At 39.1% G+C, this 72,089-nt stretch overlaps 2 protein-coding genes across 2 annotated transcripts; one reads left to right on the top strand and one right to left on the bottom strand.

Moving 5' to 3' along the window:
- Positions 1 to 25,729: 25,729 nt before the first annotated feature.
- Positions 25,730 to 26,888, bottom strand: LOC107784023 (protein MIZU-KUSSEI 1-like). Its single transcript, XM_016605073.2, has one exon. It carries the CDS (start codon positions 26,858 to 26,860, stop codon positions 26,135 to 26,137), a length of 726 nt encoding a protein of 241 aa, XP_016460559.1. The 5' UTR covers positions 26,861 to 26,888; the 3' UTR covers positions 25,730 to 26,134.
- Positions 26,889 to 58,833: 31,945 nt separating this feature from the next.
- On the top strand, positions 58,834 to 59,766 carry LOC142165731 (uncharacterized). Its single transcript, XM_075224093.1, has 2 exons — positions 58,834 to 59,216; positions 59,319 to 59,766. Exons 1-2 carry the CDS (start codon positions 58,834 to 58,836, stop codon positions 59,764 to 59,766), a joined length of 831 nt encoding a protein of 276 aa, XP_075080194.1.
- Positions 59,767 to 72,089: the final 12,323 nt, after the last annotated feature.

Raw genomic sequence — 72,089 nt, 5'->3', positions numbered from 1 at the left:
ACCAAACACTGCAAACAAGCACAAGAAGTTAGCTTTAGGGAATACTTGTACACACTTTTAATCTAAAATTCAAGTAAAAAGGAGCATAAAATAGACTAGAATTCCTAGTTATCAGCTGCCTTACTTGTATTTAAAGGACATCAATTGCTTTAGCATGAACAACTTGTTGTTCCCTGTTTTTGAAGCATAAAGAGTCTCTAGCTTATCTCATAATGATCTCGCATGTGTCTCATTCACAATATAGTTGCGAACATTATCTTCGACCCACTGTCGTATATATCCACATACTTGTTGGTGCTAAAAATCTCAATCTCCATCAAATATACTCTTGGGTTTATGAACTGCAAAAACGGGTAGATGCATCTTCTTTACGAACAACACATCTTTCATCTTGCTTCTCCAAACATTATAACTCCGATTTAAATATACCATCTTGCTCATATTCACCTCCATTCAGTAACAACCCGGATAAATAACCAAAGTCTGATACCACTGTTATGTCGAGGAAGAGGCAAATTCGAAAATAAAGAAGATAAAGAATACCAAATTTTAACGTGGAAAACCTTTCAAATCGAAGGTAAAAACAACGGGATCACAAAGATCCAAAAATCTCAACTATAATAATAAGAGTGTTATAAAAGCTCTCCAAATTGACTACACAATAAGTGTCAAACACAGAGCAACAATAGCAATAAGAGCAACGACAAATCAATTGAAGAAAGAGGAGAATCCACAAAAACGAAGCTACTGTTCGAGGATCGGAATCAGATGCTACGAGCTTCTAAATCTGATCTCCACCGTTCAAATCAAAGATCACGATGTTACAAACATTCGGTCAAAGTAGCAGCCCAATCCAATGGTTACCGAATCAAAAAACGTTATTTGAAATTGGTTGGTCGGAATAAAAATCTGCAACAAAACAAATACTATTCTTCTCTCTTCTCTCTTGATGAAAGCTCTCTCAAAAACTAATCTTATGTGCTTAAGTCTTTCAAAGACTTGTATCAATGAGCATAAAATAATTCTCCAAGGTTGTCCTATTTATAGATAATGAGTGGTGCTTTCTCTTAAAGCCAAAACCAACTCTAAATAGGAATAAACACCAAATCCAATTCCGAATAGGAATGGAAACCAAAAGAGAATATGATTAGGCCATTGGGCCTTTGGCTGAACAATATGTGTACGTACCCAATGCTAGAATAGGTAAAGCAAACAAAAGACTAGCGTGTTCGACATAAGTCCGTTACTGAAAAAAATATATATAGGGGTATATTGTAATTATTTTTAAAAATAAAAATAATATTTAGAATTTTGAGTCAAGTATGAATTTGCCATTTCCCCCCTACAATACATATAATTATTTTTTAATTTATGTACTGTAGTAATTTATTGTAATATATAGAAGTTTTAGATCAATAAAATTTTGTAGGGAAAATGCATAAGTACCCCTGAACTATACCCGGATTCTCAATAACAAAGTATGTAGTTGAAAATCCGACTATAGTTCAGGAAGGGTACTTATGCATTTTCCTAATTTTGTGCATTAAATACTTTCTTATTTAAACTATATAGAAAATCCTAATTCGACTGGACAAACTAAACCTAAACATATTACTCGGCAAAATGGAAGTAAAAATTGATCAAAATTGAAGTAATAATTTATTCTTAATTATTTTTTATCCCTTCAAAGAGATTTATGTTAATTAAATTCTTAAAAGGGTTTATATAAGGTAATTTTTTTCTTAATTATAGATTTTTAAGTAGTCATAGAAATAAATACTATAATAATTAGACATATATTATCTCAATATCCTCAAATTTTACACTCTTTAACTCAACATCAAATTACAAAAACACTTTTAAAATTATACTTAACAATTGCAAGCCACGTATACATAGTTTAATAATATTTATATAGTTTTTAGAAATTATACTTATTGGTAATTAGTACAGACGCTTTAAAAATAGATTTATATTGGACAAAATTATAATTTAAATAATTTTTTTTTAATATTTAGGACTTTAATATCAATTAAAAATTGTACTTATTAAATTGTTAATATATAAGAAGTCCTAATTTTTAGGACTTTAAAGTTATATAAATTTACCTTATATAAACTTTTTTCTAGAATTTCTGTCACGACCTTAAACTCGAACCTATCGTGATGGCGCCTATCAATAGTACTAGGCCAGTCGACTTCCACAATACTACAATATTTCATTAAAAGATATGCCAAAAGACATCTTGTATAGCAGAATTTCATAAAAGACATAAGAGTTGAACTCAAATAGAAATGCGAAAAGTAAAGCCCAAACATCGGAGTGTCACTAAGTCATGAGCAACTACTATAAACTGTTCTGATAACAACAAGACTAACATAGTCTGGGGAAAATCCAAATACAACTACGGGGAAGATAGAGAAGAAGAAAGCAGGGTTGCATCGCCAGGAAGATACCTTACTATCTCCAGTGATCAGCAACAGAAAATAATCAGCACCTGCTACCGTGACCAGAGATACCTAGATCTGCACACAAGGTGCATGGGTAACGTAAGTACACCAACTCAGTAAGTAACAAGTCCAAACTATGGGCTGATAGGTAGTAACAAACTTAACCTCAACAGGAAAACAGAAGTAAACTATGCAGAAAATTAAGCATGTTTTCAATTCAAAGTATTCAACTCAAGCAGTAAAGTAAATACAGATCTGGACAATGTGAGGTATAAAGCTCAGCTAATCTCTACGTGCCAATGCACAGAATGTATGAAATGCACCATGTACTTCCACTCTCAAGTGCTCAACCACTCGGGACTGTATATGTCCCCCCGACCCAAGGAAGATCCATTTCGGAATATATATACATCACTGACAATAGTCACTCAGTACCGAGGAATACCATTCTAGCCCTGTGGAGAAGATCCATCTCCAGGTATCAGTGCTTCGGACAAGATCCATGTCCAGGGAAGATCTATCCCTCAATAATATCAAATGCGCTCACTGAGGGTGTTACAGACTCTGGGGGGATCCTGCAGCGCAAGCGCTATCATAATCATCAATATAACTGCTACTGCGTGCACCCAATCCCATAACTGTCACTCATAACCAGACTCTCGGCCTCACTCAGTCATTAACCTCTCCAGTCTCACCATGGGCTCACAATGTTATGAAAATAACCTAGAATAATGATATGTTGAATCAATAATTAATTAAGACAGAGATATGATATAAAAATGCATGATCATGACCGAGTATGGATATTAAGCGAAAACTAGTGAGATGAAAACAAGAAACGACTGCTAAGGATCCAAACAATACCGGCACAAAGCTTAAACATGGTATCTAGCATGATTTACAGCTCAACTACGTTATCACATGATGAAAACATGGATATCAACAGGATAGAGTCACTAAACGGTGTCATCGAATCACCCAGGACACAATTCTCATGATGCACGCCCGCACGCCCGTCACTTGGCATGTGCGTCACCTTAATACTAATCACATAACATATAGTTCGGGGTTTTGAACCCTCAGAACCAAGTTTGGAAGCGTTACTTACCTCAAACCAAGCCAAAATCCTACGCCGCGATGCCTTTGCCTCCCAAATCGGCCTCCAAAGGCCCCGAATCTAGTCACAATCAATACAATACGATCAATATAGGCTAAAGGAACCAATTCCACAAGAAGAATACAAAATTATAGGCCAATTTCCGAAATCGACTCAAACCTGTCCCCCGAGCCCACGTCTCGGAGTCCGAAAAAAGTCACAAAACTAGAAAGCCCATTCACTCACGAGTCTACCCATACCAATTTCATCAAAACTTGACGATCATTTGTCTCATCAAATCCCCAAATTACACTCTCCAAAATTCCAAGCCCTAACCCCTTATTTCACTTCAAAAATGCTAATAATTAGGTGGGAAATCAACGGAAAAACATTATAGTTAATGACAATACATTTCAAACAACTTACCTCAGTAAATATCCTTGAATCCTCTTCAAAAATCACCCAAAGCTCCAAGGTCCAACTTGAAAATGTTGGAAATGAGCAAAATTCGTGAAATCTTCAATTTATACCTTTGGCCCAATGAAATCACACCTGCGGTCCCTTTGCCCGCTTCTGCGGCACCGCACCTGAGGAATTTCCATCGTAGGTGCGGAACTCACTTAATGCACCAAGTTCCGTATCTGCTGCCAAACCCTCGCACCCGCGGTGCACACCTGCGCATCACCTTTCGCTTCTGTGAAGAAGACCAAACTCCTCTATGTCTGGATCTTCGGCTCCCCACGCGCACCTGAGACCTCGCACCTGCGGTTTCCACTCCGCAGGTGCGGAAACACCACCAGCAGCAGCTTTAGCTGCATTTCCAAGTTCCAACTCCTTGTTAACCATCCGAATCACCCCGAGCCCCTCGGGACCTCAACCAATCATACCAACAACTCATATATCAACATACGTACTTAGTCGAGGCATTAAATCACTCAAAACAATATCAAAACACCAAATTACGCTCGGATTTAAGCCTAAGAACTTTTAAACTTCCAAATTTCGCAAACAACGACGAAACCTACCAAATCACGTCCAAATGACCTCAAATTTTACACACACGTCACAAATGACACCATGAACCTACTCAAACTTTCGAAAATCCATTCTGACCCTGATATCAAACTTTCCAATGCTGACCAAAATTGCCAAATTTCTAACTTTTGCCAATTCAAGCCTAATTCTACTACGGACCTCCAAAACACATTCCGAAGGCACTCCTAAGTCCAAAATCACCCTAAGGAGCTAACAAAACCATCAAATTCAAATCCGAGATCATTTACACAGAAGTCAACATCCGGTTGATTTTTCCAACTTAAGCTTCTCACAAAGAGACTTAGTGTCTCAAATCTTCTCTGAAACCACTCCAAACCCGAACCAACTAACCCAACATATCATACTATAGCTGAAAAATGCAAAAATAAGCAGAAATTGGGAAATGGGGCTATACCTCTCGAAACAACCGGCCGGTTCGTTACATCCTCCCTCTCTTAAACAAACATTCGTCCTCGAAAGAGTCTAGAAATATACATGGAGTCTTAAATAGGTGTGGATATCTTCTCCACATCTCCCGCTCGGTCTCCCAAGTAGCCTGGCTGACCTCTCCACTTCTCTTTCACTGAAGCTATATCCTTTGATCTCAACTTTCGGACCTGCCTCCCCAAAATAGCCACTAGCTCCACATCATAAGTCAAATCACCATCCAACTGAACCGTGATGAAGCCCAAAACATGAGATAGATTGCTGATATACTTTCAGACAGTGGCGGCTCAACCCTAAAGCCACTAAAGTAGTGGCTTTAGGCCCCCAAAATATTAAGGCCGCAAATTTACTCAAATTATATATAGTATAAATGATTATGTATTTATTATTAGTGATAAATAAAATAATTTTAATCCTTTGTTGTCAATTTTTAAAGTTTATACCAAAAAATTATAGATTATTAAATTTGCATTTACTTCCTAATTTTTATTGTTCTTTTTTGTTACCTCACGCATGGTGGATGGGCTTAACTTTTTAATTTGTCTATCTTACTTCAACTTGAATCAATTTTGTTTATAACTATGATTTTCTAGAATCTTCTTCTATTCTTTAAGTGCTTTTTAGATAATTTTTCAATCTTAAGCTAATGAAATTATCAAAGGATTAGATATGAAAAGGCATTTCTTAACCTCGAATGTCTTATGAGGCCTCTTTTTAAATTTTTGCTTTAGGCCACATGCAATGTTGAGCTGCCTCTGCTTTCAGAGCGTAGAAACATGAAATACTGGATGCACACTTGACAAGCTAGGTGGCAAAGTGAGCTCATAGGCCTCCTCTCCAATCCTCCGAAGCACCTCAAACGGCCCAATAAACTGAGGGTTCAACTTGCCCTTCTTTCCAAATCTCATAACACCCTTCATGGGTGAAACCTTCAGCAAGACCTTCTCCCCAACCATGTAAGACACATCACAGACCTTTTTGTCATCATAACTCTATCTCGACTGCGTCGTGCGGAGCCGATCCTGAATTAATTAACTTTGTCCAATACATCCTGAACCAAGTCTATACCTAAAAGCCTAGCCTCACCCGGCTCAAACCAACCCACTGGAGATCTACATTGCCTCCCATATAAAGCCTCATACGGAGCCATCTGAATACTCGACTGATAACTGTTGTTGTAAACAAACTTTGTGAGTGGCAGAAACTGGTCCCATGAACCCCCAAAATCAATGACATATGAACGTAACATGTCCTCCAATATCTAAATAGTGCGCTCGGACTGTCCGTCCGTCTGAGGGTAAAAGGTTGTGCTCAACTCAACCTGAGTGCCTAACTCTCGCTGTACGGCTCTCCAAAACTGCGATGTAAACTGTGTGCCTCTGTCTAAATTGATAGAAACAGGCACCCTATAAAGGCGAACAATCTCTCTAATATAAATCTCAGTCAACCGCTCTAAAGAATAGGAAGTGCTCATAGGAAAGAAGTGTGCGAACTTGTTCAGTCGATCCAAAATCACCCAAATAGCATCGGACTTCCTCGAAGTCTGTGGGAGCCTAACTACGGAATTTATGGTGATCTGCTCCCACTTCCACTCTATAATCTCTATCTGCTGAAGCAAGCCACTCGGTCTCTGATGCTCATATTTCACCTGCTAACAGTTGAGACACCGAGCTACAAAGCCAACTATATCATTCTTCATTCTCCTCCACCAATAGTGTTGTCTCAAATCTTGATACATCTGCGTGGCACCTGGATGGATGGAATACCGCGAACTATGGGCCTCTTCAAGAATCAACTCCCGTAGCCCATTCATATTGGGCATACATAACCGACCCTACATCCTCAATACCCCATCATCACCAATAGTCACATCTCTAGCATCACCGTGCTGAACCCTATCCTTGAGGACAAGTAAATGAATATCATCATACTGGAACTCTCTGATGCGATCAAATAAGGAAGACCGAGAAACCACACAAGCTAGGACTCGACTGGGCGCCAAAATATCCAATCTCACGAACTGGTTGGCCAAAGCCTGAACATCAACTGCAAGGGGACTCTTACCAACAAGAAGGAATGCAAGACTACCCATACTCACCGCCTTTTTACTCAAGGCATCGGCCACCACGTTGGCCTTTCTCAGATGGTACAAAATGGTAATATCTTAGTCCTTTAGTAGCTCCAACCATCTCCGCTTCCTCAAATTGAGTTCCTTTTGCTTGAACAAGTGTTGTAGGCTATGATGATTAGTAAACACCACATGAGATACACCATAGAGACAGTACCTCCAAATCTTCACCGCATGAACAATGGCAGCCAACTCCAAATCATGAACAGGGTAGTTCTTCTCATGGGGCTTCAATGACGCAAAGCATAAGCAAGCACTCTACCCTCATGCATCAAAACACACCAAATGCCGACCCAAGAAGCATCACAATATATGGTATAAAAACCAGAAGTTGATGGCAGACTAACACTGGAGCTATGGTCAAGATAGTCTTGAGCTTCTGAAAGCTCGCCTCACACTCATCCGACCACCTGAAAGGAGCAACATTTTGGGTCAATTTGGTCAAAAGCGATGCAATAGATGTACGAACCGACGATAATAACCCGCCAAACCAAGAAAGCTCCTAATCTCCGTAGCAGAAGATGGTCTGGGCCAACTCTAAACCGCTTCTACTTCTTCAGATCAACCTGGATACCCTCATTGGACACTACGTGCCCCAAGAACACCACTGCACTAAGCCAAAACTCACACTTGGAGAATTTAGCATAAAGTTTCTCCTCCCTCTATCGCTGCAATACAACTCTCAAATGTTTGGCGTGCTCCTCTTGGCTACGAGAGTACACCAGGATATCATCAATGAATACAATAATGAACGAGTCGAGATAAGGTCGAAACACACTATTCATCAAATACATGAACGATGCTGGGGCATTGGTCAGCTCAAAAGACATCACAAGGAACTCATAATGATCATATAGGGTCCTGGCGGATGTCTTAAGAATGTCTGAGTCCCTAATATTCAACTGGTGATACCCTGACCTCAAGTCGATCTTGGAGAACACCCTCGCTCCCTGAAGCTGGTCAAATAAATCATCAATACGAGGCAAAATACACTTGTTCTTGATTGTGACTTTGTTCAACTGCTTGTAATCAATACATATTCTCATGGTGTCATCCTGCTTCTTCACAAATAAAACAGGTATACCTCAAGGTGACACACTAGGCCAAATAAATCCCTTATCAAGGAGTTCCTGAAGCTACTCCTTCAATTCCTTTAACTCCGCCGGTACCATACAATACAGTGGAATAGAAATGGGCTGAGTGCTCGGCATCAAATACCTATACAGCGGCATGCTCGGCAGGTCTACAGGAAACACATCTGGAAAATCTCTCACCACCACAACTGAATGAATAGTAGAAGTCTCTAAACTGACATCCCTCACAAAGGCCAAATAAGAAAGACAACTCTTTCCAACCATACGCTGAGTCTTCAAGTTTGAAATCACCTTACTAGGTACATAGTCTACAGAACCACTCTACTCAACCCTCGGCATACCCAGTATCGCCATCGTCGCAGTCTTAGCATGGCAATCTAGAACAACATGACATGGAGACAACCAATCCATAGCTAATATCGCATCAAAATCAACCATACTGAGCAACAAAAGGTCTACTCGGGTCTTTAGACCCCCAATAGTAACCACACAAGACCGACATATGCAGTTCACAATAATTGTATCCCCACAGAAGTAGATACATGAACAAATGAAACTAAAAACTTATCTAGAAAATGAGCGAAATACGAGAAAACATATGATTAAGTGGAACCCGGGTCAAATAATACCGAGGCATCTCAGTGGCAAACTGAGACAATACCTGTAATCAAAGCATCTGAAGCAATGAGATCTGGCCTGGCAGGGAGTGCATAGAAACGAGCCTGATCGCCACCTGACCGGCCTCCCCCTCTAGGGAGACCCCTAGATGACTGACCACCACCCCGAGCTGGCTGGGCGGGTGGTGAAGTAACTGGTGCTGAAGTCGAAGGCTTAGTCCTCTACTGAGATGAACCTCCCTTAAGGCGGGGACAGAACCTCTTGATATGACCCAAATCTTCAGCCCCCAACACTGAGATACCTGCTAGAAGGCCCCAACATAGATGAACCCTGAGCTGATGGTACATGAGTCGAACTCTAAGTTGGTAGGGAATTGAGAGATGAGTAGCCCTACTGAGAACAGTGAGAACCATGGCAGAGGTGTAGAAGGAATATCAACAAAGCTACTTGAACTATCTTGGCCTCTCTCTCAACCTGCTCCTAACTGCGGACCGACTCTATCTCCCCAGCAATGTCAACAACCTTCTCAAAAGTAGCACCGATCACCCTCTCTCTAGTTATAAGAATCTGTAGCTGATATGCGAGGCCATCTATAAACCTCCTGATCCTCTCGCTATCTGTGGGAACCAACCAACCCGCATGATAATCTAACTCAGAAAATCTTATCTCGTACTGCATCATAGTCATGTTATTTTGACGCAACCTCTCGAACTACCTGCGCAGCTCCTCTCTACGAGACTGTAGCACATACTTCTTCAAGAAGAGAACAGAAAACTCCTACCACGTAAGTGGCACTGTACCAACCAGCCTATGCCTCTCATCGGCCTCCCACCAAGTGAAGGCAACTTCAGTAAACTTAAATGTAGTGAACGAGACCCCACTGGTCTCTAGAATACCTGTTGTACAGAGCATTCTCTAACACTTGTCCAAGAAACCCTAGGCGTCCTCGCCCTCTGCACCGCTGAAAGTTGGAGGCTGAAGTCTACAAAACCTCTCGAATCTACGTTGCTCGTCATCAGGCATGACTGGAACCGTATAGTCATGAGCAGGTGTAACTAGCTGGGTGGGTGATGCCCCCGATGTCTGAAGTCCTTGAACAACCTGCTCGGGTGTGCGGGCGGCGGGAGTCTGAGTGCATCCCCCGGCCTGGGAAGTGGCTGCTATAGTAGAAACAATGACTGCCTAAGCAAGAATGGTGCACACGGTCAGAATCCAAGATAAGGTCTCCTGAAGACCTTGAATCACGAAGGGCACAACTGGTGCCTAAGCTGGTCCTGCTGGTGCATCCACAATTGGGACCTGATCCTGTACTGGGGCAACTGGTGGATCTACAAGTGCCACCCCAGTTGTTGTGCGGGCTACACCCTTGCCTATACGATGGCCTCTACTACAAGCTCGGCCTCTTGCAACCCCAGGTGGTGGTACTGGTGGTTGTCTTATCCTGCCCGGTAGCACGTGTCCTCACTATATGTGCTAGAATAGAATAATAGAAGTTTAGTTACCAGTACCAACAGATATGCACGATACTAATTCAAGAATATGAAGTTTCCTAAGGGTTCTGCAGTCTCTCGAAGATAAGTACAGACGTCTCCATACCTATCCATAAGACTCTACTAAACCTGCTCAAGACTCGTGAGACCTATGTAACCTAGGCTCAGATACCAACTTGTCACGACCCTAAGCTCAAACCTATCGTGATGGCACCTATCAATAGTACCAGGCCAGTCGACTACCACAATACTACAATAATTCATTAAAATATATGCCAAAAGACATCTTGTATAGCAGAATTTCATAAAAGACATAAGAGTTGAACTCAAATAGAAATGCGGAAAGTAAAGCACCAAACATCGGGGTGTCACTGAGTTATGAGACACTACTACAAACTGTTCTGATAACAACAAGACAAACATAGTCTGGAAAAAATCCAAAATACAACTACGGGGAATATAGAGAAGAAGAAATCAGGGCTGCGATCGCCAGGCAGCTACCTTACTATCTCCTGTGATCAGCAACAGAAAATAATCAGCAGCCGCTACCATGGCCAGATATACCTGGATCTGCATACAAGTTGCAGGGGGTAACGTGAGTACACCAACTCAGTAAGTAACAAGTCCAAATTATGGACTGATAGGTAGTGATGAACTTGACCTCAACAGGTAAACAGAAGTAAACTGTGCAGAAAAGTAGGCATGCTTTCAATTCAAGGATTCAGCTCAAGCAGTAAAGTAAATACAAATTTGGACAATTTAAGGTATAAATTTTAGTTAATCTCTACGTGCCAATGCACAGAATGTATGAAATGCACCATGTACTTCCACTCTCAAGTGATCAACCACTCGGTATTGTATATGGACGTCCGACTCAGGGAATATCCATCCCGGAATATATACACATCACTAATATTCACTCAGTACTGATGAAGGCCACTCTGGCCCTATGGAGAAGATCCATCTCAAGGTATGAGTGATTCGGACAAGATCAATGTCCAGGGAAGATCCATCCCTCAATAATATCAATTGTGCTCACTAGGGGTGTGTTACAGACTCCAGAGGGGCTCCTACAGCCCAAACGCTATCATAATCATCAATATAACTGCTGCGGCGTGCAGCCCGATCCCATAACTGTCACTCATTACCAAGTTCTCAGCCTCACTCAGTCATTAACCTCTCTAGTCTCACCAAGGGCTCACAATGTCATGAAAACAACTCGGAACAATGATATGATGAATCAATAATCAACTGAGACTGAGATATGATATAAAAATGCATGATCATGACTGAGTATGGAATATTAAGAGAAAACTAGTGAGATGACAGCAAGAAGGTCCAAATAATACCGACACAAAGCCTAAACATGGTATCTAGCATGATTTATAACTCAACTACGTCATCACATGATGAAAAAAAGATATCAATAGGATAGAGTCACTAAACGGTGCCATGGAATCACACAGGCCACAACTCTCACGGTGCACGCCCGCACGCCCGTAACTTGGCATGTGTGTCACCTCAGTACTAATCACATAACACATAGTTTGGGGTTCCGAACCCTCAGAATCAAGTTTGGAAACTCTACTTACCTCAAACCAAGCCAAAATCCTACTCCGCGATGCTTTTGCCTCTCAAAGTGGCCTCCAAATGCCCTGAATCTAGTCACAAGCAATACAATACGATCAATATAGGCTAAAGGAACCAATTCCACAAGAAGAATACCAAATTATAGGCCAAATTTCGAAATCGACTAATCCGTCGGGCCCACGTCTCAGAATCCGAAAAAAGTCACAAAACTAGAAAGCTCATTCACTCACGAGTCTACCCATACCAATTTCATCAAAATCCGACATTATTTGGCCCCTCAAACCGCCAAATTACACTCTCCAAAATCCCAAGCCCTAACCCCTTATTTCACTTCAAAAATCCTATTAATTAGGTGGGAAATCAACTGAAGTATACCATAGTTAATAATAATAGAGCTCAAACAACTTATCTCAGTGAATATGCTTGAATCCCCTTAAAAATCACACCAAAAGCTCCAAGGTCCGACTTGAAAATGGTGGAAATGAGAAAAATTAGCGAAGTCTTCAATTTAAACCTTTTGCCCAGTGAAACCTCACATGCGGTCCATTTTCCCTCTTCTGCGACACCGCACCTGCATAATTTCCATTGCAGGTGTGGAACTCACTTAATGCACCAGGTTCCGCATCTGCGGCCAACCCCTCGCACCTGCGCACCACTTCTATTTCTGCGGAAAAGACCAAACTCCTCTATGTCCGCATCTGCGGCTCCCCAAGCGTACCTGCGACCTCGCACCTATGGTTCCCACTTCGCAGGTGCGGAAACACCAACAACAGCAGCTTCAGCTACATTTCCAAGTTCCAACTCCCCGTTAATCATCCTGAATCACCCCGAGCACCTCGGGACCTCAACCGAACATACCAACAAGTCATATATCAATATACAAACTTAGTCGAGCCTTCGAATCACTCAAAACAATATCAAAACACCAAATTACTCTCGGATTCAAGCCTAAAAACTTCTAAACTTCCAAATTCCGCAAACGACGCCGAAACCTACCAAATCATGTTCGAATGACTTAAAATTTTACACATACATCACAAATGACACCACGAACCTACTCCAACTTCTTGAAATTCATTCCGACCCCGATATCAGATTTTTCACTGCCAACCAAAATCGCCAAAGTTCCAACTTTCGCCAATTCAAGCCTAATTCTACTACGGCCTCCAAAACACATTCCAGACGCACTCCTAAGTCCAAAATCACCATAAGGAGCTAACGGAACCATCAAAATTCAAATTCGAGATCGTTTACACATAAGTCAATATCCGATTGATTTTTCTAACTTATGCTTCTCATAAAGAGACTAAGTGTCTCAAATCCTCTCCGAAACCACTCCAGACCCGAACCAACTTACCCGACATATCATACTATAGCTGAAAAATACAAAAGGAAGCAAAAATGGGGAAATTGGGCTATAACTCTCGAAACGACTGACCGGATCATTACAATTTCAGTACCATAATTATACGAAGTCCAATTGGACGTCCAAAGAATTGCAGTTATAACTAATAGTACCTAATTAGATAACTTAATTGTCGATCTTTATTGGTTCCTAAATATCTAACCATGACATTTATATTATATATGGTCATTAAAAAAAAAAGAGATATCCATAAGATATTGTAATTACAAATTACTCATAATAAAATTTTGGTATAACTTGACTTTAATTTGTAACTTAAATGAATAGTATTAGATAAGATCATAAATAAATGAATATAATGTGTGTCAATTTTCTGATCAATATTTATGATTTTTAAGATCTTGCACAACTTTTTTACTTAATATTTATTTTGTGACTCAAATATATGATTTGAATATTATTTATTCTTAAAAAATTATTCTCATCAATATAGAGTACGCGCGCAACGTGTGTATCCTGAGATCAATATATTCTAAAACATTCTACAAATACAGCTATGCAATATCTTCTTTCTTCTCCCCATTCCTTTCTTTTCTGGCTTTAATTTTATTCGCCCAAATACTAATTTCTATTCTTCTAAAGTTAGATGTTAATTTCTCTATCAATGGTATTACTAGTTTACAAGATCTCAACGGATAATAAATTGATAAGGATAGTGTTATATGCTATATCAAAAGAATAGTAATGCAGATAGTATAAAAGACTAAAAGGATGGGAAACAAAAAATTCTTAAACAAGGAAAAAAGAGATAATTATTGACGATACTGATTGATATGAGCATATGCGTCCCTCTTCCTATATGACAAATCTAGCTTTCTTACTCTTCTTTTCTTTTCTTTTTTTTTTTGGATTGTCTTTTTTCCCTTCATTTTAACGACACAAGGAATAAAAACAGCTCATGGAAAAAAAATTCCAAATCAGAGAGCACTATCCGAACATTATATCACATTTTTCACTCCTTTCTTTTCCCTTAATAGAAAGAAACCTTGAAGCAACGATAAGTTGCTTCTGTGATTATAGGTCAAACGTTCGATATGTGGAATCAGGGCGACTCTAATATTATAGATAATAAGGCATGTGCAGAGGCCCCAACATTTGATGGGCCTATTTTTTAGAAATAATCGGTTCATAAGTATTTTAAAAAAATAATATTTAATACAAAAGTAAATTTTTTCATATAAAAGGTAAAAAAATTTAGATAAATAAGGCATCACATTAAACTTTGGCTTTAGGCCACACATTTACTTAAGCCGTCCCTGTGTGGAACCAATCACTGACCCTTGTTTTCGAGTAGGCTACCCACATCACAATCCCTAGGAATAATGATAAAGTTGTAACCCTGACTATGGGTCACGGGATCGAGCCGTGCAATCAGCCACTGACCCTTGCGTTATAGTAGGTTACTGTGGGGTCCATCCCATAAATCAAGGAAGAAATCTTCCTTCCTTGATTAGCAGCAGCCCACGTTTCTTTCTGCATTTGTCAAATATGGTAGGCGTGTAGATGAAAAATGTCAAGCGTAGTAGGCGAGGTTCTTCTTATAAAAGGAGAGCTTCTGCTCTCATTTTATACACCAATCTCAGAGGAAAAATATATCTGAGAGTTAGAAAGAAAGAGTGAGGTTTCACAGATAGGGTATAAGAAAATAGTCTGTGAGAAAAATATAGAGTGAGTGATATTGTAGTGAGGTGGGAATATCAAAAGAGGGTTATTTCTTTTGAGTGTTGTAGTGGTCTTTTGAGAATTTTACTCGGACCTACAAAGTGTAAAATTCCTTGCTATAGTGATATCAGTTGCTCTTCTCAGGGCCGTGGTTTTTTCCCATATTCTAAAGGGTTTTCCACGTAAAAATCTTGGTGTCGTTATTACTTTTTTATTCTTGTTAATTACCATATCTCGGTGCTACGTTATTATTCCGCTTTTATTATCGTGAATATTATTTTTGTAGGGGGTTTATTCCCAACAACTGGTATTAGAGCACAGGTTCTGCTCGTTCACTGAAATACTATTCACTATCGGTAGTACTATACTCGGTGAAAAATAAAAATGTCCGAAGTAAAGTACGAGGTAGCAAAATATAACGGAGATAACGGTTTCTCAACATGGCAAAGAAGCATGAGGGATCTACTCATCCAACAAGGATTACACAAGGTACTAGATGTTGATGCCAAAAAGCCTGATATCATGAAAGCTGAGAATTGGGATGATTTGGACAAAAGAGCTGCTAGTGCAATCAGGTTGCACTTATCAGATGATGTGGTAAATAACATCATTGATGAAGACATTGCACGTGGAATTTGGACAAGGGTTGGAAAGACTATACATGTGCAAAACGCTGACAAATAAATTGTACCTGAAGAAGCAGTTATATGCCCTACACATGGGTGAAGGTACGAATTTTTTGTCTTATTTAAATGTATTTAACGGACTAATCACACAGCTTGCCAACCGCGGAGTGAAAATCGAGGAAGAAGATAAAGCCCTCTTGCTATTGAACTCGTTGCCATTTTCGTACGATAATTTGGCAACAACCACCCTGCACGGTAAGACTACTATTGAGTTGAAATATGTCATATCGGCTCTTCTACTCAATGAGAAGATGAGAAAGAAGCGTGAAAATCAAGGACAGGCTCTTATCACACAAGGTACAGGCATGAGTTATCAAAGGAGTTCGAGCAACTATGGTAGATCCGGAGCTCGTGGAAAGTCAAAGAACCGATCCAAATCAAGAGCCAGAAATTGCTACAACTATGATCAACCAGGTCACTTCAAAAGTGATTGCCCAAATCCAAGGAAGCGCAAAGGTGAAACCAATGGCCAGAAGAATGAGGACAACATAGCCGCCATGGTGCAAAACAATGATAATGTTGTCCTCTTTATAAATGAGGAAGAGGAATGCATGCACCTGTCAGGTCCAGAGTCAGAATGGGTGGTTGACACAGCGACATCTTACCAAGCCACACTAGTAAGAGATCTTTTTTGCAGATATGTAGCAGGTGATTTCGGCACAGTGAGAATAGGTAACACAAGTTACTCAAAGATTACGGGGATTGGTGACATTTGCATCAAGACAAATGTCGGATGCACATTGGTTCTAAAGGATGTGCAGCATGTACCTGCTTTGCGGATGAACTTAATCTCGAGAATTGCTTTAGACTGAGGTGGATACGAGAACTATTTTGCAAATCAAAAGTGGAGACTCACTAAGGGATCATTGGTAATTGCAAAGGGAGTTTCTCGTGGCACGTTGTATAGGACAAATGCAGAAATATGCCAAGGTGAATTGAATGCGACACAAGATGAAATTTCTGTAGATTTTTGGCACAAAAATTTGGGTCATATGAGCGAGAAGGGATTGCAGATTCTTGCCAAGAAATCACTCATTTCTTATGCCAAAGGTACAACGGTAAAACCTTGTGACTATTGTTTATTTAGTAAGCAACATAGGGTCTCATTTCAGACATCGTCTGAAAGAAAATTGAATATACTTGATTTAGTATATTCTGATGTTTGTGGCCCAATAGAAATTGAATCAATGGGCGGTAACAAATATTTTGTTACTTTGATTGATGGTGCTTCACGAAAATTATGGGTTTATATTTTGAAAACCAAAGATCAGGTGTTTCAAATTTTCAAGAAGTTTCATGCTCTAGTAGAAAGGGAGACGGGGTGAAAGCTAAAGCGTCTCCGAAGTGACAATAGAGGTGAGTGTACTTTAAGGGAATTTGAAGAGTACTGTTCTAGTCATGGGATCAGACATGAAAAGACAGTTCCTGGAACCCCATAACACAATGGCGTAGCTGAGAGGATGAACCGCACCATTGTGGAGAATGTGAGAAGCGTGCTCAGAATGGCTAAACAGCCTAAGTCATTCTGGGTTGAAGCAGTTGAGATAACATGTTTCTGTTCAATAGGAGTCCATCAGTTATGTTGGCGTTTGACGTCCCAGAGAGAGTTTGGACCAACAAGGAGGTGTCCTACTCGCATCTGAAGGTGTTCAGTTGCAGATCTTTTGCACATGTACCAAAAGAGCAGAGAACAAAGCTGGATGATAAATCTGTTCCCTGCATATTTATCGGAAATGGAGTTGAAGAGTTCAGGTACAGATTGTGGGATCCTGTAAAGAAGAAGGTCATCAGAAGCATATATGTAGTCTTCCGAGAAAGTGAAGTTGGAACTGTTGCTGATATGTCAGAAAAGGCAAAAAATGGTATAATTTCTAACCTTATTACTATTCCTTCTACTTCTAACAATCCCACAAGTGCAGAAAGTACGACCGACGAGGTTGCCGAGCATGGGGAGCAACCTAGTGTGGTTATTGAGCAGGGGGAGCAACTTGATGAAGGTGTCGAGGAAGTGGAGCACCCCACTCAGGAAGAAGAACAACCTCAACCTCTGAGGAGATCAGAGAGGCCAAGGGTAGAGTCATGCAGGTACCCTTCCACAGAGTATGTCCTCATCAGTGATGAGGGGGAGCTAGAAAGTCTTAAGGAGGTATTGTCCCATCGAGAAAAGAACCAGTGGATGAAAGCCATGCAAGAAGAGATGGAATCTCTACAGAAAAATGGCACGTACAAGCTGGTTGAACTTCCAAAGGGTAAAAGACCACTCAAATGCAAATGGGTCTTTAAACTCAAGAAAGATGGAAATGAGAAGCTAGTTAGATACAAAGCTTGATTGGTGGTTAAAGGCTTCGAACAGAAGAAAGGTATTGATTTTGACAAAATTTTCTCACTTGTTGTCAAAATGACTTCTATTCGAACAATTTTGAGCTTAGCAACTAGCCTAGATCTTGAAGAGGAGCAGTTGGATGTGAAAACTGCATTTCTTCTCGGAGATTTAGAAGAAGGGATCAATATGGAGCAGCCAGAAAGATTTGAAGTAGCTGGAAAGAAACACATGGTGTGCAAATTGAACAAGAGTATTTATGGATTGAAGCAGGCACCAAGGCAGTGGTACATGAAGTTTGACTCATTCATGAAAGGTCAAACATACATAAAGACCTATTCTGATCCATGTGTATACTTCAAAAGATTTTCTGAGAATAACTTTATTATATTGTTGTTGTATGTGGATGACATGTTAATTGTAGGAAAAGACAAGGGGTTGATCGCATCGTTGAAGAGAGATTTGTCCAAGTCATTTGATATGAAGGACTTGGGCCCATCACAACAAATTCTAGGGATGAAGATAGTTCGAGAAAGAACAAGTAGAAAGTTGTGGCTATCTTAGGGAAAGTACATTGAACGTGTACTAGAACGCTTCAATAGGAAGAATGCTAAGCCATTCTGCACACCTCTTGCTAGTCATCTAAAGTTGAGCAAAAAGATGTGTCCTACAATAGATGAAGAGAAAGAGAACATGGCTAGAGTTCCTTATTCTTCAGTAGTCGGAAGTTTGATGTATGCAATGGTATGCGCTAGACCTGATATTGCTCACGCAGTTGGTGTTGTGAGCAGGTTTCTTGAAAATCCTGGAAACGAACATTGGGAAGCAGTCAAGTGGATATTTAGGTACCTAAGAGGTACTACAGGAGATTGTTTGTGCTTTGGAGTATCGGATCCAATCTTGAAGGGCTATACAGATGCTGATAAGGCAGGTGACATTGATAACAGAAAATCCACTACTGGATATTTGTTTACATTTTCAGGGGGGAGCTATATCATGGCAGTCTAAGTTGCAGAAGTGTGTTGCACTTTCAACAACTGAAGCAAAGTACATTGCCACTACAGAAACTGACAAGAGATGATATGGTTCAAACGGTTCCTTCAAGAGCTTGGATTGCATCAGAAGGAGTATGTCATCTATTGTGACAGTTAAAGTGCAATAGACCTGAGCAAAAACTCCATGTATCATGCAAGGACGAAGCATATCGATGTGAGATATCATTGGATTCGAGAAAGGATAGAGGATGTGTCTATGCAGGTAAAGAAGATCCATACAAGTAATAATCCTTCGGATATGCTGGCCAAAGTGGTACCAAGAGATAAGTTTGAACTAGGCAAAGAACTTGTCGGTATATACTCAAACTAGAACCTCCGGTGTTACCTCCTTCAGGTGATTGTGACTGGAAGGGGAGGTTTGTGGGGTCCATCCCATATATCAAGGAAGATATCTTCCTTCCTTGATTAGCAGCAGCCCACGTTTCTTTTTGCATTTGTCAAATATGGCAGACGTGCGGATGAAAAATGTCAAGCGTAGTAGGTGAGGTTCTGCCTATAAAAAGAGAGCTTCAGCTCTCATTTTATACACCAATCTCAGAGGAAAAATATATCTGAGAGTTAGAAAGAAAGAGTGAGGTTTCACAGACATGGTATAAGAAAATAATCTGCGAGAAAAATAGAGAGTGAGTGATATTGTAGTGAGGTGGGAATATCAAAAGAGGGTTATTTATTTTGAGTGTTGTAGTGGTCTTTTGAGAAATTTACTCGGACCTACAAAGTGTAAACTTCCTTGCTATAGTGATATCAGTTGCTCTTCTTAGGGCCATGGTTTTTCCCCTTATTCAAAAGGGTTTTTCACGTAAAAATCTTGGTGTCGTTGTTACTCTTTTATTCTTGTTAATTATCGTATCTCGGTGCTACGTTATCATTCCGTTTTTATTATCGTGAATATTATTTTTGTAGGGGGTTTATTCCCAACAACTGGTATTAGAGCATAGGTTCTGCTCGTTCACTGAAATACTATTCACTATCGGTAGTACTATACTCGGTGAAAAATTAAAATGTCCAAAGTAAAGTATGAGGTAGAAAAATTCAACGGATATAACGGTTTCTCAACATGGCAAAGAACCATGAGGGATCTGCTCATCCAACAAGGATTACACAAGGTACTAGATGTTGATGCCAAAAAGCATGATACCATGAAAGCTTAGAATTGGGCTGACTTGGATGAAAGAGCTGCTAGTGCAATCAGGTTGCACTTATGAGATGATGTGGTAAATAACATTATTGATGAAGACACTGCACGTGGAATTTGGACAAGGTTGTACCTGAAGAAGCAATTATAAGCCCTACACATGGGTGAAGGTATGAATTTTTTGTCACATTTAAATGTATTTAACGGACTAATCACACAGCTTGCCAACCTCGGAGTGAAAATTGAGGAAGAAGATAAAGCCATCTTGCTATTGAACTCGTTGCCATCTTCGTACGATAATTTGGCAACAACCATCCTACACGGTAAGACTACTATTGAGTTGAAAGATGTCACATCGGCTCTTCTACTCAATGAGAAGATGAGAAAAAAGCCTGAAAATCAAGGACAGGCTCTCATCACAGAAGGTAGAGGCAGGAGTTATCAAAGGAGTTCGAGCAACTATGGTAGATTCGGAGCCCGTGGAAAGTCAAAGAATCGATCCAAATCAAGAGTCAGATATTGCTACAACTGTGATCAACCAGGTCACTTCAAAAGAGATTACCCAAATCCAAGGAAGGGCAAAGGTGAAACCAGTGGCCAGAAGAATGACGACAACACAACCGCCATGGTGCAAAATAATGATAATGTTGTCCTCTTTATAAATGAGGAAGAGGAATGCATGCACCTGTCATGTCCAGAGTCAGAATGGGTGGTTGACACAGCGACATCTTACCATGCCACACCGGTAAGAGATCTTTTTTGCAGATATGTAGCAGGTGATTTCGGCACAGTGAGAATGAGTAACACAAGTTACTCAAAGATTGCGGGGATTGGTGACATTTGTATCAAGACAAATGTCGGATGCACATTGGTTCTAAAGGATGTACGGCATGTACCTGCTTTGCGGATGAACTTGATATCGGGAATTGCTTTAGACCGAGGTAGATACGAGAACTATTTTGCAAATCAAAAGTAGAGACTCACTAAGAGATCATTGGTGATTGCAAAGGGAGTTGCTCGTGGCACGTTGTACAGGACAAGTGCATAAATATGCCAAGGTGAATTGAATGCGGCACAAGATGAGATTTATGTAGATTTGTGGCACAAAAGAATGGGTCATATGAGCGAGAAGAGATTGCATATTCTTGCCAAGAAATCCCTCATTTCTTATGCCAAAGGTACTACGGTAAAACCTTGTGACTATTGTTTATTTAGTAAGCAGCATAGAGTCTCATTTCATACATTGTCTGAAAGAAAATTGAATATACTTGATTTAGTATATTCTGATGTTTGCGGCCCAATGGAAATTGAATCAATGGGAGGTAACAAATATTTTGTTACTTTTATTGATGATGCTTCACGAAAATTATGGGTTTATATTTTGAAAACCAAAGATCAGGTGTTTCAAGTTTTCCAGAAGTTTCATGCTCTAGTAGAAAGGGAGACGGGTCGAAAGCTAAAGCGTCTCCGAAGTGACAATGGAGGTGAGTACACTTCAAGGGAATTTGAAGAGTACTGTTCTAGTCATGGGATCAGACATGAAAAGACAGTTCCTGGAACCCTATAACACAATGGCGTAGCCGAGAGGATAAACCGCACCATTGTGGAGAAGGTGAGAAGCATGCTCAGAATGGCTAAACTGCCTAAGTCATTTTGGGTTGAAGCGGTTCAGACAGCCTGTTACCTGATCAATAGGAGTCCATCAGTTTCGTTGGCGTTTGACATCCCAGAGAGAGTTTGGACCAACAAGGAGGTGTCCTACTCGCATCTGAAGGTGTTCGGTTGCACAACTTTTGCACATGTACCAAAAGAGCAGAGAACAAAGCTGGATGATAAATCTGTTCCCTACATATTTATCGGATATGGAGATGAAGAGTTCGGGTACAGATTTTGGGATCCTGTAAAGAATAAGGTCATCAGAAGCAGAGGTGTAGTCTTCCTAGAAAGTGAAGTTAGAACTGCTGCTGATATGTCAGAAAAGGCAAAGAATGGTATAATTTCTAACCTTGTTACTATTCCTTCTACTTCTAACAATCCCATAAGTGCAGAAAGTACGACCGACGAGGTTGCTGAGCATGGGGAGCAACCTGGTGAGGTTATTGAGTAGGGGGAGCAACTTGATGAAGGTGTCGAGGAAGTGGAGCACCCCACTCAGGAAGAAGAACAACCTCAACATTTGAGGAGATCAGAGAGGCCAAGGGTAGAGTCATGCATGTACCCTTCCACAGAGTATGTCCTCATCAGTGATGAGGGGGAGCCAGAAAGTCTTAAGGAGGTGCTGTCCCATCGAGAAAAGAACGAGTGGATGAAAGCCATGCAAGAAGAGATGGAATCTCTACAGAAAAATGGCACGTACAAACTGGTTGAACTTCCAAAGGGTAAAAGACCACTCAAATGCAAATGAGTCTTTAAACTCAAGAAAGATGGAAATGGCAAGCTGGTCACATACAAAGCTCGATTGGTGGTTAAAGGCTTCGAACAGAAGAAAGGTATTGATTTTGTTGAAATTTTCTCACCTGTTGTCAAAATGACTTCTATTCAAACAATTTTGAGCTTAGCAACTAACGTAGATCTTGAAGTGGAGCAGTTGGATGTGAAAACTATATTTCTTCATGGAGATTTGGAAGAAGAGATATATATGGAGCAGCCAGAAGAATTTGAAGTAGCTGGAAAGAAACACATGGTGTGAAAATTGAACGAGAGTATTTATGGATTGAAGCAGGCACCAAGGCAGTGGTACATGAAGTTTGACTCATTCATGAAAAGTCAAACATACATAAAGACCTATTCTGATCCATGTGTATACTTCAAAAGATTTTCTGAGAATAACTTTATTATATTGTTGTTGTATGTGGATGACATGTTAATTGTAGGAAAAGACATGGGGTTGATCGCAAAGTTGAAGAGAGATTTGTCCAAGTCATTTGATATGAAGGACTTGGGCCCATCACAACAAATTCTAGGAATGAAGATAGTTCGAGAAAGAACAAATAGAAAGTTGTGGCTATCTCAGGGGAAGTACATTGAACATGTACTAGAACGCTTCAATATGAAGAATGCTAAGCCATTCTGCGCACCTCTTACTAGTCATATAAAGTTGAGCAAAAAGATGTGTCCTACAATAGATGAAGAGAAAGGGAACATGTCTAGAGTTCCTTATTCTTCAGTAGTCGGAAGTTTGATGTATGCTATGGTATGCACTATACCTGATATTGCTTACACAGTTGGTATTGTCAGCAGGTTTCTTGAAAATCCTGGAAAAGAACATTGGGAAGCAGTCAAGTGGATACTCAGGTACCTAAGAGGTACCATAGGAGATTGTTTGTGCTTTGGAGTATCGGATCCAATCTTGAAGGGCTATACAGATGCTGATAAGGCAGGTGACATTGATAACAGAAAATCCACTATTGGATATTTGTTTACATTTTCAGGGGGAGCTATATCATGGCAGTCTAAGTTGTAGAAGTGTGTTGCACTTTCAACAACTGAAGCAGAGTACATTGCCACTACAGAAACTGACAAGAGATGATATGGTTCAAACGGTTCCTTCAAGAGCTTGGATTGCATCAGAAGGAGTATGTCATCTATTGTGACAGTTAAAGTGCAATAGACCTGAGCAAAAACTCCATGTATCATGCAAGGACGAAACATATCGACTTGAGATATCATTGGATTCGAGAAAGGATAGAGGATGGGTCTATGCAGGTAAAGAAGATCCATACAAGTAAGAACCCTTCGGATATGCTGGCCAAAGTGGTACCAAGAGATAAGTTTGAACTAGGCAAAGAACTTGTCGGCATACACTCAAACTAGAACCTCCGGTGTTACCTCCTTCAGGTGAATGGGACTGGAGGGGAGGTTTGTGGGGTCCATCCCATAAATCAAGGAAGAAATCTTCCTTTCTTGATTAGCAGCAACCCACGTTTCTTTCTGTATTTGTCAAATATGGCAGGCGTGTAGATGAAAAATGTCAAGCGTAGTAGGTGAGGTTCTGCCTATAAAAGGAGAGCTTCGGCTCTCATTTTATACACCAATCTCAGAGGAAAAATATATCTGAGAGTTAGAAAAAAAGAGTGAGGTTTCACAGACAGGGTATAAGAAAATAGTCTGTGAGAAAAATAGAGAATGAGTGATATTGTAGTGAGGTGGGAATATCAAAAGAGGGTTATTTCTTTTGAGTGTTGTAGTGGCCTTTTGAGAATTTTACTAGGACGTACAAAGTGTAAAATTCCTTGCTATAGTGATATCAGTTGCTCTTCTCAGGGCCGTGGTTTTTTCCCTTATTCAAAAGGGTTTTTCACGTAAAAATCTTGGTGTCGTTGTTACTCTTTTATTCTTGTTAATTACCGTATCTCGGTGCTACATTATTATTCCGCTTTTATTATCGTGAATATTATTTTTGTAGGGGGTTTATTCCCAACAGTTACTACGTCACAATGCCTTGGAGTGATGCTATTTGCCCGGATCCTAGCGTGTACGTGGGAAGCTTCGTGTATTAGCTGCACTTTCTTTCCTTTCCCCTTCAAGAATTCGTTTCCAATGTATATTCAGCCATATGAACTGGAATTTTGTTCTTCATCTTGTTCTCAACATGACTATATTCTTTTTTGATCCTATAAATCTAAATCGTATATAATTTCTTCTATTGCCATTACAAAACTTACTAGCAGCCTACCACTAATATATTTTGGTCCATAGACAAGAAAGGATCTGAGGATTTGGTAGTTAGTCATTTTTTTTCAATGTAAAATATGTACTAATTGTGACTTAATTAGATTTTATTCTCTTTTGATACTAATCAGAAACTAAGAATTCGATAATGAAAGATCATACAACTTCGTACGTGTCCTATATGAAAAATATGTGATCTCTTTGTGGATTCATTAGATGATAATCTTTTCTTGTTGCATGTGATTAATGCATCTTGACAGCTTGGACAACAGCTAACAAGCTTTTCACTACAGGATCAACTTCCACTTTTTGTTTCTTAATTCTTCTTGTTGAAGATGTATATAATTAAACAAATAAAAGTTTAATCTCTCTAACAATTTTAAACATTTTGAAGAGATACTGACACATTTCTATATGGTGCCAGAGCCAGACAGAAGCGGATCCAGGATTTGAAATTTATGGGTTCAATATTCTAATTCTTTTAAGTTATTGGATTCTAAATTAATAATTTGTGCATAATTCAATAATTTTTTAAGACATATACAAGATTTGGACAAAAATTACTGGTTCGGCCGAATCCGTATCCGAAGGGCTAGCTCTGGCCCTGGTGCCATTGCAAATAAAAGTTATGGCCCATGAAAAATAATTAAGACATTTACACGAGGAGGTAGTGTTGAAGATATAAATAAGAACATCTAGTAACTCAATTTTTTTGATAACACATATTTTTTAATACTTACAGCAGAGATTACGTCTGGTACCTTACTTATAAAATGTGATTACATAAAAGGGAGAGAGGACATTGAAAATGGACAAACACAACTAATATAAAAAGGCTTAGCTATATATATTCGAAAATTACCAATAGAACTCTAAAAGTTGAGTTATATATGACATAAAAGGTTGTTGATTCACTTTGAGAAACATACAGATTGGGCATAGAAAAATTAATCACAAAAAAAAAAAAATATATAAAGTAAACTAAAAATTTCCTCCCATTTATTCTATATTTACAAATTTTCATCTTTGGTTGCAACAAACACCCCATGACAAATATCCCAATAAGGGAAAAAGCCATGCAAGAAATTACACAGCTCCAAAAACACAGGGTGTTGCATGGCAAGTCCAAAGAAAACTCACAAAGTAGGAGGTAAAAAAAATATAAAAAATTATCAAAGGTGCGCAAAAGCTGATCCAGACACCACAATTAAAACAAATAAGTTCAGCTCAGCTACGACGAGCGAGAGCGAAGAAAGAAAATACTCAGTTGTTGCCCCATACTTCCTTCAGGATCAATCAAATGGAATGACTCTGAATCACAAGATCCATGAACCCTCTCAAATTTTCCTCTAAGATACATTATATCATCTTCACGATTAATTTCTCTATTATTACCATGAACAGTGCCAGCTCCTACACCAACACTTTCCATCTGTTTCAACACTTGTATATCAGATTTTGTAGGTTTTCTCTTCACTGCAAACCCTACTTTTTTCCCATTACAATACATAGTCCATATTGGCATAGATAAAAGAGAGGAAGAAGAATTTTCATGTATTCCATCATCATTGGAGCTCTCGAGCGCGATTCTAAGTATTCCTCCTCGCATTTCACGTGCCAGAGTAGAGGTAGATACTGCGAGTTCAAGGAGAAGAAGCGGGGTAGAGGAATTAGGGTTTGTTTGTATACAGATATTGACTTTTCCTTTTCGATAACCGAAGATGGTGCCCGTAATATTGGATGTGTTTGAGGCAGAAGATGGCCTGTGGTAGTTGAAGGAGGAAACGGCGGGTTTTTTACTTTGGACGGGTTCTGTGGGTTCAACAAATGTACAGTAACAACTAGGGATGAGTAGCTCCACGAGAGAGCGGAGGAGCCGCCATGAACGGACTTGTTTCTCACAGTCGACGGTGGTGATGGTGGCGGTTCCGGCCGCCGTAGGGTATGAGCTGATCATTCTTAGTGAATATTAGAATAATCGGAGACTCAACGAGTTAGTTTGGAAAATGGTAGAAGTTTATATAGAGAAGTTTGAAGGAATATTCTTATAAAGAAAGTTTTTTTTTTTAAAAAAAAGGTATTAGTGAGTGATTTTAATTTTTTTTTTTTTTTAAAAAAAAAAAGGAAAAACAGGAGGGGCCATGGAATCTAAGAAGTTGTAACGTGGCTAATAATAATCTTACTTTTTTAACTTTTTGGTCTAAGGGGAAAAGGTGGTGAGGGTATGTAAACAGTTCTTGTCTTGTTTTTGTCTAGCCTCGATCTCATCATGTAGATTAATGTCCAAAACAAAATATTTTCGAAGCATATTCATATATAGCTCATCCTCCCATAAGGTGACTAGTGTAGTCACCATCAATTGTTGTGGTCGATCGATGAGCATGATCTTTTAATCCGCAACTAGATATTTCGAGTACGAGTCGAATTAAAAAAATATATAATAGGAAGTGTTTCTCTTTTAATAGGTATTATATAGTACGAATTTAAATTAGTCGTAACTCCCAAATGGATTCGAAGTTATCGAAACCCAAATACGAATACCGAACACAAGTGTATAAAAAGAACCAGTGTAGCCTTTTATTGGAGAACTTTCATACTCCATGAAAGAGAGACTTCTTTTTATTAAGCATTCTTTATTCAACATAAGGTTAATTTTCTTTTCTTTTATACTTATTGTAACTTGGCTACTCTCTCTCGCTCTCTGAGTTGAATAAATTATCTTAGTCGACATGGTTAGGTATATTATGTACAAGTACATTATAAATCTTAACTTACTGAATTTTGCACTTCTGTGAGGTTCTTATAATAAGATCGTTTCTATTAACATTAATAGAAGGAAAATCCAAAAACGATTGGCTCATCATCCTATTGAAAATTAGAAAAAGAAAAAGAAAAAGAAGTATTACTCCATATATATAAACGAGACCTTTTCTTCTTTTCAATCTTCAATACTATTACCTTTCCTAAACTTTTCCATCTGAATTAAAATTCTCTTTTTCGTTGGATCGCACTTATATATACCATTTTATTATTTAGGAAAAAAATAAATAGAGAATACCGTACAGCCATAACAATTCAAATTTTTTAATGATTGAGTCCTTAAAATATTGTGTTGAAGAGAAAACCAATTTACAACTGTTCAACTGCTCTTCTTCTACGTATTCATATTATTGGATGTAAATTATTTAACACATCAAAGTGAACTTTTTGTCGAATATACGGGTCCTGAGTTGGTTAACCACTTGCAAATAGAAACAAATACATTGTTGGTTTTATTTACTTTAACTTTTTTGGACCGATTATTGGAGAAAAGTAGAGCATGTTGAATCGGAAAGTAACAAATAAAAGAACATTTTCATGTCTTGCTTTCTAGCCTGGCTTCTCCACTAATGTTATTTTTCCTTTTTACTTTTGTTTTTTGGTTCTAAGATCTCCACTTTCTTCATGAGAAGGTGACAAGAGGGACGATTTGGCCTTAAAAACAAAAATGAAAGTAGAAAAAATAGGTCTATATGGGTAAGTAGGAAATGGTATTTTGATTTCATCATTTCTAGGTAGGAGTGTACAAAGAAAACCGATAAATAACACCAAATCGATAATCCAAATCAAATCGGAAAAAAAAAACCCGATCATGGGTTGGTTTGATTTTTTGTTTGGTGTTGGAAAAAAAATCCGACTATAATTTAGTTTGGTTTGATTTGATTTTAACTAAAAAAAAGTCAAACCGAAACCAAACCAATTCGACATTACATTTATTCAATCTTTAAAAATATTCTATACATATAAATATTTAATTTTAATATAATTTATAAATATTTCTTAAACTTTTTCACATTTTTATCTTTTAAACATATTATTTCAAGTTTTGACTTAACATTCTGGAATGGTCCAATAAATTTTATAGCTCATAAAGATAGTAATTCAAATATTCACATCAATACTAGTGTTAACAGAGAAATTTTAATTCAACACTAGAAATGACAATAGTGTTGGATATCTATTTTTTTAGTTTTGCATTGATTTATGATAAAAATGCATAACTTAGTTTATTTTTCTTTAGTGCTTAGTTGTGTAATTAATATACTTATGGTTGTACTTATTTTAATATGACCTATATAGTACTTTTAGATTACGTTAACATTTATTATGGCTTATTACTTAGTAATATTTATTTTATGTATTTTGTTATCTTTGTTATTGAATATTTTAGTACAATGCTATGACTCATCTCATAATATTGTATGATTTTCTTGAAAAATACATTATATAGTTGTATCCTACTAGGACTAAAAAATATTTGGAGCACAAATTATATATTTTGTGCTATGAAGACTTATCGGAAAAAAAAAAACTGAAAAACTCGAGTAAAACCGAGATTCAAAAACCCGACTTTGTTGGTTTGGTTTAATTTATAGATTTAAAAATCCGACACCATTGATTTGGTTTGGTAATTGAAAAAACCCGAACCAACCCGACTATATTTATACCCCTCTTTCTAGCTATTGAGAGGGGAGAAATGAGTGCGTCAATTGATTTGTGGTCCATTCAATATCATTTAGTACAATTTAACTCAAAAGTTTTTAAGTTGTCTCTCACTCTCTCAACTAACTGATTCAAAATGTGAAGTAGGATTATGTACGAACCGATCAACCCCGAGGACATTGTTGTTTAGCCAATTTATTATAAATTATTAATAAAATTGGGTCAATTAAAAAATAATTTAGAGATAAATCAGTTGATATACTAAACATAGTTTGACAACTTGGAAAAGAGTGACAGCAAGCTACTAAAACAGATCTAATTATACGGTATTTGTTTCAATTGATAAGTCTTATTTTACTTTCAAGCTAGTCTTTTTATAAAAGAATGTCTTTTTCCCGCATTTAGTAAGTTTTAAATTTCAACATTCTTATTTTAAACTTAATAACACTTAAATGTCAAATGACATGAAATATGTAAGATCACAAAATTCAATTAGTATGTTATACCCAAATTTTATTTATGATCAAAGATTCAAAGATCTTTTTCTATTCTTAAATTTATGCGCAGTCATAAGTGATTAGAGCTTAAATACTTTCAAAGGTAACTTCGTTGTATGTTCAAGGGCGGACATAAGCATGTAATCTAGCGGTTTCACTAAACACTTGTATATATTTATTTGCTAATCCTATTATCATTATATATTGACTTAAAATTATTGTAACTTCAAATCCTGAATTAGCCTTTATATATATATTATTATAATCAGTCATAAAATGAAAAACATAAAATTTGTGTGAAAAAATTATTTATAAATGATTAATGAATCAGCAAAAAGCACGTCCTCCCACAAATAGTGGCAGAAAGGCCGGGAGAAATTTGGAACCAGACAAAGGAGTGAACTGCAACTGTTTGCTGTAAGATATTTAAAAAAAGCTAAGACATTAGACATAAATAAAAAGGTAGCACATGTGGCTCAAATTTTGGTTGGTTTATTCTTGGATCATGTTGGGAGGGCAATTTGATCAGCTGCTTTAGTTTTGCTGATTGTACAGAGAGAATAAAAGAAGAGAAGTCTTGATGTAACTGGTAAAATAGTTGTTATGTGATCAAAAGGTCACGGGTTTAAACCGCAGAAAGAATCTCTTGTAAAAATATAGGGTAAAGTTACTTACAATAGACCCTTATAATTCGACTTTTTCCCGAACCCTGCGCATAACGGGAACTTAGTACATCGAGGTGCTCTATTATATACAGAGAATAAAAGAGGTTGAGAGACAGAACATGATGTGCCATCTCAATGTCAGCTCTTGTTCTTGTTTCATTCTTTCATAGCCACGCATATTTTTCTTTGGTTGATAATGTTATATTTGAGCTTTTCATTAAGAATGAATAGTAAAGATACCTGAAAAGGGGGGGGGGGAGGGATTTAGTCGCACCTGATATAAATTCGCTAAATAACACCAAATTTGAACAAATATTTTCCTTAAAATCTTATGTAATATTGTTCACTTTGGCAAAAAGAAATTAAGGTTGATTTATGCAAATATGCCCTTTTTAGGTTACCGTTTAGATTTTGTTCATATTTAAAAAGTAGTGCAAAGCCATTGTGAAATTAATCATTCTGGACAAAGTTAGACTCGGGTTTAATATTTGCTCGTATAACTTTCGGTTTGCTCAGAAAACATTAGTGTCACGACCCAAAATTCACTAAAGATCGTGATGGCGCCGGACACCGTTGTCAGGCAAGTCAACCAAAATACTTAATTAAATTCTCATTTAGACAATTGTAAAAAACTCTAATTTTTCTTCAATTTTTACTAGTAAAAGATACTCAGTTCAAATTAAATATACATGTCAAGAAATACAATACAAAATACCTCATAACTATCCCAGAACCCGGTGTCACAAGTGCATGAGCTATTTCTATGAAGCAATACAATACAACCACCGTCCGGAATACAAATTGGACAGAAATTAAATATAATAATCTGGAAGAGACTCTGCTGGCTGCAGGTCGTTTCGACAAGTGCAGCTCACCTAAGTCTCCGCATCAACCATACTGCTACGCCCGCCAGGCCACTAGTGATGCATGTGCCTGTGCAACAAAAATGCACAGCAAGTGTAGTATCAGTACGAAAATAACGTGTACCAAATGAGTATCCCGTCTAATCTCGAAGAAGTAGAGACGAGAGGTCGACTTCGACACTTACTAGTGATCCAATAATGATACGTCCGTAATATAATGAATCGAGGATTTATATAAACAGGATTTGTAATTCAATAGGGTGAAACATGCAAACAATTCCTTCTTTTATGTGAAATTTCCAAATTTCCTTTTTCATCATTTATACACATATTCTCAAGCCGCGAAGGGGCAATAACAACTTCAATAAGTTTCAAGGCAAGCAATACAAGCATGCGCAAATCATGCTGAGGTCGTACAACCCGATCCAACAGAAATATAAAATGTGCACTGCTAGAGGGTCGAATGGCGCGAACTATTGATGCATCTATTTAATCTATCGTGGCGTTCGGCCTGTTCCAGAATTTAAACACGCACAGACAATCAATCAAGAAGTCATCAGGAAACAATTATCCAAAGAAAACCAATTCTCTTTTAACAATTTAGAAAAATGAAGTTTAATTCTTTTTAGAAATTCATTTACCAATTCGATAGGATTTAAGCAATCGACTGTCAATAAGATTATAGTTATTTCAAGTATAGCATGCTTTTGGGTCCTAGATTACCCAGACAATAGCATAATAGTAGCTACGCATGGACTCTCGTCACCTCGTGTATACGTAGACCCCACAAATAGGAGCACATAACCAATTATTTCACCTATGGGGACAATTCCCTCTTACAAGGTTAGAAATGAGACTCACCTCGCTCCGAAGCCTATATTCCGATTCAAGAACGCGCTCAAACCTCCAATTTGGAGCCGAACGATCCAAAAGTATTCAAATAGGTAAGAACTAGTCAATACATGCTCAAAAGTTAATATTCTAATTATTAAACCAATTTTCCAACCCTAAATGCAAGGTTCCTAAAATTCATCCCCGGGCCCATGTGCCCGGATTCCGAAATTTTCCGAAGGAAATCGTTATCTATAACCTAAGGATCAATAATATATGATTTCTAATCCATTTCATAACCAATTTCGTGGTAAAATCTAAGTTTTATTAAAACCCTAGATCTAGCTCTAACCCCTTGATTTCTCCAAATCTTTAGGTGTTAATCTACCCAAAACTCGAGTTTTAAACTTAGAAATAAGGGGGATGAACTTACCTCACGATGCTATGTGGAAATCCCTTCTCAAGAGCTCCAAAATCGCTCAATACCCGAGTGCCAAATTGTCAAAAATGGCTAGGGCTCGACCTAAATGAAGCTGACTGCTTCAGCAGTTTCCGCATCTGCGGAATCGGCTAAAAGGGCTGGGACCGCTTATGAGGTCTTGGCCTGGCTAGCTCTAGGCCGCATCTGCGAGGCTTCGACTGCTTCTGCGATCGACCAACCGCAGGTGCGGTTATGACAGAAGCAGATGCTTCAGCACTTCTCCAAATTTCATTTTCGTTCCGTTAACCACCCGGAATCCACTCGAGGTCCCCCGGGACCCTAACCAATCATACCAACCAGTCCCAAAATACATTACGGACTTGATCGAGGCCTCAAATCATATCAAACCACGCTAAAACCACGAATCGACCTCCAATCCAAGTTTTATGAACTTTAGAATTTCAAACTTCTACTTTCGATGTGTAAATCTATCAAATCACGTCCGGTTGACCTCAAATTTTGCACACAAGTCATATTTGACATAACGAACCTACTCCAACTTCCGGAATTGGATTCCGACCCTGATATCCAAAATTCCACTTTCGGTCAAACTTCTCAAAAACCTTCAAATTTCTATTTTTAGCCAAATGGCTCCAAAATGACCTACGGACCTCCGATTTCACTTTCGATCGCGCTCCCAATACCAGAATCACCATACAGAGCTATTCCCATACTCGGAATCTCAAACGGACATTAATAACCCTGAAATGCACTTTTATCCAAACTTATGAGATTTTTCCAAATATGCGCCGAAACGTTTCCGGGTCTTCCAAAACCCAGTCCGGACATACGCCCAAGTCCGAAATCATCATACGAACATGATAGAACCTTCGAATCCTGATTCCGATGTTGTTTACTCAAAAATCCAACCTTAATCAATTCTTTCAACTTAAATCTTCCGAAATGAGAATTCTCTTTCCAAATCAACTCCGAACTTCTCGAAATTCAATTCCGACCATGCGCATAAGTCATAATACCTGAGGTAAAGCTGCTCATAGCCTCAAACTGCTGAACGACGCGCTAGAGCTCAAAACGACCAGTCGGGTCGTTACATTCTCTCCCACTTAAACATACGTTCGTCCTCGAACGTGCTAAGAACTGTGCTGGAGTTGTCTGAAATCACTGTTTAACACCTCGAGCATCTACCCGTGCTACCACAACTCAGTTGGGCACCCTAGCTCGATCAATCTGAAGATATCCTTTTTCACTTAGGCAAATAAGCCTTAGAGCCCAATTCCATCATCTAGAATTCTCTGCCAGGCCTGTTCCAACATACGCTCACCGAATCAATAACTACACGCGGCACCAAAACATGACTACATACCTTAGCTGAATTCACACCTTGCACCACTTTACTCAGAGGACCACAATAACATTCTCTGATCAATTTAGTCGAAATTCCATGAATCTAATGCTCCCATTGCACCTCATGACATACATAGGTCTTGCTCTAACTCTTACTAATGCCACGATGGAAGAGATGTGTAGAAATTCATAACCAACTACTGAATCGACAAATCATTGGGCCTATACTTCTGACAAGAACCATCACCTCATTCTGAACAAAATAATGGTCTTAGCTCCTTAATATACTTCATATAATCACATTGCACTTATCCTAAATCCAATGATCTCGTCTCACCCAGTACGAACTGCTCAGGCAATAAGCCACCCAGACATGACCAAAAGTCTCATATGATGCCACAATGTGCTAATAGGCTACCAATTCGAATGCGATACAAAAGGAAAACGAAATTTGAAAAGGAAATCCAATTACTCCGCTCGCGAATCATGCATGCGACACGATCAACATAACTAAATAGACACCCCGCTCGCAAATCATATATGCGATGCGGGCACACAGCTAATATGAGCTTTCCTCAGAAAATAGGAAACAAAACACATAAAAACAAATACGGGGAACTGTACTCAACATCACACTATTGCGGCGCGCAACCCGATCCAAACAACATACCCATGGCGGCGTGCCAACCGATCCACACATGAAATTCACATAAGGAGATACACACCGAGATAGATTGCTCATTACATCAAAATACTAAATGTCGGTCACCAACACGTCAAGTGTATAATACCATTCCTGGGGAGACATATAGCGTTATAAGCTACAAACTCAAGCACAACTGAGGTGCGATATACGATCTGAATCTCAAAATCCATTCTGCTCATATAACATCATCTCTACGCAGAACCTCAACACATAAGAAATTCACCAAGTTGTCTCACGACTCACACGACGCAATACATCATTACATGAAATAGATGACGATGAAATAACACCCCGACTACTCTTCCATAGGAGCGCATTGCTGAAATGAACACATCTGGCATGATATAGAGCCTATATTCACATTTGGATCCATCCACAGACCTCAAGCTGATTCTGATCGCACTGAACTAGTCTAATAACATTTCAAAGGTCCATAATAACTACCCTTTTTCTCATAACACATGAGAACTACCATCATGACCGGAGTAATCCTCCACAGTCCATAACCCAATAAACCGAGTGCCCTCCAAGCATCAATTCTCAATTTAACGACATCACTAAAATTTTCATACTTGGTTTAACTCTTCAATCAATCAAATGACTATATGCCACACTTATACAACCTTCCCGTGGGGTACGCTCCCATAACCTTTCGTAACAGATAACAGGTCAGTACATCCAAACCAGAGGCTGTACTAACGCTGAAAAGCGATCAAGAATCCTTAACCAAGATGCAAAGCCTTTTTCACAAAGCACCAATCTCAGGTGACGTTGAGGACAATACCAACTTACTTTAAACATCGAAACTCCCTTCCTGCTCATTTGAGCCCGTGACATCCTTGTCAACATCGAATTGCAACCTTGATCCTTACTTCAATTTTCATACCACTTACTGCACCCATCATGCCAATATGCGATACAACATGATTTTCATCATAACACCGGAACCACTAATAGGTTAACGCTTCATCATATAAAATCTTTTCACCTAACTCACTTCAGGAGAACCATAGAAACACACAGATGAATTCTCATAACCGTAGAATATGCAAATCTCCAAGTAGTGGTCTAAGCCACCATAACCCTTCCTGGGATCCGCCTCCACATAACAGGCCAGAACAGTAGAATACTTCTGAATAACATCAATTACGGCAGACGACAAGCCTCACACGTTCTGTCATAATCACTTGCATAACTTGATCACGCTGAAGGAACTAATCACTACCACCAATATGCCAACTCAACTATGGCTAACCAATCTATCTTCTTCCAATTTATCCTTGATTGACTTAGAAATAATTATAACTCCATTCAACACATAACACACTCCATCCGAACTCATCCCGAGTGACCTTGAATCACGAGACCATACTGTCTCAAATCCCACGAACCATTTCATACCCCCAAATGCTACACTGGAAGTCAAAACATCATAGGACATTATGTTCCTCTTCTCATAAGCTTCTACAAAGCTTGCTTCTTAACCGTACCTATAGGCTCGAAATCATTAGGCACCACACTTTACCTCTTTGAATCCACTAGGGCCGTTGTTGAGAGCCACCCGCTCTGACTTGGCCCCGAATATAATCAACTCCATGAATCTTCTAGCACATGAATACCCTCTCAACGAAGCACCCGACAGAATCACTTTTCTTGAAACCCGCACCTATACAAGGCATAAATCCTTAATCCTTCCCCAAGTCTGAACGTGAGCCAATAAGGCCAACCATAGCACACCTTTAACAATTCTTTTGCTCAAATTACCACTTATGTTCTTTTTCCGTAGCTGAAAAAACCCATCAATATACTAATAACCAGAAACCTCGCAAGTAGTTAACCATGCAACCCAATCATAGGCGGTGGGACTCTCCCACTTAGCTCGAAGCCACTATTACACAACTCTGGGATTCACCAAGATTCTTTATCTCTTATTGACATGACCTCGCACAATTAAACAGCCAGATTCCTTGAAATCCTTTCATTAGAACTTCATGAACACCCTGAATTTCCATCAACATTCACATATTCGACCTCTTACCGGAATGGCCAGTAAAATCCTTCCCAGAAGTTTCGCCAACCATGCGACCGCTAACCTGCTCACAGGGAATAACCCACCTGTGGAAATCACTTCCCGACATCTTCCAACGCTGTTGCACGAGGTACAATCACTACGACATCAATAACTTATCCTGAGTCCGAGCTCACTCTCTAGCTGCACAAGTCCATTCACCCCTCGTGGACATCAATTAAATATGCGGCAACATCCTTCCAATTCAGAGTTATGTTGTATCCTTCTTCATTTCAAGCAGCTCCGTCCCATTATATCAAATCTCCTACCGCATAATAGCCCATACTTCAAATAAATCCGTAGACCCCAATCACCAATCACTAATATTCCCAAATCATTCCAAACTCTCCTTAAGGTGCGTAGTCATCCTACCACAAAGCCCACGGGCAACTCCGCCACTTTGGCGGAACTTACCCCTTTAATCGACTACTCGACCTTTGTTTCTTATAACTGGCCTTCTACAAATTTTAACCACCGCCTAACACTCCCCAGATGTCCTTTCTCATCCTTCATTGCTCAGTTGTTGCCTTAAATAAAATCTATCTTCGCAACACTTGAACCCTCAAATCTCTACTAACCTTAAACTTTTCCGAAGAAAATCTTTCTTGAGCCGTCAACATTATGAACACCGATTCAATCCTGAACCACCGTACCCCGCGATCTATGACAGTCGTTTCTAACATATTATTTCATAATATCTTACCCCAAAGGCAAATTGCAGAAGACCATAACACCGACGAACTTAACACATACAATCGAGGACGACGACACTACATCGCATATGAAAATTCCACCACGCTCGAAAATACCAAGTCTCGTTACTCCATCACCCTAAATCTGGACATTCATAGGCCAGTTTCTTTTCATTCGCTGGGAATGAAATATCAAATCTCTGAATCATGCACTGAGTAGACTTCCTTTCAAATTATTCACCGCCCCAACACATAGGCAAGTATCCTACCATCAAGTCAATATTGTGCGATAACCAATCATGAGCAATCATAGCGATTTGTGCATAGTCTCAAAGCTCTTAGGAATACTGTTACTGAGCTGAATGACAAGATATCCTCCCGCAAGGCAACAACAATAGCCCAATCAACAATATCGGGAGAAACATCCTACAAACATCTGTAGTACCATTACAATCCTTCAATTCTCGAGTTAAAACCAGCAGTTCGCATCGCGTAAGATTGAGTAGGAAGGAAACAAAGGCATAAGCCTCAAGGAATCAAATCGCACGATGAGGAATCAAGAAGGAAAGTACTTCGAACAGCCTTGTAGCCTCCCGAAGATAAGAACAGACGTCTCCGTACCGATCCGTGAGACTCTACTAGACTTGCTCATGACTCGTGAGACCTAAGGGAACCTAGTGCTATGATACCATGTTGTCACGACCCAAAATCCACTAAGGGTCATGATGGCGCCAGACATCGCTGTCAGGCAAGCCAACCAAAATACATAATTAAATTCTCATTTAGATAATTGTGAAAAACTTATTTTACTTCAATTTTTACTAGTAAAAGTTACTCAGTTCAAATTAAATATACATGTCAAGAAGTTAATACAAAGTACCTCATAAATATCCCAGAACCCGGTGTCACAAGTGCATGAGCTATTTCTAGGAAGCAATACAATACAACAACCGTTCGGAATACAAATTGGACAGAAATTAAATACAATAATCTGGAAGAGACTCTACTGGTTGCGGGTCATCTTGAGAAGTGCAGCTCACCTAAGTCTCTGCATCAACCATGTTGCTACGTCCGCCAGGGCACTAGGGATACATGTGTTTGTGCAACAAAAATGCACAGCAAGTGTAGTATCAGTACGAAAACAACATGTACCCAATGAGTATACCATCTAATCTCGAAGAAGTAGAGACGAGAGGTCGACTTCGACAATTACTAGTGGTCCAATAATGATACATCCGTAATATAATGAATCGAGGATTTATATAAAGAGTATTTGTAATTCAATAGGGTGAAACATGTAAACAATTCCTTCTTTTATGTGAAATTTCCAAATTTCCTTTTTCATCTTTTATACACATATTCTCAAGCCGGGAAGGGGCAATAACAACTTCAATAAGTTTCAAGGCAATAAATACAAGCATGCGCAAATCATACCGAGGTCGTACGACCCGATCCAACAGAAATGTAAAATGTGCACTGCCAGAGGGTCGAATGGTGCGAACTATAGATGCATCTATTTAATCTGTCGTGGCGTTCGGACCGTTCCAGAATTTAAACACGCACAGACAATCAATCAAGAAGTCATCAGGAAACAATTATCCAAAGAAAATCAATTCTCTTTTAACAATTTAGAAAAATGAAGTTTAATTCTTTTTGGAAATCCATTTACCAATTCGAGATGATTTAAGCAATCGACTATCAATAAGGTTACAGATATTCCAAGTATAGCATGCTTTTGGGTCCTAGATTACCCGGACAATAGCATAATAGTAGCTACGCACGGACTCTCGTCACCTCGTGTGTACGTAGCCCCCACAAATAGGAGCACATAACCAATTATTTCACCTATGGGGACAATTCCCTCTTACAAGGTTAGAAAGGAGACTCACCTCGCTTCAAATCCTATATTCCGATTCAAGAACGTGCTCAAACCTCTAATTTGGAGCCGAACGATCCAAAGGTATTCAAATAGGGTAAGAACTAGTCAATACATGCTCAAATGTTCATATTCTAATTATTAAACCAATTTTCCAATCCTAAATGCAAGGTTCCTAAAATTCATCCCCGGGCCCATGTGCCCGGATTCCCAAATTTTCTGAAGGAAGTCGTTCTTTATAACCGAAGGATCAATAATATATGATTTCTAATCCATCTCATAACCAATTTCGTGGTAAAATCTAAGTTTTATTAAAACCCTAGGTCTAGCTCTAACCCCTTGATTACTCCAAATCTTTAGGTGTTAATCTATCCAAAACTCGAGTGTTAAACTTAGAAATAAGGGGAATGAACTTACCTCACGATGCTATGTGGAAATCCCTTCTCAAGAGCTCCAAAATAGCTCAATACCCGAGTGCCAAATGGTCAAAAATGGCTGGGGATCGACTTAAATGAAGCTGACTGCTTTAGCAGTTTTCGCATCTGCGGTCCCGCATCTGCTAAGGGAGGTCGCATCTGCGGACTTGGCTAAAAGGGCTGGGACCGCTTCTGCGGTCTTGAAGCTGCATCTGCGAAGCTGCTTCTGCGTCCAAGGAGCCACTTCTGCAGTTTGGCCTGGCCAGCTCTGGGCCACATCTTCGAGGCTATGACCGCTTCTGAGGTCTCGCACCTGCGGTCGACCAACTGCAGGTGCGGTTATGACAGAAGCAGATGCTTCAGCACTTCTCCAAATTCCATTTTCGTTCCGTTAACCACCTGGAATCCACTCGAGGCCCCCCGGGACCCCAACCAATCATACCAACTAGTCCCAAAACACATTACGGACTTTCTTGAGGCCTCAAATCATATCAAACTACGCTAAAACCACGAATCGACCTCCAATCCAAGCTTTATGAACTTTAGAATTTCAAACTTCTACTTTCGATGTTAAAACCTATCAAATCACTTCCGATTGACCTCAAATTTTGCACACAAGTCATATTTGACATTACGGACCAACTCCAACTTTTGGAATTGAATTTTGACAGCGATATCAAAAAGTCCACTTCCGGTCAAACTTCTCAAAAACCTTCAAATTTCTATCTTTAGCCAAATGACTCCAAAATGACCTACGGACCTCCAAATTCACTTTCGATTGCGCTCCCAATACCAGAATCACTATACGGAGCTATTCCCAGACTCGAAATCTCAAACAGACATTGATAACCCTGATATGCACTTCGATCCAAACTTATGAGATTCTTCCAAAAATGCTAACTTCCACAATAGGCACCGAAACATTTCCGGGTCTTCCAAAACCTAGTTCGGACATCCGCCCAAGTCCGAAATCATCATACGAACATGCTGAAACCTTCAAATCCTGATTCCGAGGTTGTTTACTCAAAAATCCAACCTTAGTCAATTCTTTCAACTTAAAGCTTTTGAAATGAGAATTCTCTTTGCAAATCAACTCTGAACTTCCTGAAATTCAGTTCCGACCGTGCGCACAAGTCATAATACCTGAAGTGAAGCTACTCATAGACTCAAACTGCTGAACTACGTGCTAGAGCTCAAAACGACGGGTCGGATCGTTACAATTAGTGTATATTCCAAAGTCTGCCCTAAGGGAATTTAGCGTAAAGCGGCATCAAAGAAAAAGATGTGGTCGAGGTCAACCAGGAAGTAGTAGGATTCGTGATTGGGAAACGGTCGAGGTCGAGCACCAAGGCCATAACAATAATGGCTAGTTTTTGTAATAAGATATTAAAGATAATATTCTATCGAATATTCTATGCCCTTGTACTATTAGGGATTGGTAAGGACATGTTTCTTATAAATAGAAAAAAGAGACAATAGTGTAGGTCATGTAACATTGACTTGATAAGAACACTTTTCAAAAGAAGATTCTTTCTCTCTAGCAAAGATACAAACTTTACCTTTTACAATATTTTCGCACACATTATCACATATCATTCCATCAGATCCGAGAATAATTCGAACATTCGAAGATTTGTCTGTCATTCATTATTGTCAGAAGGAACAATTACCCATCTCATTCATTATTGGGTGAACGTTCCTCCTATTTATATTTATGCCATTTACTGCTATTTATTGTTTGATACCCCTCCATTATTGCTCACATCTTTTGGAATTTTAAATGTGCATTACCCGTAGCCTTCCACCGACTTTATTTTACGTTATCCATGCTGACAAGTTCTAAATCTAGAGTTATTATCATTAACTAAGTTTAACCCCTCATTACATAAAATTAAAAAGTTTAATTGAAAGTTTATATTGTTTGGTCAAACAATTTGGCGCTGTCTGTAGGAATCCTGGTTAAAATTTTAATTTCTTCTAGATCTATCACTAGCATGGATTGCTAACAAAAAAAAAGAATTTTTTTCCTTGTACACTCAGATCTGATATGATAGGTAAAGGAGAAAAAAGAACGAGGGTAATGACCGACCTAACCACCAATCTCTTGAACACCATCATGAGGTTTCTGAGATAGAAGGCGAGGACATAACGCCTAATGTTTCTCCCAGACGAGGCGGGTCCCTTCTCCCTTACGACAGTATCGCAACGTCCCGCAGTAAAGGAGCTTCCACATCCATGATGGAAGATACGCCACCAGCAATAAAAAATGTCCTTGAGCTTGGCTAATTGACATGCTAACCGACATCCTCCACAAGCCCGCTCAGGATACAGTCATAAAAAATGCAAGGACTTGTGTTACACCAACAACGGTCGAGCAGCATGGTCCTTTCCCTCCTCCAATAACAAGTATTACTCATAACACTGCTAATAGTGCAAGTGACGACACCCTCACAACTATTTTGAAAAAGATGGAGGAAATGGAGAACAAGAACAGAGTGCTTCGGGACCAAATGAGAAAGCACTAACAAAGGGCCGACAAAATACCGGGTGCCCCAAAATTCTTGACAAAGAGAAATGTTGGTCGGTTTGTCGAGCAACCACACAGTGATGAAGTTGCCCCGCATGCCATACAAAAGACCTTCAAAATGTCGCCCTACCAGAAAATATATGATGGTACAACCGATCCCGAAGACCATGTGACTCACTATGTCACTGCTGTGAAAGGCAATGACTTCCTTAAGGAACAAGTATCCTCCATCTTGTTGAAAAAATTCGACGAGGCCCTCAGTGGAGGAGCATTGACTTGGTATTCAGAGCTGCTCGCGCGTTCCATCGAAACATTCGAAGAGATGGACGGCAAGCTCGTAGCGGCCCATGTTGGGGCCAAAAAGGCGGAGGTAGGAGTGAACGATATATTCGCTATCAAACAGTCGCCCAGAGAGGGATTGAGGGACTTTCTTGCTCGATTCAACCGAGTAACGATGACCCTACCGAATGTATTGGAAGGAATGACTATCGCAGCTTTCCAAAACGGGCTGAGCATGAATGGTTCAAGGGTGACGAGAAAGTTATTGAGTTAGCTTATGAAGTATCCCCCAACTACTTGGGATGAAATATACAATGCCTATTATGCTGAAGTGAAAGCAGACGAGGACGACCTCAATGGGCCAACTCTCCGATTGACCTCGGTGCAAGCCAAGTCCAGAAAAGATTGAAGAAACGATACCAGAAGGTACCTTATGGATCCACGATCCAATCGGGAATGACATCTACCATATGTTAAAAGAGTCATTGCACCCCCTTCCCGCCACGAAGAAGGCCCGCCTAGACCAAGGACAGGGACTCACCGGAAAGAGAGAGGTATGCGTCTTTGTTATCTGCTCACAATTTTAGTGTGTCACTTTCAGAAATAGTCTATGCATTGGAGAACCTCGAATCGAAGGTAAAGTGGCCACAAAAGATGAGGTCAGATCCAAACATCAGAAAGTCAAATGCACTTTTCAAGTTCCACCAAGAACGAGGGCATAAAAATCGAGGACTACATTGCCCTAAGATAGGAGGTCATAAACATGCTTCAACAAAGACACCTCAAGGAGTTACTGAGTGATCAGGGAATGACCAACTTCGCCAGAAGACGCAAAGAACATCAGGGATCGCCGAAGCCACCCTCACCAATATGCACCCTCTAAATAATCATCGGTGGCAGTGACAACGCTTCTATTAACAACGTAAATTTCACTACAACCCATAATCTCAAACGGTCGATCACTCACGAACGGTATGACGAACGTGAAGAAAGTATCATCTTCGATAAGTCAGATACCCACAGTTTGGTTTTCCCTTACTACAATGCCTTTTTTATCACTTTACGAATTTTAGATACAGATGTGAGACGCATTATGGTAAACGATGGGAGCGACACATGCATTATCTACCCTCGGGTACTTGCACAAATGAAACTCGAGGATAAGATAGTGTTGCATTGCATCAAGTTAACGGGTTTTAACAATGTAGTTGAACGAACATCTGGAAAAATTAAATTCATCATCCTGAATAGCAGCGTGACTCTGGAAACCATTTTCCATATCATGGACCAGGACATGACATACAATGTTATAATAGGGAGACCATGGATACACGCCATAAGGGACATCCCTTCCAGTTTGTACCAAGACATCTAATTTCCAACCCCATGGGGAATATTCAGCATACGAGGAGAACAACGCACATCTCGAGAATGCTACCACATCGCCCTAGATTATATGACCACTAACAAATGAAAGGCAAAGCAAAAGAGGTATAACAATTAACAGGGCCGAGGTCGAGTTGCGATGAGAGAGAAGACATCATCAGAGACCCTGATACGGTGGAAGCCACAGAATCAACCATAGAAGACATTGACCCCATCTAACTAAATGGCAACAACCAGCGCAAGAAAGCTTACATCGGCTGCAAGCTTCAAGAACCAGGTAAATTCCGTCAATTCTTAACTATTAACGCGGACTTGTTTGCTTTTAGCCATGCAGATATGCTAGGTATCCCGAAAGGAATCGCTACACACCAATTGAACATCGACCCATTCCACCCCCGATGAGGCACGTTAGGCATAAGTTCAACTCCACGATAAACGATGCAGTACGTGAGGAAGTCACAATGTTATTAGAAAATGGTTCCGCCAGAGAGTCAAAATACCCCCAATGGGTCGCCAAAGTGGTCATGGAGAAAAAGAAAAATAGGAAGTGGCGAATGTATGTAGACTTTACAGATTTAAATAAAGCATGCCCCAAAGATTCATTCCCATTACCTCATATCGATCAACTCATCGATGCAACTGCCAGGAACGAACTACTGATTTTCTTGGATGCCAACTCAGGCTACAATTAGATCCTCATGGAAGAGGAGGATCAGGAAAAAGCCACTTTCATCACCCATCAAGGAACGTACTGCTATAGAATCATGCCTTTCAGATTGAAAAATGCAAGGGCAACGTACCAAAGGTTGGTAACAAAAATGTTCAAGGACCAACTCGGCAAGACAATGGAAGTCTACATAGATGACATGATGATCAAGTCCAAAAGAAAAGAAAATCACATCGATCACTTGAGAGAAACCTTCGACATACTCAAGCAATACAGAATGAATTTAAACCCCGAAAAGTGTGCATGCGGTGTGGCTTTAGGAAAATTCTTAGGTTTCCTGGTGTCATAGCGAGGCGTCGAGGTCAAACCCGACCAAATCAAAGCCATTGAAGGGATGCCAAAGCACTTAACCACCAAAAAATAGGTTCAGAGGTTGACTGGTCGTATCGCCGCTCTTTCAAGATTCATCTCGCGATCATCTGATAGGTTCCACAAATTCTTCGGTGTACTCAAGAAAGATAACGACCTCCAATGGACCTCCGAGTGCGCCTAAGCCCTGAAGGAGTTAAAGGCTTACTTGTCGTCGCCACCACTGCTTTCAAAACCAGAACCTGGTGAGTGCCTCATCGTCTACCTCGTTGTGTCAGAAGTAGCTGTGAGTACAGTCCTGGTCCAAAAAAATAAAGGTACACAATCTCCCATCTATTACATTAGCAAAACACTAGTCGACGCCGATACGAGGTACCCCCACCTCGAAAAATTAGCCCTGACGTTGGTCGTAGCTTCGAGAAAGCTTAGACCCTACTTCCAATGCCACCCTATCTCGGTAGTCACGACTTTTCCCTTAAGAAGTATTTTGCATAAACCCGAGCAATCGGGCAGGTTAGCCAGATGGGCTATAGAACTAAGCAAGCATGATATCACATATCAACCGCGAATGGCGATAAAGTCACAAGTCCTTTCCGACTTCGTCGCCAACTTCAGCACAAAAATGATGCCCGAAGTAAAAAAAGAAGCCGCCCACGCTTTTCCCCAAACACAAGATCTATGGATTTTGTACACCGACGGCACTTCTAACATGTTAGGGTCCGGACTAGTACTCGTACTCAAATTCCCAACAAGAGAAGTGATTCGCCAGTCCATAAGGTGCACAGATAACAACGAGGCAGAGTATAAGGCTGTGATTGCAAGATTAAGGCTAGCACTCAAGTACGGGGCGAGATGGGTAAGACTACGTTGCGATTCTCAACTCGTAGTAAACCAAGTTACAAGGACTTTCCAAATCAAAGAGCAAAGGATACAAAAATACCAGGCCGAGATCTGTAAGTTGCTGCCCCAGTTTGATGAATGTCAGCTCGACCAGATTCCTGGAGCACAAAACATCGAAGTAGACGGCCTTGTTAAATTAGCATAGGCTATTAAAATATTACAATCGGAGATAGAAATATGGTCACCCTCCTCTACTTATCGATAGATCAAATCGAGGTAAGAACCATAAACCTAACTTGGGACTGGCACAACCGTATTGTTACATATTTGCAGGATGGCGTACTCCTAGATGATAAAAAAGAAGCCAAGAAACTTCAGATGCAAACAGCAAGGTACAACATCATTCATAACAACTTATACAAGGGGACATATGGCGGCCCCTAGCGGAATGCCTAGGCCCAAATCAGACGCGACGCATCCTTGAAGAAGTCCACGAAGTCCATTACGGAGCTCATTCCGGCAATCGAGCTCTGGTCAGATGCCTCATATGAGCAAGTTACTATTGGCCCACCATGAAAAAAAGGCCGCAGATTTCGTGAAAAAATGCGAGCAATGCCAAAAATACGCCCCAATGATCCACCAAGTGGGTGAGCACCTCCACTCAGTCACTTCCTCTTGGTCGTTCATCAAGAGGGAATGGACATCGTCGAGCCCTTTCCAGCAGGGCGAGGTAACATATGATTTCTTTTGGCGTTAACAGACTATTTCTCTAAATGGATAGAAGCAGGAGCATTCGCCTAAATACGCGAATATGAGGTGATCACCTTCATATGGAAAAGCATTGTGTGCCACTTCGGCCTCCCTAAAGAGATCAGTTGTGACAACGGACCCTAATTTACTGGAAACAAAAGGTCGCCGAATTTTTTGAGAAGTGACATATCAAAAGAATACTCTCTACACCATACCACCCCGCGGGAAATAGGCAAGCAGAATCCTTCAATAAATCAATATTGAACATCATGAAGAAAAAGCTTGAAGACGCCAAGGGACTATGGCCGGAGTTACTACCATAAGTACTTTGGGCCTACCGAAAAATGCCGAAGAAGAGCATAGGAGAGACGCCCTACTCATTAGTTTATGGGACTGATGCAGTAAAACTGATCGTAGTCGGAGAGCCCATTCTGAGATACTCCCACGAGAGCGGGGCTAGGAACGACGAAAGCATAAGGCAAGAGCTCAACGAAGCCAAAGAATAGAAAGATATGGCCTACATAAGGATGATCTCCAAAAACAACATGCAGAATGCTATTACAACAAAAAGGCAAAGGTCATGTCACTCAAATTCAGAGACTACATGCTCAAAGCTAAAACACAAGCAGGCAAAGACCCGCGGGAAGGCAAACTGGGTACAAATTGGGACGGCACATACAAAATCATGGCAACAAAAAACAAAGGGTCATTCCAACTAGAGACAATGGAAGGAAAACTACTATCAAACAACTAGAATGTCACCCACCTCAAGTACTTTAACTTTTAAGAAAAAGCATTCTCCAAGTCGTACTCTATTTTCCCTCACTTGACTGTTGTCCCAATTGGGTTTTCTCAAGGAGGTTTTTAACGAGGCAACAAGGGAGACACTTGAGAGATGCCCTACTCAAGGTGGTCTGACCTCGCCATAATTAACTATAGGTTACATTTGACCTCATTCGAATTAACACATATTCGGACCTTAGCCATAATTAACTATAGGTTACATTCAACCTCATTCGAATTAACACTTATTCGACCCTCGACCATAATTAACTATAGGTTACATTTGACCTCATTCAAATTAACACCTATTCAACCCTCGACCATAATTAAATAAAGGTTACATTCGACCTTGCTCGAATTAACTAAGTATAGGTTACATTCGACCTCGTTTGAATTAACATCTATTCGGCCCCCGGCCATAACTTAATACGAGGTACATTCGACCTCGTTCAAATTAACACCTATTGGCCCTCAGCCATGATCAAACATAAGTTCTATCTCAACCTCATTCAACACATGTGAACCAAGTTTTAATAACTAAAGCGACCAAATAGTAAAACAAAAGAGAGGCATACAAACTCAAAAAGAAGGAAAAGAATCAGGTATGAGCAACGAAACTGGCATTTCATACTTAAAATATTTTTTTTACAAAGGCTAGAATAGACACCCACAAAAATATGTACACAAGTCTGCAAACAAAAAGAAGGAAAAACAACTAATCGCCGCCGAACCAAGCAGCGCCATCTACTTGATCGACCAGGCCATCTCCACCTGTCTCTCTACCATCACCATCACTATCGCCATCGGGATACTTATCCGCATACCAGGCATCATGTTCAATCTGATCCACACCCATATCCTCCTCGTCATTACCGAATTCCGGTGTAGCGGGGCCATAGCCACAAGCAATCCGAGCTATATGTGCCTTAGCACGAGCATCCTCGAAGTCAGCCTTAGAAACTTTCTTTGCCGCCATCAGATCTTTAAATATATCCAGTTGGGCCTCAGTGTGGATCCACTTCTCATACAGATCCCGCAGAATATCAGGAAAAGCAGAAGTGCAAGAAGAAGACGGCTGAGCAAATAACTGTGCCTTCTCGGCCTCAAGGGCAGCAACTCGGTCATTAAGGCTTGAAGCCTCTTTCTCTAGCTCCCCTATCCACTCATTGAGCCGCTCCTCTCTGAGCCTGTCCATCTCCAGATCACTCTCCCACTCAGAAGAAGAACGCGGATTACGGCCTCCAACGCTTCTACTTTCCTCGAAGCCCTCAAACGAGCCAATTCAGTATTTTCTAAGTCCGTTGTCTTTTCGGCGACCTCGCCATTCAGAGCATCCACCTTTATTAGACACTCTTCGAGCTCGGCCCACAGTGATATCACTTGGTCTTGGATATCGGCACATTGGACCTCGACTCCCTTGCTCACCTCAAGCTCTTCTTATTTATCTCTCAACATCCCCTCAAGAACATTGCATTTTCCAATGACTTTTACCAACTCATGATCTTTCTGTTTTAGCTCATCTTGGAGGGCCTCGAAGTTGCCACTATCACCAAACCACCAGTAGATCTCGCGGTTCTTATTGTGGTACTCACGATACTTCTTCTCCATCTTCTAAAAAAGGGCCTTACGCCTCTCCTCTCGGTGGGCACTCTCGATATCCAAAATCACAGTCTACAAAAGAAAACCAAGGGCAAACAACAAGTAAGAATGAAGTACAAAGCACATAATTTGAAAGGAAGGTCGAAAAGCTTACCCTAAGGGCGAGGCTGCCAATACTCCTTGATAGGGTAACGTCGTCAAGCTCCTCGAGAGTTCTACCCTCCACGTCAGAGCAAAGGGGACCTAAGTAAGGGACCATGTTCTCTGTATTCACCAGTAGGCCCCGATCCATGGGGATCACAATGGTTCGCGTGGACTCTTCCAACCTCACTTCAACTCGAGTAAACCCTTCGCTCATTATCCGTACCTTGTCGGCATCAAGATCGGAGCCCGTTTCATAGCCGTCTTCTGCAACACCCTAATCTCTCCCATAAGCAGACGAGGAAGGAACACCAGCCGTTAGGACGACTGCTCATCACTCAATGCCGGGAATATCCACACATGCCCCCCAGTTCCAGACTCAACATCATGAAGGGGTACTCCTTCTATGGCCCCCATTGATGGTGGGACCTCAGACAGCAAATCAGCGTTATCTTCAAGCACGATGGTAGACGGCTCACGATTATCCCTCACTGAATCCACGGCTCGGGTGATCCCATCGCCGATGTCTACTGATCTTCTTTTGTGAAAAATCAAACCCTCCTCGCTTGGGCGATGACTCCTCTTCTTCATCTATTAAATGACGCAAGGGGAAGTTTGGAGCTCTGTCACTGAAGCATTCGACGATCGAGCCGACCTAGTCGCAGCTGAAGGCGGAATGGAAGTAGATGACTGGGCAGGTCTGGCCGCAGTCACAACAGGAGCGGACTCTGAAGAAGTAATTTTCCTCTTACGAAAAGCAAGAGGAGGAGCTCTCGGCCTTCTCGAAGATCCTCGGGCCGAACAAAGCATATTAAAAGGTCATCATTCCTTACACGAGACAATAACAAGTAAGCGACTAGGAAGTCGCAACAAGTATGTAATGTAAATAAGTAAACTTACCAGTCACAGAAGACGCAGGCCCGAACTTCTTGAGGAAGGCCGACTATTCACGAATACCCGTTGTATGAGGCAGAACCCGGCTAACCCAATCATGAATCTCTTTGACCAAATGAGGGGGTGCAGTCTCGACTATACAAAGAAAGAATGAAAATGTCAAAACACGGCTAACACTGGCAATACAAACGCTTGATATAAAAAAAGAGAGAGAAGAGAAAGAGACTCTTACGGGCGTAATTCCAAGCCTCAGGGAACTCGCTCGCATTGGCCACCACGTCCTCGGTTTTGACATAGAAATAATTGAGCCAAAATTGACGATTTGCTTTATCGTCCATCTTCACCACTAAACATTTTTTTCCTCGGTGGTAAAGGTGCAACATCACCCCCTATGGAAACTAGGGGCGAAGAGATGCATCAAGTGACGAAGTGGCACCTCGACCCTGGCTAATTCCGCATATTTCATAAGAATGCATATAAGTTTGTATATGTTTGGAGAAAGTTGGGCCGGGCAAACACTGTAATAGCAGCAGAACTCCTCCGCCAATGGGAGAATAGGAAACGAGTAGCCGACATGGAAAGGATACGCATAGAAAGTGCAATATACATGGCGGTGTATTTTTACCACATTGTGCTTCGCTAGAATTAGGTCGATATAGGCAGGAATTTGAACTTTGCCCTAAACTCAGTGAGTCCGGCTTCTTTCATCAATGACACCGAGACCTCAGGGTCGTCCTCAGGAACCTTTGAAAAATCGGATCAAAATTTTTCACTACGAGGAATTATCTCCTCAATCGTAGATTTTTTCCTTAACGACAATAGAAATACTATCGTCATGGGGAGGCATACGTACCGCTAAAGGAATGGGGTCAGATACCCTACCAGAACTAGAAGATACATTAACCATTTTTTTTCTTTAAAGAAAAAGAGGATGTTGCAAGTGAAGAAGGGTTGAGAGCAGTTGGTATCACCGGAATCAAGGGAGGTAGATACATAGTAATGAATCTAAGAAGAACAGAACTCTAAATGAAGAATGTGAAAGAAGACAGAGATTCAATGTTAAGAGTGCAAAATGCAGGTAAATGATTTCATATCCCTATTTATAAGAGCTCAAGCACCAGGATCGAGAAACCAAACCGTCACTACCCAACATAGGAATCGAAAAGGCAGAGGCACGGGAAATGATGTAAGGCATCAGTAAAACACATAATAATGACACATGATATCATGACATCACTCTGAATCGGCGTGACCTTAGGTTGCGGCTCATGAAAGGCCACGTTACCACCTCTTCTGAAATTCCACTACTCGACCAACTCGCCTAGACTTCCCAACCACGACAAATAGGGCCCGCTCATCGAGGTCGTCCTGGGTCGGCCTCAATAAGCAGATGGACTAACTGTATAGGCCAAAATCTGCTTTAAGGGAATTTAGCGTAAAACATCATTAAGAAAAAAGATGTGGTCGAGGTCAACCAGGAAACAGTGGGATTCGTGACCGGGCTGTCAACAACGGTCGAGATCGAGCACCAAGGCCATAACAATAACGGCTAGTTTTTGTAATAAGATATTAAAGAGAAAAGGAGACAATAGTGTAGGGCATGTAATATTGACTTGATAAAAACACTTTTTAGAAAAAGATTCTTTCTCTCTAGCAAAGATACAAACTTTACCTTTTACAATATTCTCGCACACATTATTGCATATCATTCCATCAAATCCGAGAATAGTTCAAACATTCGAGGATTTATCTGTCATTCATCATTGTTTGACGGAACAATCACTCATCTCATTTATTGTTGGGTGAATCGTTCCTCCTATTTATATTTATGCCATTTATTGCTTGATACCCCTCCATTATTGCTCACATCTTTTGAAATATTAAATGTGCATTACCCTTAGTCTTCCACCAACTTTATTTTACGTTATCCATGCTGACAAGCTCTAAATCTGGATTTATTACCATTAACTAAGTTTAACCCCCCATTACATAAAATTAAATAGTTTAACCGAAAGTTTATATTTTTTGGTCAAACAGTTAGACAATGATCTAATGTTTGTAATGACTTATAACAATTTTGATCGTGAATCAAAAGGGTTTTAGACCATGGACGAAAAGGTTCATCGTTTGCAAAAGAAATAAAAAGAGGATCAGGTACTAAACAACTGATACAAAAAGGGGTAGCTTACAAAAATTTTACACAATATAAAGAGGGAAAACGAAAACTTAAAGCCACTCCCAAAAATAATAACTGATAAAATATATATTTATGTATGTTAATGTATAGTATACATATTTTATGCATAGCTATCGAATATAATTATTTTTGATTTGATCGGCGAAATATGTAACTTGCCCATATAAAAATTGTATTTGGCCCAAAAATATATGAAGAGATAAGGAAGTTGGTAATACTTTGATATGAGCCACTCAAATCCTAGCCCAAGAAGTTCGAAATTTGTTGAATCAATTTAGGGGAAAGTGCACGGTTAGCCACTAATAACACATGTATTTATTTTTAAGCCACTGTTTAAAATGTCTTTAGTTTTTAGCTACTGCTTTAATAAACTTTAACTGCCTAGATGAAAATACCCTTCTGCTCATGTCCTTAACTTTTAAACTTAACTTCAGGACTTCAGGACTACATGTCCCTAACTTTTGAACTTGTAACTCTAAGTTCAGGACCTCAGGACTACATGTCCTTAACTTTTGAACTTGGAACTCAAAGTTCAGGATCACCTGTCCTTAATTTCTGTGTTTGTAACTCTAAGTTAAGGATTACTTGTCCTTAATTTTTTAACTTGTAAGTCTAAGTTCAAGATCTATTGTCCTTAACTTTTGAGTGTTAGTCTAAGTTCAGGACCAAGTGTCCTTAACTTTTGAACTTGTAACTGTAACTTTAGGACCTATTGTCCTTAACTTTTGAGCTTGTTAGTATATGTTCAGGACCTATTGTCCTTAACTTTTGAGCTTGTTAGTCTAAGTTTAGGACCTATTGTCCTTAACTTTTGAACTTGTAACTCTAAGTTCAGGACCAAGTGTCCTTAACTTAGAGTTACAAACACAGAAATTAAGAACATGTAATCCTTAATTTAGAGTTACAGGCATAGAAATTAAGGACAGGTAGTCCTGAACTATTATATGTTGATCCTTAATTGCTGCCAAAAACATAAGTTTACAGCAGAGACCATAGTTCATGTAAAAACATGCTTAGATTTTGAACACAAGATGTCTTCAATGAGCAAATAAATGTGGACTTTTTAGTGACGAACCAGTTTGGTATTTCACCACTAAGTTTGTTGTTTGAGAGAGCTAACATAGACAATCTGGATTGGTTCTTAAGGAAGGTGAGATTCTGCAGATTGCATGATCCCAACATTAAACTGTTCAGCTAGGGAGCAAGGAAAGTTCCGATTCACTTATATTTGTGTCAAATGATTAACTGTTATGGGATTTGAGAGAGAGAAGCGAGAGTTTGGGAAGAAAAGTAATGGAAGAAAGCGTAAAAATGTCTTTTCATATTAATTTTAATAGAGTAATGACTATTTTTGCTCAACATTAGAATTGTTGGATAAAAAATAAATACTACCTTAAATAGTGGCTACCTCATGCCATTTTTACACCAATTTAATGCATTGGACCCTTTGAGATACGAGGATCAATAAATATGGACCTAAGCCCATTGATCTTATTATATATCCAGTTACGGATGTTGCTAGACTTCCTTTCGGGGAGAAATTAAAAAATAGCCAGATTTACAAGTGGTCATTCAAAAATAGCTATAGTTGAAAAAGTAATCGAAATTTTGTCACTTTTCAAGCTAAGATAAATTTGAACGAAAATAGTGTTTCAAAATCCGAAAAAATACTCCAGTATAATATACTGGAATTCCAGTATAATATATTGGAACTCCAGTATATTATACTGGAGTTCCAGTATAGTATACAGGTCCAGCATAATATACTGGATATTGGAGCACCAGTGCTCCAATCTCCAGTATATTATAATGGAACTTTCGCGTGTTGGAGTTCCAGCATAATATGATGGAAGTTCATACACAGGTGCACCGATCTCCAGCATATTATGCTGGAACTTTTCATGTTGCAGCAAAATAGTGGCTATTTTTCAATGACTTTGCAAACGTTGGCTATTTTTGAATGACCAGTCCGATAACTGGTTAGCCCCTGCTATTTTTACCTTCCTTTCTGCTTCCGTGGAGTACAGATTTTTTTAGATTTTTACTCGAATTGACAGCTGGATTTACTCTTTACTTTTTCAAGCCAATATATATATAGATTATACGTCAATTTTCGCATCAAGTAGGGATAACACACTCTCTACTAAACATTCTTTCTTTCACGAAGTATCGTTACTTGGAAATATTTAGTTACTAAAGTGCAGTCCTCAGACCCTGAAGTAGTTGTGCCTTAAATTCAGAAGTGACAACCAAGTCGTCATATAATGTACGTACACAATATATTGGAGCTTTCTCATTTACTTGTAAAATATAATGTACTTACACAGTATATCGAAAGAAACTAGACGGATAATTGAGTGAAAATGATAAGTTTTTAGCTGATGTTGATTTGTCTAACTTCATTCAGATTTGGAGGGATGAAGTTTAAGAAATACTACTTTGACAACTTTGGTTTTAAGAAATACCAATTTGGACTGTCCAAGAAACTATAATGGGAATTAACATGGCCAATAATGAAAATTATAAAACTCCGAAGGTACAATTTGACTACCATGTTGTTGACCCTCTAGGTTTCTCATAAGTCATAACTTGGGTGGAAAACGGGCGGGTCAGTTACATATGGGCGAGTCGAAAATGGATAATGAAAAAAATGAATAAATTATTTGACCGACTCATATTTAATACGGATAAAAAATAAGTTAAGCGGCGGATAATACAGATATCCACATTATCCATGGCTTCTTGAATATAATCACTTTGGGAGAATTCCTAATCAACTAAACTTGAGAAACCCCCAATTTGAGGCTTGACAAATGTAAACGTTAAACACATTAGTTATCAATTGGTTATCCATTTTCTAAGTGGACAATATGATTCTTATCCATATTTGACCCATTTTTACAAAGTTTATTATTCAAACTATTTTTTAATAGATAATATGGGTGCATAACTATTTTGTTTTAATCATTTTGCCACCACTAATCATATCACATCCCTTGCTCGAAAAATCAAAAATGAAAAGAAACGAAAAGGAAAAAAAACAACGAAAAGGAAAATCGGCATGACGAGTAATTGGCCACTAAATTATGTTTTCCTTTGTGTGTCTAATTGCAAACTAAGCCAATACACCCTTTCCATGTCGTCACTCTTATGAGCTTATGGCCAACTCAAAGTGACAGGGTGATCTGCACAAATAGGACATTTCGGTGTCACTGTTAATTTTTTCTACTCCGCATGTATTGTTATAGCCCAGTCTGCACACACAGCTGGCCCAACAACCCGGCCCAGTATCACGACCCAAAATCTAACCATGGTCGTAATGCCACCTATCGTGTTACAAGGCAAACGTATTCCCAAAATATTACTACTAATTTGATTATAAGAATTTAATAAAACATTTCCAATAACTTAATTCCTGATAAACTAAACCAAATCTAAATATAAATAATATAAAATACTGAAACGAGTCTCAAACATCGAGGTGTCACTAAGTCATGAGCGTCTAAAACTATAAACTAAAGTATATAAACTTTCTATCCAAAAGAAGAAATGACAAAAGGAGTAACAAGGTCCTACAGACGCTAGCAGCTACCTTGCAGTCTCCAAAGATAGCCGGCTTGAACTCCACGATCGCCGCACTCTAACTCACGTGGATCTGCACATAAAGTGTAGGGTGTAGTATGAGTACAACCGACTCAGTAGTAACAGAAATAACTAAGGAACTGAACAGTAGTGACGAGCTAAGCAAAATAGGCCAATTATTTATTTTCACAGTTTAAAAATAACAGGAATAACAGGTAAATTCCATAAAACCAACAAATGCCACAAAGAAATTTAATAGATAAATGCAACAACAACAAAAGTAAATGCAACCTCACAGCAATGTCACTCAATCACTCATCACTCGCACTCAACTCTCAACACTCAATACACTCAACACTCTGCGCTCACTAGGGGTGTGTATACACTCCGGAGGGGCTCCCAAAGCCAAAATGCTAAGCACGAACAACTCACGTGCTATCATATCAATACCTGAATCTACACGGTCAACTCACGTGCTACGCGGATAACTCACACGCTATGGTATAAATACCTGGACCCGCATGGTCAACTCACGTGCTACGCGGACAACTCACGCGCTATGGTATTAATATCCTCACAATCAGGCCCTCGGCCTTAGTCAATCATGTACCTCACTAGCCTCACCATCCTCAACAAATAAGGGAACACAACCCACATCAAGTATCGCAGCATATTAGCAAATAATGGAGACTGAGGTAAACATGTACAATAATTTCTATGACTGAGTACAAATAATGTGAGCATGAATAAAGCCTAAACATGATCTCTAACATGAAGGCAAACAAGTTCAACAACAAGTAAACACATAACCATAGATATTAGCCATTAGGCCTCACAACCTCACGGGACAGACCAAGTCTTAATCTCTCGTGGTGTACACCCACACGCCTGTCACCTAGCGTGGGTATCACCACCAAACAATCTCATGATATCAATTTCTCCGGGTTTATACCCTCAAAGCCAGAGTTAAAAGTGTTACTTACCCCAACAGTATAAAATCCTACTCAAGAATGCCCTCGTCTCTAGACTCGGTCTCCAAAAGCTTCGAATCTAATCATAATTAGGTTAATATCATCAACATGTGCTAAAGAATCGAATTCCACAATAAAAACTACAAAATATGCCAAAAATCCGAAATCGGCCAAAACCCAGCCCTTGGGAACACATCTCGAATTCAGTCAAAAAATGGCAGAATCAAAACCCTCGTCCTCTCCTGAGTCTAACCATATAAAATTTATCAAAATCGAACTTCGTTTGGTCCCTCAAATCCCTACCTAAAACTCGCCAAAATTCAAGCCTTAACTCCCTCAACTTCACTTTGAAATCATCAATCAAATCCCAAAAATGAAGATGGACTCATGAAATATAACCAAAACCGAGTAGAGAACACTTACCCCAATCTCTATGGTGAAAATCACCTCTAAAATCGTCCAAATCCGAGCTCCCCAACTCAAAATATGACTGAATGAACAAACCCTTATTTTATATATTTTTCTACCAGCTATTCTGCCTCATTTCTCATACCAAACGATCCCGAAACTCACTTTTTATGCTTCCAATAGATTCCTTGTGAAATTTTAGTCAAGTTAGGCTTTTGAATCACTCAATTTGACCTTATAATGAAGGAGATATGTTGGTTTTAATATTTGCAAATAGTGCAGATTTTTAATTACGCCGTCAGTTGCAATTCCGTAATTAATCTGAAAAATCTGGCAACCTAATTCTTAGTAAAATAACCATAAAATCCTCATACGATATCCAAATTTGACGATTCTTTTTACTACGGGTCCGTAATTATGATACGGATCTAATGTTTCAATCAAAAAAGAAATCGGAGCTTGTTTGTTCAATATGATATCATTTATGCTTGAAGAAACGCGTCGAAACATAAGAAAAACGAGCGCAACATAACCCAAACCTATCCGAAACTCACCCTAGGCCCCCGGGAGCTCAACCAATAATAGTCATATATCACTACCCGAACTTAGACGAACCTCCGGAACATCCAAAACAACACCAAAATACCAAATCAACCTTGAATTCAAGCCTAAGAACTTCTAAACTTCCAACGTTTGGCAATTCAAGCCTAATTCTATCACGGACCTCCAAATTATATTTCGGACACACTCCTAAGTCTAAACCACCCTGCAAAGCTAATCGAATCATAAAAATCCAAATCCGAATTCGTTTACTCATAAGTCAACTTCCGGCTAACTTTTCTAACTTAGCTTTCTAACTAAGAGACTAAGTGATCATTTCACTCCAAAATCACTCCGAACCCAAACCTACCAACTCAATAACTCAACACAGCTGAACAACACATAAAAAGATAAAAATGGGGGAAACGAGGCTATAACTCTTAGAACGACTGACCGAGTCATTACACCCAGTTTTTTTTGTACTGAATATTAATGTATTATACATTCTTTCATTTTTTCTCATTTTTTTCCTTGTAAATATAAATACTGCTCGAAGTGAGAAATTAGACTACAAGACAGATATTTTCTAATATTCATTTATATGTTTCTCTCTCGACCCTTCTAGGGTCTACCTCTAATGGATTCATCGTAGCTCGTTGAGCTTCAATTTAATATGGTATCAGAGAGGGGATTCTAATTCCTCGTCACGAGAGCTTCATCTTCAACGGTAAATCGATTGAAGATCTCACTGGAATCGTTCCTTTTGGTTAAAGTTCGAGAACTCGGTGAATCCGCTACTACAGGACGAAAAATTTGGGGCTTTCACTGGAATCTCTTCCTACATCAATTAAGTCGATTGGAAATACTGATTTCATAATGGATTCAAGCGATTTGGGGCTAAGTTCAAGCTAGAGTTTGAGTTCTGCACGAAGACCTTACTTCTTCGGGTTTTGAGAAGAAGGCTGGTAATATTGATCTAATCTACAACTCTGAAGTTTTATACTGATGTGATTTAGGTTATGTAGTTTGGAAATTCATGTATATAACAAATTGCATGTAATCCTTTTGAGCCTATTGTCTATTACTATGTCAATTAGGTTGTGTTAAGAGGTAATATGGGTAGTCATGGAGATAACATCACTTCACCCTCAGTTCCCACTAATGCAGGATTTACTCCTTTTACACTAGATCCCTCTCACCCTTTCTATGTGTACCCGCCAGACAATCCGCGTAGCCAATTATTACCTGTCCCATTCAATGGACATGGTTTTGTACTATGGAAGAGTAGCATGCTTACTTCTCTTTATGCTAAAAACAAATTAGGCATGTTAGATGGGAGAATTGCCCAACTTCTTGCCAACTCTCCCTTTTATTCCTATTGGGAGAGATATAATGACATGGTGAAATCTTGGATCATCAATTCTGTTTCCAGAGGCACAACCACACGTGTCATGTATTTTATAACTGCAAAGGAGGTTTGGACTGACATTAATGAAAGGTTTGGACAATCCAATGGGTCTAAATATCTTTAAATTCAGAGAGAAATCAGTTCAACTGTCCAAGGGTCATCTGATATTGTCACCTAATTCACCAAATTTAGGAGTCTTTGGGATGAATTAAATTCCTCATATATAGGCTCCATATGTTCTTGTGGGGCTCTTCCCAAGTTTATAGAGGATCAACAACTATTCCAATTTCTAAATGGACTAAATAACTCACATTCAACTGTGAAGAGTGTTATCATGCTCATGAATCCCTTACCACCAATAAGCAAAGCTTATTCTCTGTTGCAACAAGATGAGATCCAAAGAGAAACTCAAGCTTCAATTCTAAATTTTCCCAATGAATCTGCATGTTTCTTTGTATCCTCAACCACACCAAATAGAAATTTCAATCAAAGTATCAATTTTAACTCCAAAAAGAACAATTCTGCTTCTTACAAATACTGCAAGAAACCTGGACACACAATGGAGAAATGCTGCAGATTGCATTGTTTTCCTGCAGATTTTGAATTTAGCAAAGGCAAGAAATCAGCCTCCTGTGTCTAGTCTGACATCCCAATCAATCAGTCTATAGTTTCTCCACAACCATCTGCTGAGAATTCTGCTCATGGTTTCATAAAGGAATAGTATCATCACTTGTTGACTTTATTCCAACAAGTCAAGGTGTCTCCTAGTGTTGGTTCTGACAATTTCCATGTTGAGGAATCTGAGTTTGCACATTTTGCAGGTTTGTTCACTGTTTATGCTATAGAATCTACTACTTCTAACATATGTGCATCTTCTTAATTAGGTGTAAACCCTTGGATATTAAACTCAGGGGCAACAAATCACATGACTCCACACAAACAGTTACTTCACAACCTTGTACCTTTACCTAAACTCTTTCTTGTCACTCTACCTAATGAATATAAAGTTAAGGTTTTGTCAACTGGTTCTTTACATCTCAAGCATGACATAACTTTACTTAATGTCCTTCTTGTGCCTTCCTTTCATTTTAACCTAATTTCTATACATCAACTGATATCTCAACTGAATTGTATAGCTATTCTTACCAAATTTACTTGTTCTTTACAGGGCCCTTCTCTGAAGAGGCCACTGGTAATTTGGTAAGGCTGCTGGAAGATTATACTATCTGCATCATGATGCTGACTTGTTTCCATCTCAACATATTTCTTCTTTTCTTTCAAATTTTGTTTCTTGCAATAAGTTTGATTGTCTTCCAATTTCTTTAAATAATCTACCATGTAATCAGACACCTACTATGAATAAAATAAATTTTATTTGGCACCAAAGATTAGGTCATATGCCTTTTCATAGAATGATCTATTTCATTTTTATCTGATAAAATCTTTTCCAAGAAGTCTTTCATATGCTCTATTTCTCCAATGGCTAGACAACAAAGATTACCTTTTTATGACAGTCATATTCATTCTACTGTTCCTTTTCAGTTAGTTCACATTGATGTTTAGGGACCCTACAATACTAGGACATACAATGGTTTTAGATACTTCTGAACTTTAGTTGATGACTATAGCAGAGCTACTTGGACTCATCTTTTATCTTGTAAAGGCAATGCCCTTTCTGTACTAAGCATTCACCTCTATGGTCAAAACACACTTTCAATCCTCAGTCCAAACTTTCAGGTCTGATAATGTCGATAAGCTTGGCATCAGTTTTGAAACTGCTTCTTTCTTTAGCAGCCAGGGTATTCTGCACTAAACTACTATTTCACATACACCACAACAAAATAGAGTTGTGGAAAGAAAGCATAAACATTTGCTGGAAGTTTCTAGAGCCCTCCTTTTTTAATCTAAATTTCCTCTCAAATTCTGGGGCGACTATGTCCTAACTGCTACCTACTTGATAAATAGAATGCATTTAACTGTCTTAAACAACATTTCCCCTTATGAAGAACTGCATGGACGTCCACCTTGCTATATTTATTTGAAGTCTTTTGGTTGTTTATGCTTTGTAACTTTTCCCAAGTTTGGAAGGGACAAGTTTCAATCTAGAGCTATACATAGTCTTTTCTTAGGATAACCCTATGGCAAAAAGGGTTACAAACTCATGAACCTTTGCAACTCTTATGTCTTTTATTCTAGGGATGTGGTATTCCATGAACACATCTTCTCTTATGCTTCAGCAACATCTTCTACCACTCCTGCCTCCACTTTTCCACCTTTCGTGGATATTGATTGTCACAACCCCGGTTCGCCCTCCGTGAACCATCATGATGGCACCTAGTCCTTTACGACTAGGTAAGCCTAAATTGCAGAAGATAAACCAAGTGCGAAATAAAAAAAATTTAAAACAGAATGAAGAACGATAAAACAGTGTTTAAAAATGCTGCTCGGCATACACAATAGTTAACTCTCAAACCAATACATACTTCCAAGACCCGGAAACCCATGAATCACAAGTTAAGGATCACTACACAGTCTAACTCTAGAATATCTAACAAGGAAAAGAAATACAGAAGGGCAAATGTTTAAAGCTAGAATAGAAAGGGACTCCTCGGTCTGTGAATGCGGCAGATATACCTCGAAGTTGCTGGAGCAGTCGCCTCGCCTCAAGGGTGATAGGACAGAGTCACAGTAACTGGATCTGCACATGAAAAACATGCGCAGAAGGGACATGAGTACACCACAGCGGTATTCAGTAAGTGCCAAGCCTAACCTCGGTCGGGTAGTGACGAGGAAGGTCAGGGCCTTACTAAGGTTAAATAAAATATAAAGATCAATAGTATAGAACAAAATAGTATAAATAAGTACAGCAGTAAAATAACACAAGATGTACAGGACAACAACAACTATACAGAAGCAAGGTAAACACGGAAAGAAATATAGCTCAGCATTAATTATAACAATTGGGGATCTCCAAGGATACCGTCCTGTAGTCCTATATGTACATATCCAATGGATCTCCCGAGATCTCGTCCTGTAGTCCAACTCATAGTGCGCGGGGATCTATCAGAATCTCGTTCCATAGTCCCAAATGTAAATACCTAGTACTGGGGGAATCTACCGGTTGCATTCCCGTAGTTCCATATAACAGTGCAGGGGGATCTACCGGAATCCCACATCCGTAGTCCCAAAATAAACAGACAAAGGGGAGCTACCGGAATCCCACATCCGTAGTCCCAAAATTAAATACACAGCAACAATAGGAAAATATACAGAAATGGCAAAATTTCATATTAAGGCAACAAGTGATTCTAGCCTAGCATGGTGCACAGAATTCAGGTGAGGTAGGTTGAGCAAATAAAGCAATTAAGTCACATAGACATGCTTTCTTAAGCTAACAACAGGCTTAATAGTGCAAGTAATAAAAACAGGAAAGGAAACATACTAGTGATTACTTAATGAATATTGTATTTCTAACAATTAGCATCAATACGCACTCGTCACCTCACGTGCAAGGCATTTCAATTACCAATTATACCAAATCCTAAGGGGGAGGTCCCCCACACAAGGTTAGACAAGCCACTTACCTCGAACCGGCTCAAAATCAACCCGAGACCACGTTCTTGCCACGAGTACTTGACTCCAAATGGCCCAGATCTATTCAATTCGATTTCATATTGTAAATAATACTTCAAGTAACTAATTCTACAATTAAATTCTAAGCTAATACGCGAATTAGGTAAAATGACCAAAACACCCTTGGGCCCACATCTCGGAATTGGGTAAAATTTATATTTTCATAATTCTGATACTCTCACGAGTCTAACCATACCAAAATTATCCAAATCCAATGTCAAATCCCCAATCAAAACTTAAATTTTTAGTCTAAGAACTCTTCCCCAAATTTTCATACAAATTCCGAAATTTAATGAAGAATTCATGTTTAGATTAGTGGGTTACAAGCAAAAAGGAGTTAATAATCATTACCCAATTGATATCTCTGAAAATCGCTTAAATCCAAGCTCCCAAGCTTAAGTTTTGATAAAAATGGTTAAACCCTCGATTTTGAAATTTTATATTCTGCCCAGGTATTTCCTTCTTTACGAACGCGAGGCTACGGTCGCGAATGCAATGCACTAAGTTACAATGGCCAGTCTCCCTCTTCACAACAGAGATGCCTGAGCCGCGAACGCGATGATCATTTCTCTTCTCCTACGCGAACACGAGACTGCCTTCGCAAACGCGTAGGCACAAAGTCCCACAGCCTCGCAAACGCGTAAGATACTTCGCGAACGCAAAGCGTTAATTCCTCACCAGCCCCAGCTCCTCTTCGCGAACGCGAGACCCCACTCGCGAATGCGAAGAAGGAAACCAGAACTGACTGCTGCAATATTTTTCTGCAATTCTCTATGTCCAAAAATGACCCGTTGAGCATCCGAAACACACCCGAGGCCCCTGGGATCTCAACCAAACCTGCCAACCAATCCTAAAACATCATTCAAATTTGTTCCAACCTTCGGAACGCTCAAAACAACATCAAAACACCTATTTTCATCGGATTCAAGCCTAAGAATTCAAAAAACTTTAAAAATACTCTTTCGATCAAAAAGTCTATATCAAACCTCGTCCGAATGACCTGAAATTTTGCACACACGTCATATTAAACACTACGAAGATACTCCAACTTTCGGAATTCCATTCCGACCCTCAGATCAAAATCTCACTATCGAACATGAAACTTCAAAATTTAACTTTCGGAATTTCAAGACTAAATTAGCTACAGACCTCCAAAATACAATCCGAACACGCCCCTAAGCCTAAATTCACCCAACGGAACTAACGGAACCATCAGATTTCCATTCCAAGGCCGTTTCACACTGTTCCGACTACGGTCAACTTTCCAACACTTAAGCTCTCATTTAGAGTCTAAGTGTCTGTAAACTCTCCGAAACTCAAAACCGAACATCTCGGCAAATCAAAATAGCAGAAATAAACTTGGGAAAACAGTTAATGGGGGATCGGGGCGTAAATTCGTAAGACGACCGGCCGGGTCGTCATATCCTCCTACACTTAAACATTCATTCGTCCTCGAACAAGCATAAAGATATGCTTGAAGTAGTGAAAAGATGAGGGTAACAGCTGCGCATATCCTGCTCGGTCACCCAGGTCGCCTCCTCGACTGGCTGGCCCTGCCACTAAACCTTTACTGATGCAATATTCTTTGACCTCAGCTTTCTAACTTGCTTGTCCAATATTGCCACTGGCTCCTCAACATAGGATAGATTTTTGTCCAATTGTGCTGAACTAAAATCCAACACGTGCAATGGATCACCGTGATACCTCTAGAGCATTGAAACATGAAATACCAGATGAACTCCTGCCAGGCTAGGAGGTAAGGCAAGCTCATAAGCAACCTCCCCAACACGCCTCAATATCTCAAAAGGACCAGTAAACCTCGGACTCAACTTTCCCTTCTTCTCAAATCTCATAACGCCCCTCATATGCGAAACCCGAAGCAGAATCCGCTCTCTAACCATATAGGAAACATCACGAACCTTACGGTCCGCGTAACTCTTCTGTCTGGACTAGGCTATATGGAGTCTATCCTGAATCACCTTAATCTTCTCTAAAGCATCCTGAACCAAGTCTGTGCCCAATAATCTAGCCTCACCCGACTCAAACCAACCCACCGGGGATCTACACCTCCTACCATATAAAGCCTCATACGATGCCATCTGAACTGGACTGATAGCTGTTGTTGTAAGCAAACTCTGCAATGGCAAGAACTGATCCCAAGACCCTCCAAACTCGATCACACATGCACGGAGCATATCCTCAAGAATCTGAATAGTGCGCTCGGACTGTCCGTCCGTCTGAAGGTGAAATGATGTACTCAACTCCACTCGAGTACCCAACTCATGTTGAACGGCCCTCCAGAACCGTAATGTGATCTGAGTATCTCTATCTGAAATGATGGACACTGGAATACCATGCAGACAAATAATCTCCCAAATATAAATATTCGCCAACCGCTCTGAAGAATAAGTAGTACACATAAGAATGAAATGAGCGAACTTTATCAGCGATCCACAATCACCCAAATAGTATCGAACTTCCTCAAAGTTCGTGGGAGACTGACTACAAAGTCCATGGTGATCCGCTCCCACTTACACTCTGGAATCTCTATCTACTGAAGCAACCCACCCGGTCTCTGGTGCTCATACTTCACCTGCTGACAGTTGAGGCACCGAGCTACAAATCCAACTATATCTTTCTTCATCTGTCTCCACCAGTAGTGCTGCCTCAAATCTCGATACATCTTCATGGCACCCGGATGAATGGAATACCACGAGCTGTGGGCCTCCTCTAGAATCAACTCTCGAAGCCCATCAACATTAGGGTACACAAATCCGACCTTGCATCCTCGATACCCCATCATCACCAATAGTCACATATCTAGCATCACCGTGTTGAACCTTATACTTGAGGACAAGCAAATGAGGGTCACCATACTGGCGCTCCTTGATAGGATCAAATAAAGAGGACCGCAAAACCATGCAAGCTAGAACCTGACTTGTCTCCGAAAGATCCAATCTCACAAACTGGCTGGCTAAGGCCTGAATATCCATCGCCATAGGCCTCTCCAATGCTAGTAAATATTCCAAACTCCCCAAACTCTCTGCCCGGTGACTCAAAGCATCGGCCACCACATTGGCCTTGCCCGGGTGATACAAAATAGTGATGTCATAGTCCTTCAGCAACTCTAACCACCTCCTCTAGCGCAGATTTAGATCCTTTTGCTTGAACAAGTGATGTAAGCTCTGATGGTCAGTATAAATCTCATAGGGAACCCCGTATAAATAATGGCGCCAAATCTTCAGGGCGTGAACAATGGCATCTAACTCAAGGTCATGAACATGGTAATTCTTCTCATATATCTTCAACTGTCTAGACGCGTAGGCAATCACCCTAACGTCCTACATCAACACCGCTCTGAGGCCAATCCTCGAGGCATCACAATAGACCATATAAGACCCCGAACCTATAGGCAATATCAAAACTGGGGTTGTAGTCAAAACTATCTTGAGCTTTTGAAAGCTCGCCTCACACTCCTCTATCTACTGGTATGGAGCACCCTTCTAGGTCAACCTAGTCATAGGGGCTGCAATCGATGAAAACCCCTCTACAAAACGATGGTAGTAACCTTCCAAGCCAAGGAAACTGCGGATCTCTGTAGCTAAGGATGGGGTTGGCCAACTTTGCATGGCCTCTATCTTCTTCAGATCCACCTGAATACCCTCACTCGATACCACGTGGCCTAAGAATGCCACTAAATCCAACCAAAACTCACATTTCGAGAACTTAGCATATAACTTCTTCTCTCTTAGAGCCTGAAGCACAGTCCTCAGGTGCTACTCATGATCTTCCTGACTTCGGGAATACACCAGAATATCATCAATAAGACAATGACGAACGAGTCAAGATACGACCGGAACACACTGTGCATCAAATGTATAAAGGTTGTTGGGGCATTGGTCAGCCCAAATGACATAACAAGGAACTCGTAATGACTATACCGAGTCCTGAAAGCAGTATTCAGGATATCTGGCTCTCGAATCTTCAACTGATGGTAACCTGAGTGCAAGTCAATCTTAGAAAACACACGTGCGCCCTAAAGCTGGTCAAACAGATCATCAATACGAGGCAAAGGATAACTATTCTTAACTGTCACTTTGCTCAACTGGCGATAATCAATACACATACGCATAGAACTATCCTTTTTCTTCAAAAACAAGATAGGAACACCCCATGGTGATACACTGGGCTGAATAAAATCCTTATCAAGCAATTCCTGTAACTGATCCTTCAACTCCTTCAACTCAGGAGAAGCCATATGACGAGTGTCTGGCGTGTGTATAAATTAAACTTGTATTCTGTCAAATTATAGTATAGAAAGATGTCGAACCCACAGAGATTGGTTTATCTATTCTACAGACGTTTCTTGTTTTAATTACTATTTGAGAAAATCAGAAAGAGTTGAGTTGTAAATTCACTAACTAAAAATGCATAAATAGAGCAGTACAATTTTTTTTTTATTTTTCACAAATATAATAAAAGGTGTTGGGATTTTGACTTTACTTAATATTTCTATTATATAGTAGAATTATTATTCTTTAATTTCTATTTCTCAAAAATGTATAAATGCCTCTCACGATTACAAATATATATTATTACTTAAGTTAAATAATTAATTGCACTCCTCTCGGTTATACAAATTAATCTTCAAACTAGTAATATTAAAGAACCAGAAATATATGATTGAACTAAAACACACTCTTGTTAGTAAGCCCCTTTCGGCTACCCTGCATGTTATAACTAATAATTACACTATTCGCCTCTCTCGATTACAAATAAGTGTAAAATTAATTATAACATAAAAGAGATAGATGTTACTGAATAAATATTAATATTTATCAATACTACACTTAACTATATTATTTCTTCCGCCTCTCTCGATTACAGAAGTAATAAACAGTTAATATGTAGTACAAGATAGATAGATGTTAATAAATTAAATAACGTCTAACTGTAAAAGCAAATAAAAGTTAAATAAATTCTAGCTCAAGCATGTGAATTTGAGGAATAATATCTACTATTATATAGAAATATTAAGATTCGTCTTTCTCCCAACACAAGAAAAGTTACTCCATACTAGAATTAGTACTAACTTGTCCATTAAATAAGAAAATAGAAAGAAATATTCAAGAATAATAATTCCCCCTATTTAATTAAAAGCAGGAACTAGAGTAATTTCCTATACTGAAATTTATTTAGAAACAACAACGAAACCACTATTTTGATTTAAAAGAAAAAATAACTCGATACTAGTGAAAGAAATAAAGTAGAGAAGCTTATTAAGAATTGGGATGTACACTTCTAGCTCTAAGCTTTCTCTCTACTGTCATTCCTCTGATCGGGCAACATCTCTTTATATAAGAAAGTTTCATGATGACTTCTCGATTTGGTGCTAGATTTCCAAGGCAAATTTAGATTTTGCATTTGCAGATATGAGATTTCGTCATTCTAAGTTTAGATTTTGTTGATTTCATCATGGCAAATCTAGATTTTGCATTTGCAGATATGAGAATTTGAATTCTCGATTTGGTGCTAGATTTCAATGGCAAATCTAGATTTTGATATTGGAGAGGTGAGAATTCTGCAATTCTAAGTTTAGATTTCATCGATTTCATCATGGCAAATCGAGACTTCGTGCATTGTCACGGTAGTAATGAATCATAGCTCGATCTTACACTTCTTTGTTGTATTTTTTTCATGTTGCGCACAATAATTCTGCTATAATTATTCCTGCAAAATAAAGTTAAGAATATGGAGGAAACATGATAATTAATATGTTTTTATGAGAGAATTTATGTGGTTAACATTTGGTAAAATGCACTTATCAAATTTTCCCATACTTAAACTTTTAATCGACCTCGAGAAAAGAAAATAAATGAACATTGTAACTAAACACTTACTTGAAATCATGAGAGGTTTTGACATAGAAGAATTGACTAAGACCAATCCACGAGTTCAAACAACTTTTAGATGTACTCATGTTCACCTATTAAGAACTGAAATCATAATATTTTCTAATCCCAAGTGTGTCTCACCGAATGAAGAAAGATGCTCATATATCACATAATATATAGATATAAGATCAAAGAAGGGCATAGATAAAAAATGCGCTCACTCTCAACAAGAAGTACCTCAAGCTACTGAAAATAACCATAAGCTTGACTATCACGTGGTTCTCCACTAATATAGGAGTGTACTGAGTTATATATATATATATATATATATATATATATATATATATATATATATATATATATATATATTATGGATCGCCAACTTTTCTTTGTTGCTATTTTTGTTTTTTGAAATTCGGAAGCAACTATTTTTATTATTTTTTAAAAAAAACAACATCTCAAAAGATCAACAACCTCAAATAATTATTCCTTCACCAATTATTTTTGCAATTACACCTCACGCCCAGATTTTTACATTCAACTCAACTCTTAAAGTGCCCAAAAAGGAATTGGGTGAACAAAGAGCAAGTCATAATAACAAACAGGTTAAGGGTTAAAGCTTGGCGACAAACAAAATAAGAGATAATTTATTTAGGCTCAAGTGAGCTAACTAGGGATAAAAATCATTAAGGTAGGTCAATATAGGCTATGGCTCAACAAAGAAGGCCTACGTTCATTTCTTTACTCAAAGATCGCCTCAATCTACATTCAAGGCAAGTTCTAGATTTCCAGATAAGCTGGAGAACTAGACAATAGAGCTTACCGCACAATACACTTGGGCCAATGAAAACTATGATATCAATCACAAAATAAGTAAGCATGAGCTTAGAAAAGTGATCATAAAACCCGTGAATGACACTTAATAAAATTCGTCTTTTCTAAGTGACATGCTTTTCAAGTCAAATCAAGTTTTAAAAAGTCCTAAAAAATGTTCAGTTCAAAATATTACGACCATGGCAAAGAACTGAACAAGAAATCCATAGAAGTACATGAAATAAGTTGCCTTAAGAATAAGGCAACTCAATTTTTTTTTAATTTATAATTTTACTAAAAATGCATTTTTCAGTTGTAAAATATACTCTCTTTTTTAATATTTAACCGAAATAAAACTTAAAAGAAATACATATATAACTAACATATTCCTCTGCCCCCTAGCTTAAATAATGTCATGTCCTTACGACAAATAAATTAAAAGTAAAAGGAGATAAAGGAGCTTCCCTGATTTTTTTCGATTCTGGCCTTATTTCCTTTTTCTTGGCTACTCAAGGTTTCTCTCATATAACAAAGATAAGATTATGGCAAAGAAAATATTCTTTTTCATGATAGGAGAAAACTTTCATTGTTGAAATCATGGGAGTGCTTCTTTATTATGGTAAAATATATATTAATACATATTATATACGCACATATATATAATATAATATAAACATGCAATTATTATTATTTTTTACTTTTTTTTAAGAAAAAAAACTAATTTTATTATTTTAGTATATATATATATATATATATACTAAAAGAAAATATTATATGTTACTACTAATAATTACTTAAACGATTAAAGAGAGGGGAAGAAAATAGTTCTGAGTTTAACGTCGCCAGCTCGACATATCTTAAAATTAGGCAAAAAGTATTGTTGAAGCCTATTTGTCGAAGAATCTGCTAATATAAGGCTTCAAACGATGACCGTCTACTTTGAATTTGTCTCCCCCATCTGCATGTTGTATTTCAATGGCACCATATGGGGTAATCTCTGTTACTGTGTATGGTCCTGTCCAATGTGACTTAAACTTTCCTGGAAATAATCTCAATCGGCTGTTGTACAACAGAACATGATCTCTAACTTTAAAATCTTTATGGCGGATGAGCTTATCATGCCATTTTTTTGTCTTTTCCTTGTACAGTTTAGCATTTTCATATGCTGCAAGCCTGAACTCTTCCAACTCATCAAGTTGCAATAGACGATTTTTACCTACATTAGGCAAGTTTAGATTTAACAATTGTATATCCCAATATGCTTTATGTTCTAATTCCACAGGTAAATGACAAGTTTTCCCAAAAACTAGTCTATAAGGAGATGTGCCTATGGGAGTTTTATAAGCAGTTCAGTACGCCCATAAAGCATCATCCAATTTTAAAGGCCAATTTTTTCGGGAAAAACCAAAAGTTTTTTCTAAAATTCTTTTTAATTCTCCGTTGGAAACTTCTACTTGCCCGCTTGTTTGAGCATGATATGGGGTTCCTGTTTTATGAGTTACTCCATATTTTAATAACAAACTAGCAAATTGTCTATTTATAAAATGAGTTCCTTGATCACTTATTATAACTCGTGGAGTTCCAAATCTAGAAAAAATATTTTTCTTGAAAAAAGCACAAACAATATGAGCATATCATTTTTTCTAGTAGCAATTGTTTCTACCCATTTTGAAACATAGTCAACAGCCACCAAAAGATCATAGCCGTTTGAAGAAGGAAAAGGACCCATAAAACCAATGCCTCAAACATCAAAGATTTCACACACAAAAATAGAGTTAAGAGGCATTTCGTCCCTTTTTAAAATGTTACCGATTCTCTGGCATTTATTGCAAGTGGCGACATAATTCCTTGCATCTTTGAATAGAGTAGGCCAGAAAAATCCAACTTCAAGTACTTTATATGTTGTCTTTCTTCCCCCATAGTGTCCTCCTACAGCCCCATCATGGCAGTGACTTAAGATGTTGTTTATTTCTGTCTCCGGCACACATCTCCTGATTATGCCATCTACACAAAATTTAAACAAGTAAGGATCTTCCCAGTAATAATGTCTTGCTTCTTTTTTAAGTTTTTTCTTTTGTTCATAAGAAAGATCTTTTGGAATCTATCCTCCAGCCAAATAGTTGGCAATATCAGCGAACCAAGGTGGTCGATTTATAACAGTTGTGACTGAAAATATATGTTCATCGGGAAATCCCTCTTTGATATCTTCTATCTCAGTAGGAGGATTTTCCAAACGAGACAAATGATCAGCTACCTGATTCTCAAAACCTTTTCGATCTTTTATTTTAAGATCGAATTCTTGCAAAAGGAGTATCCATCTTAGCAATCTAGGTCTAGCATTCTTCTTTGCTAAAAGGTACTTTAAAGCTGCATGATCAGTATAAATTGTAGCCTTTGTTCCTATCAAATAGAAACAAAATTTGTCAAATGCAAATACTACTGCAAGTAGTTCTTTCTCAGTTGTAGCATAATTCTTCTGAGCTTCATTGAGGGTTCTACTGGCGTAGTAAATAGGTCTGAAAATCTTGTCTCTCTTTTGTCCCAATATCACTCCAACTGCTATATCACTTGCATCACACATTATTTCAAGTGGTTCGCTCCAATCAGGAGAAATAACAATTGG

This window comes from Nicotiana tabacum, chromosome 11 (assembly GCF_000715075.1).
Source record: "Nicotiana tabacum cultivar K326 chromosome 11, ASM71507v2, whole genome shotgun sequence".
In the NCBI taxonomy this organism is placed as follows: Eukaryota; Viridiplantae; Streptophyta; class Magnoliopsida; order Solanales; family Solanaceae; genus Nicotiana; species Nicotiana tabacum.
The sequence above is the reverse complement of the archived record's forward strand: the minus strand, read 5'-3'. Positions and strand labels throughout refer to the sequence as shown.

Coding starts and splice junctions, on each gene's coding strand:
- LOC107784023 (XM_016605073.2), bottom strand. CDS start 26,860: ATGATCAGCTCATACCCTACGGCGGCCGGAACCGCCACCATCACCACC.
- LOC142165731 (XM_075224093.1), top strand. CDS start 58,834: ATGGGTAGTCATGGAGATAACATCACTTCACCCTCAGTTCCCACTAAT. Junction 59,217..59,318: donor TGGACTGACATTAATGAAAG/GTTTGGACAATC, acceptor CACCAAATTTAG/GAGTCTTTGGGATGAATTAA.